Raw genomic sequence first — 72,089 nt, forward strand, 5'->3', positions numbered from 1 at the left:
CCCCTCTCTATAGATTAGAAAACCAAAGGTGGTGATCACCCACCTGGGAGGTAGTTGTGCAGGAATAAGGATGTGAATGCCCCAGTTCCCAGCAATGGAGCTTTTTTCATTAACCATTCCCAACTGTTTTTATATTAATACTTGATTTTGTATTTAAAAGCAACACATTGTAAGGTGAAGAGGAGAGGAAAAGGGGCCACCAGAGGTCTTGTCTACATATCATGGTGGTGCTCTCAGTCATGACCGACTCTCTTGTGACCCCATGGGCTATAGCCCGCCAGGCTCCTCTGTCCATGGGATTTTCCAGGCAAGAATACTGGAGTGGGTTACCATTTCCTCCTCCAGGTGATCTTCCTGACCCAGGGATCAAACCCGTGTCTCTTACGTCTCCTCTATTGGTAGGCAGATTCTTTACAACTAGTGCCACCATATGAACATGGTTAAAAGGTTAATAGTAACAAGGCTGGGACTGAAGGCTCGCCCTGCATGGCCCAGCTCAGGACTGCAGCCTAGGCTCCTAAAGGCACCCTCATTCTCCAGTGATAGGAGAACTTGGTGAGAAGGTATGGTTGGGCCAAGGCAACCAACCTTCTTGCCTACTCTTGTGTTTATGGCCCAAGATGGGACAAGAAGAACATCTTTATGAAGACAGAAGGACAAGTACAATCATTTTGTTCTCAGTAGCTTCAAAGGAGAGTTTGAGGTAACTTAGAAACCTACACCTCCTTCTTTTAAACCTTTGGGTCAGCAAAAGAATGAGCTACCAGTCCATCCAGGCAGTGTGTTTGAGGAAAAATGAAGACAAAATATGTGGTCAGGACAGCACTGAGTGCTTCCCCAAGCCAGAGCCAGGGCAGAAATGAAAGCATCCACAGGCTTCACCATCTAGAGACCTGAGCCAGCTTCGGGGGCCACATCGAGGCTTTGGCATGGTTTTAATCATTGCTTCCCAGCAATTCCTACATTCCTTCATATTGGATGCCACCTATTCATTTTTATATTTTTATACTTGGTTCTCAAGTTTCTACTGATGTCCTTAACAGGAACATATGTGAAAGTGACCTTTGCAGCCTCCCAAGTGGTGAGCAGAGCTCCACGCTTACTCTGCAGACTGTGAAACCTGATGCAAAACTGCCGTGGATGTGGACAACCCTGGTGCCTCCTGCTCGAGCTGAGGTCTAGCTCCCAACCGTCTGGGCTCTAGGAGAGCCGCTGCATTAGGTTAGTTTGAAATTGGGGTTTCTAAAATTTTATTTCTGGGCCTATGCCCACTCACTGCCAACAGCTTCATCTTCAGTTGAGATGATCTGGTTTGGTGGCCTAGGGTTCTGAAAATAGGCAATAGACTTCCTTGTTTTTGTAACTACCCTTTCTTACCTGACTAGCAAAATCCTTCTCTCCAAGTGTTTTCTACCAGGACCCTGGCTTCTCCTTAAGAGAGACTGTTGTCATGATTTAGTAGAAATTGCTATTTCTCAGTAGAAGTGCTTCTTTCAGTATGTTTTCTCCAGAGGACCATTTCTACCTCAGAACTTCAGTGGAGGCAGGAGCCAGACCTTTCTTACTGCTTGAGGAGAAGGAAACTCTCTGTTCTTTTTCTGAAGTCCTGGAACTGGAGGATGGAGCTCTGGCTGCTGGCTGAGTTCCAGAAGAAGTTGGGTATTTTTAGCGTGGCCTTCTTTACTTCCCAGCACCTGCCATGATCTGTAACCCAAGGGGCTACTTAAATGCCAGCGAGATGACTGAGGACAAGGCAGCCTGAGCTAATGTCCTAAAATACCACCCAAGGGAGGCTTTTCTTGTGGGAGATATTGCATTACCCGCTCTATTCCTCTTCTTGTTCCTCCCCAAACTGTGGAGCTTCTACGGATCCTGGCTGGGATGTGTGACATCTGCCTTGGGAAGAGGTTGGAGAAAACCACTAGATCCGTGTACCTCAGTGCCAGCCAATGTCGTTTTGATGATTTTATTCTTGGCTCCCAACTTCATTCTTTCTCTCTACTGCTCATGCCAGATGGAAGCAACAGGAGAATGTCTGCACACATTTCCCTGAAGCAAAATCCTCTTTTGATATCTATGAAAATACGTGGAGATGAGAGACAAACCCTAGCTAATGTTCTAGATCAGATGATGATAACAGGGATATCATTTTTTTTTCTCATAGAAGGTATAACTCACTGGATTCATTATCTCCTAAAGATGAGGCAAACTGGAAATAGAAATAGGTTCTTAAGATGCCTGGTACATATATGGAGGATAGTACAGCATGGGTCATAAAAGATAATGGGAATGGTTTGGGTGTCTCTAATCCTGGAGTTTGATCTCAGCCCATGCTACGCACTGCATACCTATGTGCCACTGTCAGACTTACAGTAATGAGTTGGTCAATTTTAGGGCAGCAAGGAAATTGAAACAGCCAATCCTAAAGGAAATGAACCCTGAACATTCATTGGAAGGACTGATGCTGAAGTTCCAATACTTTGGCCACCAGATGTGAAGAGCCAACTCATTGGAAAAGACCCTGATGGTGGGAAAGATTGAGGGTAGGAGGAGAAGGAGATGGCAGAGGATGAACTGGTTGGATGGCATCACCAACTCAATGGACATGAATCTGAGCAAACTCAGGGAGATAGTGAAGGACAGGGAGGCCTAGAGTGCTGCAGTCCTTGAGGTCTCAAAGAGTCGGACACGACCAAGCGACTGAACAACAATGCTAGGGCTAGCCCAGAGTGGAAGTTCTTCAGTGCCTCTGCTGATTTCTCTGGCTATTCTTAATTCTCCCAAATGTCTGGTCATAAAGTTAAGAACTTATTTCAAAAAGAAGTGAGCTGGAACTTAAATATTTAAATGAGTTTGCCCCTTTAAAGTGGTCACTTTTCATTTAGTTGAGTGAAAAATGCAAGCAGTGAATCACACATACTATGTACAATTTAGTAAAAAATATGTTTGCTATAAACAGTATATATGTATAATACAGGGGCTTCCCTGGTGGCTCAGAGGTTAAAGCATATGTCTGCAATGCGGGAGACCTGGGTTCGATCCCTGGGTCAGGAAGATCCCGTGGAGAAGGAAACGGCAGCCCACTCCAGCATTCTTGCCTGGAGAATCCCATGGACGGAGGAGCCTGGTAGGCTACAGTCCACGGGGTCGCAAAGAGTCAGGCACTGAGAGACTTCAAGACAAGATGTATAATACATATGTATACACACAAACATAAGCAATTTTGGAAATTTGCACATCTATCTCATAATTGAATTCACTTCCTCTGGGGAGGGAGTCTAGGATTGGATATGGTGGTCAAAAAGGAGTGTAGCCATATCTTTAAGATTTAATTTGCATAAATGAATATTTTTATGAATTATACAATTAAAGTATTAACAACTTCTCATTTTTCTTACTGTTGCTTTAAAATGTATTCCTGAATGTATCACAAAAAATTCTAGAAGTCTTATCATAGCCCAAGTCTCTTAGAGGGCGGAAAATCCACTTTGGCATGTATACAGGCTAAAGCCACACACCAATTAAAAATCAATTAAGGGGCTTCTCTGGTGGCTCAATGGTAAAGACTCTACCTGCCAATACAGTAGACACAGGTTTGATCCCTGGTCAGGGAAGAACTTACAGGATGCAGAACAACTAAGCCTGTGTACCACAACTACCGAGTCCGCCTCTAGGGCCAGGAAACTGCAACTGCTGAAGCCTGCTGCACCCTAGAGCCCATGCTCCACAACAGCAGAAGCCACTGCGATGAGAAGCCAGAGCACTGCAACTAGAGAGTATCCCACACGCTACAACTACAGAAAAAAGCCCATGCAGCAATGAAAACCAAGAACAGCCAACAAATACAAATTTTTTAAAACCAATTTAAAACAATGGAGAATTACCTGGAGGTCCAGTGGTTAGGACTCTGAGCTTCCACTGCTCAGAGGACATGGTTCTGATCCCTGGTCAGGGAACTAAGATCCTGCAGGCTGTACAGCATGGCCAAAAAAAAAAAAAAAAATCAATTAAAAAATAAAGTGGTCTAGCTCAGCATTCTGGCCTTCCATGAGATCCTTTATTGCTAAGCCACTGTTGTGGCAAACTCAAATTTCAAGCTACTGACTGGAACGGTCGTTAGTGCTATTTTACAAGCCACTTCATAAAATTAGTTTCATAACTTTACCATCTGTGTTTGGACTGAAAGCAACATGGTTTCAGCTCAATCACTAACCAAATTTCTGGTTCCTGGCAACTTAAGGCTGTTCCAGAATGCCAACCTACCTTCAAAGGATAAAGATTTGCCTCATGAGGTAAATTCCGAAAAATGTGCTATCAAGTCTAAGGGAATAGAGGCTCCTAGTGTGAAGCTCAAAAATATTTCTGGAAAAATTACAAATAAAACTGTATATGGCAAGATATGTTTGCTGTATATTTCTTAGATGGTGGAATTATGAGACATTTCTGAAATACTTTCTGTACTTTTCAAAGTTTCAAAAATGAACATATTTTAATTTTATAATAATAATTAAAAATCAATGAATGATCAAAGACTCCTTTAACCACAGGCAACAATGCTTTATATGTAAATATGAGACCTCCCAAAGGGACAATTTTGTAAGGGACAGGGCTTATAACTCTGGATAATCTGTTAGGTTCCTTGCCATGTTCTCCATGTTTCTTATTTCATAATCACAGGCTATTTGTGTACTTGTCTTAATGCCTCTCCCAGCAGGAACACTCCTTGAATACTACTCTCCTTCCCCAGGACCCAGCTTAGGACTTGCACTGTGTCATAGGTAATAATAGCAGCAGATTCTCACTAGACTAGGTTGACCAAGGCTAGGACTTGAACCCACTTCTGACAGACACCAGAGTTCACCTTCTTAACCACTAGACTGTATCACCTCTCCCTATACTTAAGGACAGTAGACCCACAACACACATTTATTGAGTGAACAAATGTTGCATGGATGTATTATAAAAGGTGCAGTTGCTGGGCTTCACTGGTGGTCCATGGCTGGAAATCCGCCTGCTAATGCAGGGGACATGGGTTCGCTCTCTGGTGTGGGAAAAGTCCACACGCCACGGGGTAGCTAAGGCCATGTGCCACAACTACTGAGCCCACGTGCCTTAGAGCCCATGCTTCACAACAAGAGAGGGCGCTGCAATGCGAAGTCCTTGAACTGCAACTAGAGAGTAACCCCCACTCACCACAACCAGAGAAAACCCACATGCAGCAGTGGGACCAAAGACCCTGTGAACCAAAATAAATAATAAAAAATAAATGAAATTAAAGAAAAAGTACAGTTACAATAACTTGTACTTATAGATTATTAACAGCAATAGGAAAGTCAGCTAGCATCTTCCCAGCTAAGAGAAAAAGAGAAGACAAAGATCACTCTAGTTTGTTTTTATCTCTGCTCACTCTCCATCCACTTCACTGTCTAAGCAGCATCTGGCTGCAAAGGATGTGCTTCCCCCAGGTGTATGTTCAGTGGGGGAGCCATTACTCACGTCCTTCTGTCCTCTGGGGAGGCCAACTTCTCAGACATCAGTCAGTTCCTCCAAGGCACAAATGCTGGTGCTTGCTCTCCTCCAATACAGGGAGCCCACTGTGGGTTCAATGTGACTCTTTTTTGGTACTTGCTGAGTTGGTAGGCCTGGGAACCCTGGAATTGTTGGAGATAAACAGAAGCCCTAAGTGTTACAACCCACTCCCTGAGCACACCTGATCCAGGGCAAAGCCAGGCCACATATGAGCCTTCTTGTTCAACCCAATAGCTGAATGGGTCCCATCTTAGAAGTCAATGCCAGAAGATAGACTGCCTTGTTTGGAGATACAAATGCCTTTCTGGTCTTTGGCATCAACCAGGGTAACAATCTGAGTAGGGATGAAAGCCTTTTAATCTCTCTTAGCCTCAGTTTCTCCTTCTGCAAACTATAGAATATCCACCTCATAAAAGTTTTAGGAGGATTAAGTATCATAACAGAACCATCATGTCTGTTGTTCCCCCTTCAACAGTTACACATGGGAAAATGATCAGGGAATCTTATTTATTCCTCAAAACAAACAAGCTTACTTGTCTTGCTACCAGGTATGTCATTAGTATAAACCATTGATGAATGAAAGAGGACATGTCTTATATTTCACACATCAGAATCAAGGGCGCACACTTCTACTTGCATTTTTTTAGGGAGTTGGAAAGTACTATTTGAAAAACATAGACTTTGGAATTAACCCAACCTGATTTTGCCATTTATTAGCTGTGTGACATTAGGCAAGTCACTGAACCTCTTTGTGCCTCAGTTTCTTCACCTGAAAAATGAGAGTAAATAATAGTACCCATTTCATCAGGTTGTTGTGACAATTGAGCTAATTGATAAACGTAAACCAGTGCTCCCCAAACTGCCATTTGAGGGGCACTTCTGACTCTAGCACAGCATCCAGCTACAGTGCTTCCATCTGGTTCTGAGAATCAACTCTGGTTTTACAGACACGTGCTCCGCAGTCTCTCCCCCTGAGGAGGGTGTCTTATCACAGCACAGACAGGGCCTCCAAAACTAATTTCCTGGAGGCAGGGACCACCAACTGTTTATGATGATAATTATTATTGCAGATCCTTGGAATTCCTGCCCAGATTTCAGAAGTCACCCACATGCAGGAGTGTTCACAGCAGCACCCTGAGTCCTGCATAATTCATGGTCAGAGTAAAGAGCATAAAGCTGGACGTATGGTCCTAACTCTGCTCATAGCACGTGTGTGGGGCAGAGCCAGAGGCAGGGGACTGTGCTGTGTCCTTTACATACATGAATTCATTTAATCCTTGCTGCAAATCCAAGAGGGAGATGCCATTACTCCTCATTTTTTGGATGTGCAAACTGAGGCAGAGAGTGTTAAGTGTAACACAACTAAAGACCATTATCATTTGTGAGTGCTTTCCTCCTTGTTATCTCACTTCATCCTCAAGAAGCCTCATTTTGTAGATGAGCTGCTTATGGCTCAGTTTCCCAATTTTGCACAAGTCATAAGTGGTGGAGGCTGAACACAGACTCAGAATACTCCTATCCCCCAAGGTAAATTCTCAAATAACTGTAATAAGAAGCATATGGAGAAGAATGCCTTTCGATGATCCAGGTGAAATTCTGTGGCATTACAGAGACTGGTGAGCTCATATACAGATGGAAGAAATTGAGGAAGGATTGAAAGAGAAGGCAAGTTTTAGACCTAGTGCTTAAGAGTAGGCGGGCAGTGCTGGACAAGCATACTTGGAGGAAGAACATTCCAGGAGGACTCTACATGAGCCAAAGCCTGGAGAAGAGGAGTGTTCAGGAAACAGTGGGAAGTCTTTTGATGGATCCCTGACTCAATGGCTATGAGTTTGAGCAAACTCTGGGAGATGGTGAAGGACAGGGAAGCCTCGTGTGCTGCAGTTCATGGGGTTGCAATCAGTTGGACTGAACAATAGTGACTGGACAACAACGATCAACTTTTGATGTACTGGGGAGACTGGTGGGCAGAGTGGGGAATGAGATCGGAAAGCCAGGGTGCCTCTCACCTGGGCCATGGTACCTGTCACCTTGGCAAGTTGGGACAGATGGGGTGGTGGGTCGAGAACCCATAGGTAGAGCTTGTGTCCTCAGAATCCCCTGACTGAGCTTCCTTGGCTTCCCTGGGGGCCTATGGTTAGGGACAGGGTGAGGGCAGCAGTTGGGGCGCCATGTTATTTACAAAGTGCTGGGGAGATTCAGCAACTTTCTAAAAGCAGAAACAATAAAACTTTTATAGACTGTTAGAGAGTCAGTTGCCCTTTAAGACGTGGTAAGATTGTGGGTGTGGGCTGGGAAATTTGCAGGTCAGGGAGGGTAGGGACCAAGCTAGGGAGGGGTTACAGCTGAGCATGGTCTCCTCTGGTCCCATGTAGGTTTCCACTTCCAGACACATAGCTTATGGGAGGACACCAGCTCTTCTCTGAGCCTCAGTTTCCTCATCTACAAAATGGGAGATCAGAATACCCATCACTCAGGATTGCTGCAGGAATCCAGTGAGATGTACCAATGTGTCTTGGGATATTACTTTCACTGTTATTTTATACTATTATTAACCTTTTCTCATGGGTGAATACCTTTTCACCTAGAGAATGAAAGTCTTCAGGAGTCAGAGCCACATCATCTATTTCTTTTTATCAATTTAAATTTATTTTAATTAGAGGATAATTGCTTTACAATATTGTGTTGGTTTCTACCTTATATCAACATGAATCAGCCATAGGTATATGTATGTCCCCTCCCCCATGGACCTCCCTCCCACCTTCCACCCCTCTAGGTTGTCACAGAGGACTGGGTTTGAGCTCCCTGTGTCACACAGCAAATATCCAATGGCTATCTAATTTTACATATGGTAATATATATATTTCAATGCTATATGTTTTGATGCTTTCAAACTGTGGTGCTGGAGAAGACTCTTGAGAGTCCCTTGGACAGCAAGGAGATCAAACCAGTCAATCCTAAGGAAAATTAAGCCTGAATACTCATTGGAAGGACTGATGCTGAAGTTGAAGCTCCAATACTTTGGCCATTGGATGCGAAGAGCCAACTCATTGGAAAAGACCCTGATGCTGGGAGACTGAGGGCATGAGGAAAAGGGGATGATAGAGGATGAGATGGTTGAATGGCATCACCGACTCAGTGGACTTGAGTTTGCAAAAACTCCAGGAGATGGTGAAGGACAGGGAAGCCTGGCGTGCTGCAGTCCATGGGGATGCAAAGAATCAGACTCAACTGAACAACAATAACAATGTTTCAGTGCTACTCTCTCAATTCTTCACACCCTCTCCTTCCCCCATCCCTTGTCCATCTTTGACAGTGCCAAACAAACATGCAACAAATTGTTTCAACAAACCAAACAGACAAATGTTTAGTATAGTTTTGGAAGTCTTAGCTTGTTCCCTCAAACTGTACTGTGCCCGAACTGCAAGAAGCAAGGCAAGTTTCACATCATTCTTCAATACTCGCCAACCAAGCTTCATTGAACCCTTGACTTGTGAGTTCTATTCCGTGGACCTTCTGCTCTAAAGGTGTAGATTATTTTAGAATCAAGAACATGGAAAGGTGATTGCAAATGAATGATCAAGTTATGACAAATGAGAGTTGTCTTTGTGATGCTGTGGGCTCATCAGCAGAAGAGAGAGTTAGTTCTCTCTTGAGCTTCACTGGATAGGGCAGCCAGTGAGCTGCCTTTTGTTGAGTCCTGCACATCTTCCCCTGGAGGATGAGAATGGGGTGGAGGGTTGATAACAAACTGCTTCATTGTGTGTGTGTGTGTGTGTGATTCCAGGAGCCAACATCTGGGATGTTTTAGAAGATCTGGTTAAGAGGAAGTCTTGGTTGTCCTAGGGGAGAAGGGGTCAGGAGCTTGGGGTTTGGATTGGAGAGATGATGGGAGACGTTCATTCCTGAGGGTGGCAGGACCCAGGGTGGGATGGCTGCTTGGACGCTAAAGGACCTAGGTGCAAACACCATACTTAAACAACTTTGGTTTCTGTCCCATGCCTGAGCGTGGCACAGTGGTCATGGATATGTCTGCGGAGCAGCTCACCTTTAAAGGGACTCCACAAGCTTGGACCATGGGCCTCAACAGTGACCATGAGGGACCACAACTAAAGGACTTGCTTATGGGTCATGAAAGCCCCAAGGAGAAGGCAGTTCAGTTCAGTTCAGTTCAGTCGCTCAGTCGTGTCCGACTCTTTGTGACCCCATGAATTGCAGCACGCCAGGCCTCCCTGTCCATCACCAACTCCTGGAGTTTACTCAAACTCATGCCCATCGAGTCGGTGATGCCATCCAGCTATCTCATCCTCTGTCATCCCCTCCTCCTCCTGCCCCTAATCCCTCCCAGCATCAGGATCTTTTCCAATGAGTCAGCTCTTCGCATGAGGTGGCCAAAGTACAGGAGTTTCAGCTTCAGCATCAGTCCTTCCAAGGAACACCCAGGACTGATCTCCTTTAGGATGGACTGGTTGGATCTCCTTGCAGTCCAAGGGACTCTCAAGAGTCTTCTCCAACACCAGAGGAACTACCAAAAAATGACCAAAATCGGACTTTAAACTGAGTTTGGATTGTGAGGAACCAAAGACCAATTTGATTTAGTTCAGAAACACTTCCAGTAATAACAATTCTTGCAGCTCAAGGAGGCACAATGGACTTGTGCTAGTTCAGTTCACACTGGTGAATATTGTTAGAGAAACTGCTGTAGAAAAACTCCCACGAAGAGTAGAAAGGGCAGAGGTTTACATGAAGAACTCAGGACAAGTCTACATAGCATCTGGGTGATTTGGGTGGGGGGAGGAATTTAGTTTTGGAAAGAATACCCGGAAAATTTTATAAATTTGAAAAAGTAAGAGATGCTACAAAACCACAAGCAGTCTCTAGAATGGGAAGAAGGAATTTGGATGGGAGTGTGTCATTTCACATTGTATTATCCTTTTTGTGGTTAGAGGATCAAGCTATAGTAGGCAAAGATATTTTGGGAAATGAGGACTTTATTTTGGTTACTCTGTATTTTGTTTCCATTTGATTATCCCCAGAGCTCTTGGGCTAAGTCCTCTTGCCAGTGAAATTTCTTGACTTGACTCCTTATTGGACTCTCACAGTCTGGTCTCATCACTAGAGTTTCATTGTTATCTGTTTGAGAGACATTGTCCATTGTCCACAGGCCACAAGAGGTGGGGAAAAAAAAAAACTGTGATGGTATGGTTAAGCAGAGACAGCTTCCCTTGAGATTTTGGCTTGGAAGGATGTGTAAAAGGCCCCCCTCATGGCAAATCTAGGTAAACTCAGACCTAGGAACTAGAAAATGTTGAGGTGAGTATAGTGAACACTCTGTGGGACTGGTGCTCGGCTAAGAAGGTCCAACTGCTGGGTGAGCAGGGAAGGGTGTTACTTATGGCAGCAGCTCAAGGATGCTTTGCTAGATTGAGGATGAAGAATCATAGTTGGGGGAAAGATTAAAAAACAAAACAAAACAAGGGGCAGTGGGATGAACTGGGAGATTGGGATTAATGTACATGCACAGCCACGTGTAAAATAGATAGTTAGTGGGAACCTACAGCATAGCATGGGGAGCTCAGCTCAGTGCTCTGTGAGGACCTAGATGGATGGGATGTGGGGAGGGAGGTCCAAGAGGGAGGGAATATATGTATACATATAGCTGGGCTTCCCTGGTGGCTCAGACGGTAAAGCCTCTGTCTGCAATGCTGGAGACCCGGGTTCGATCCCTGGGTCAGGAAGATCCCCTGGAGAAGGAAATGGCAACCCAGTCCAGTACTCTTACCTGGAAAATCTCATGAACAGAGAAGCCTGGTAGGCTACAGTCTGTGGGGTCGCAAAGAGTCGGACACGACTGAGCGACTTTACAGCAGAAACTAATACAACATTGTAAAGCAACTGTACCCCTCCCCCCACACACACAAAAAAAAACAAAAAAAACAAGGGGGCCATAATGGGTGCCAAATCCAAAAGGTAGCTGAGGTGGCAGAGGAGAGAGCAGAGAGGTGAGGGTGCGATTGGGAGGAGAGATTGGGCTGAAGAGTCAGGACGTTCTGTGAAGGCAGTCATGTGCTCAAGCACCCTTGGCACCTGGTGGCTGGTTCATCCTGCAGAGGAGAGTAGAGTGTTGATCTTAAACACTCACCCCAGAGTCCCTTGAGAGTCTGTGGACGTCATCTGCATGCTTGTCTGCTTTCCTTAACCATCCTGCTGCCTAGCCTCTATTCTCTAGGCTGCTGGAATCCATCTGTTTAGTCGACCCTCAACCCCCAAGTGGCCAGGGAGAAGGAGGCACAGGGAAACCACAAGAGTCCACGTGGCCACAAACCAGCAACAGTAATGAAACAACAATCCCAATGGAGGCTCAGAAGTTGAAATAAGCAAACATTTCAGCTCAGGGTTTGGTTTATGTCTCTCTACTTTGAGGAAAGAGATTTAACAGTTTACACCAGCTGGATCCCTCTCCCAACTCACAGATGGATCTGATTTCTGCCCAATCCTCTCTCTACTTCACCAGACAGGGAGCCTCTTTAACTATCTCTGCTGCTTGCTGTACTGTTTTGGGCTCCTGGATCAAGCAAGATCTCAGATGGGGGAATGGCAGGACCTAGAGCTGCAGTCCTGTAGACGTGTGCCGAATCAGTCTGGCAGCTGGTCTATAGCTTTGCTCAAGCTGGCTGGAGCTTCGGTGTGAGCTTCTGACTCATTCACCATTTCTACCTTGATTCCCTAAGCTTCTGACACTGGGTTTCTTTATCTTGCCCCTCATGCTTCACGTTACAGCCATCTCTTAGTCTGAAGTCTTGCCTTTGAGTCCCAGTACCTATCTTCTCTCCAAACTATACCTAATACTTCCCTCCCTCCAATATAGACCTAATCTGGATCTGCCTGACTAGCCACGAGGATGTCCATTGGCTATCTCCAAACCTCCCGTAGGCCAGCCCATCCCTCTGGACTTCTAGATCACCTATTGCTGAGACCATTCTTCACCACCTGACTTGCTTTGGTGGGTCTCTTGTGTCTTGGCCAACCTTGTGTGACCTATTCCCTGCCCTCTAAGCCACTGTTGTGCTCAGTGGTTTTAAAATCATTAACCCAACAGCCAGGAAGCACTTATTTATGAAGCACCATCTACATGGTTAGTGCTATGGGAGCAATGTTGCCCAGGCAAATGACAAATGAGAGGCAATAAACATCAGTTTGTAGTGATAGGAAACCAAATGTGGCCTTGTTCATTTACCCTTATGGGAGAATTATTTGATCAAGACTCTTGGTTATCTGTTGCTATATAACAAATTACCTCAACATCTAGGGGCTTAAAATAAGAGAAAAATAATCTCTCTCACAAGTTCTGTGGGTAAAGTATCAAGAAGTGGTTTTGTTGGGCAACTATGACTCAGGACTTCTCACGAGGTTGTAGTTAAGATGTCAGATGGATTGCAATTATCTAAAGGTTCATCTGGTGCTGAAGGGTTTACTTTCAATGTAATGCATACAATTTGGTGCTGAGTGCTGAGAACACCATATTTCTTCCCATAGGCCTCTATGTAGCTTCGTAAGTGTTCCCATGACATGGTGGCTGGCTTTCTCCAGAGCAAGTAATCCAAGAGACCAAGGATGGAGCAGCAATGTCTTTTATGACTTAACCTTGGAAGCTGCAGATGTCACTTCTACCATATTTTATTGGTCACATAGGTCAGATTCAGTGCAGTGGGGGCAACATAAGGGCACAGATAAAAGAATTGAGGGTCACTGGGGACCATCTTGGAGACTGACCACAATGCCAAAGAACACTTCAGCTTAGAGGTCAGGAAGAAAATCAGTTTTATCTATTATGAAGATAATATTTGTTTAATGCTTTATCTCTAATATTGGAACAATGCCTAGCACATAGTAGGTACTCAGTAAACATCGAAGGAATGCATGATTGAGTGAACTATATATATGTATATATTACTTTCACGAAGTACTTTGTAGTTTATAAAGTACTTTTCTAGATCTTTTGCAATCTGATTATCACCTCTGTGCAGTGGATCAGGCTAGCATTATTAACCATGTTGTAGAGTGTGTAGAAGTATTGATATTAATATGCAGCATTACTAATACCATTTTATTTCTGGTATGTAAAACATCACCCAAAGTCACACAGTTTGAATCTGATGCTCTTTCTCCCCTGGTCTAGTCATACCCCGGGATCATGCTGTAACCCCAGTTCACCAGGCTGTTTCCATCTCATTGCCTCTAAGGTAGGTTCTTTGAAGTATAGGTGAGATGACCCTTGGGACTCTGAGCCAACTGCCTTTTGTAGTTTACAGGGCAGATTCACTGTGAAGCTAGTGACACGTAAGGCTCTTCACGTGCACTGGCCTTTCCAGGGCAATTCCAAACACTTTGGCAAGTAAGAACCATTTGTCTGTGGCTTCATGTAACAAACTGAAACCATTCCAGAAGATGGTAACCTGCTGTTAGGCAACATTTACAGTCACTCCTGACAATGCAGCTGTAAGCATTTGTGAAAACATCAGTGGGTTCTCAGAATAGATGTGATGGCCAGCTGATTTCCTTACTCTCACAGGAGAAATCTCTCTTCCTTGACACCTGAAGTTGCTGACAGTTTCAGTGTTTCCAACAGTTACATTTATGTTTTTTTCAGATTTGTCTCCTGGGTGGAGTATTTTAAACACAGATACTAACTTAGATTTTTTCCTTACAGAAACTCACTTTTCTTTAGCTAAATAATTGAGAATATTCAGATAAAAATGAATCAACTATGGACTTCCCTGATGGTACAGTGGATACGAATCTGCCTGCCAATGCAGGAGTCACATGTTCAATCCCTGGTCGGGGAAGATTCCACATGCCACAGGGCAACAAAGCCCATGTGCTACAACTGGTACAGACAACTGCAGTACTTCACAACTACTGAAGTCTGTGCTCCTAGAGCCTGTGCTCTGCAACAAGACAAGCCCCTGCTGGCTGTAACTAGAAAAAGCCCACATGTAGTAACAAAGACCCAGTGCAACCAAAAAAAAAAAAAGAATCCACTCTGAAATCAATGAAATGCACATAAATTAGTCTGATATCAAGAAATGAATTGTAACAAGAGAAATTTCAGTGCCCAAAGCATTAATTCATTAGGAAGAAGTACATTTTTGAAGATAAGTAATAAAAATAGGGCCTCAGACCTTTGATAATTCCATCTCTAGGGAGGGGCTCATCTGGGTGGATGGATGTTCCCCCATGAAGAAGTATTCCATTCTCTGTCCAGGGTCTGTGGGCTGCAGTTCCTAACAACCATAGCCAGACAGGGGACCCCAGTGACCTTGGCCTTCTTCTGCAGGCTTATGACTGCCCAGCTCCTCCTATGACCCATGCGACCCAGCTTCTCTCTAACAAGCCAGTTAGGAGTTCTTAGACATCACCAGATAAAAAGAAACCCAGAAGAAACATTCAGTATTTATATAAAGTAAATATTTGCGTCCCCTGGCTACTCTATTCTCCTCCAGTTTCAGAAAAACCTTTGTCTCTGGACTAGTCCAGCTGAAGTTATTTTTCTCACCATCTGTAAGGGGGATTTTCCAATTTTTTTCCAACAAGAAAATAACCCTTGGGCCAAAGGAACTGTGAAAATGTTTAGTCTCCAGAAAGGCATGCAGACTCTCAGGGCGGCAGAAGCTCTGCAACTCAATTTTGAAGAGTGCCATTTTGTCATTGATGAAATAGCCTCTCTTGCTTTGCCTTAGCACACTCACTGTCAAATTTCTGGCCCACAGTTCACAATAACTGTTCTTTAGGATGTCATGGAGAGATGACAGGGTGGGGTGCTGCAGGAATGCACAATTATTTAACTAGGTGGTGTAGAGCAAGAGAAGGGATGCTGGGCTGAGCGTCTGGAGAGCTGGCTCTAGTTCCAGTGTTCTTGTTGTGTGATCACAAGCAAGTCATTTCCTCCCTATGTGCCTTAGTTTCCCCAATTGTAAAAAGTGTGATGAACTGGTCAATCTCCTTTCTAGTCTTAATGATTTATGAGTTACTCTGAGAGGGGGCCTAGTGAGGCAAGGGTCAGGGTGGCCTGTACAAATGGCTTATTATATGAAATGAGTGATGAAGGAGACCATTCTCTATATATTCTTGAGGGGACAAGAGCAGTTTTACAGCATATACTGAATTGGCCAAAAAGTTCATTTAGCTTTTTGCATAACATCTTACTTTTTGGCCAACCCAATATTTGTACTAGTGAACTGTATCACACCAGGCCAATGGATGTGAGGGATACTTCTTGGGAAGGAGGGAGCAATGGTGATGATCAAAGCCAAGTTGACAAAGACTTGGTTCAGGAGGACAGTGCTCACACTGACGATCAAGGCAATCTGCCAGCTGGGTGAATAGTTAGGTACCAAGGGACTGTCAGAAGGCCAAGGTTAACGCAAGACAAAGTGAGGAAATGAACAGCATACATAGTGGCAGCTGAAACAGCTTGTAAGAGAGGCCCCTCCCGCCCCATTGAGAGAGCCTTTTACGTGCTTCCTGCCGAATCAGGTGCTGATGGTAAGGGCTCCACACTTGGACAACCCACTGTTTTCCAGCTCAAGTTGTGGGGAGAAAAGTGAGTGTGACTGGAGTGGGATGTGAACCCATCCAATGTTTTTATGTGACTGAATACTTATGCAAATAAATATGCAAAATAGTCTGTTGAAAAATATAAAATATAAACGATAATCAATTCATATCAACTTTGAAAATCAACATTAAGGTAAAATTTTACCTTAACACTAAGGTGGAGTTGCTACTTAATCTCTTGAAAATGCAATTGAATGTTTAAAAATGTTTTTATGAATATAAAAATAAAACTATGATACCTGAAATAAAATGTGCAGGTGGAAACACAAGTAGATAACATGAGTCTAGCTTTCAGTGTCTGTCTGTGGTAAACATAAAGAATTAGTCTGATGCCTCTGGTATGTTATGGCTGGGCCTGCCAATAAACAAAAGTATTATGATTTGTTTACTGTCACAAAATAGTCCCTGTGTAACTGTTGTGAATACAGCATTGATTTTTAAAACTGAGGTACAATTGACATATTACATTATAATAGTTTCAGGTGTATAACATAGTGATTCAAAATTTGTGTATGTGTTAATTCTTGAGTGCCTCCGGGACCACCCACTGGAACATGGAGAGAAACAAGAAACAGACATTCAGCAAGACAAGGAGAGGCAACTTCACCCTGTATGAATCTGTTACATTCATATCTAAGAGCAAGAATATAATGTCTTAGCCTTGACTCTCGGAGAAGGCAATGGCAACCCACTCCAGTACTCTTGCCTGGAGAATCCCATGGACAAGGAGCCTGGTAGGTTGCAGTCCATGGGGTTGCTAAGAGTCGGACACAATTGAGCGACTTCACTTTCACTTTTCACTTTCATGCATTGGAGAAGGAAATGGCAACCCACTCCAGTGTTCTTGCCTGGAGAATCCCAGGGACGGGGGAGCCTGGTGGGCTGCCGTCTATGGGGTCGCACAGAGTCGGACATGACTGAAGCAACTTAGCAGCAGCAGCAGCCTTGACTCTTACCTAAGTGTATCCACTGCTCACATCCTGTCTATGCTCTGAAGGGAGTTCATCTCCAAGATTGGTGGCAGCACAGCCACAAAGCTTCCAGACTTGTGGACACAGTTTCTTTTTGATTGACAAACACAGGGCAAGAGATGTGAAGTGTTTTCCTGGGCCTGAGTGGTGTTACTCATGAGAATGGATGTTTAGGGTTATCAGCTGTGTGGTGCCAATGCTGAACTCTGGATCCCTAGTGACAGAAGCAAGATGAGACCTGGTAAAGCAAGGACTCAGAGAGGGAGCCCCTTTTGCCTGAGTCTTGCCAAGTTGATGGATGTCTTAGCCGAGAGATGCCAATGGGGATGGATGATGACTAAAGAGTACACATTCAAGATAGAAAAGAAACTGAACCATAGGGAAAGAAAGTTCTATTTTTTTAGGTTCCTTTGTGCAGCTTTCCCGAAACTCTCTTCCTCCCTTAAATACAAAATGAATCACCATTGTTTGACGACTCTATACGTATTTATAATGACTACAAATAACATCTTATATAATTTTATTGAAATATGTTAAAAGATTCTTTTTTGATATGAACCATTTTAAAGTATTTATTGAATTTGTTACAATATTTGCTTCCATTTTATGTTTTGGTTTTTTGACTGCAAGGCATGTGGGATCTGAGCTCCCCAACGAGGGATCGAACCTGTACCCTCGTCATTGGAAGGCAGTCTTAACCACTGGATCACCAGGGAACTCCCTATAATTTTAAAAACATGTTAATCTTTGCTTTCCTGGCTGGGTTGAAAACTTGGGAGTCAAGTAAGTGTCTTAAGTGTCCCTGCCTGTAGCAGCATGACAGCTATAACACAGGCATGCAGGCCGGAGAGGCCCATGAGTAGTAAGAGCTTGTGCTTTGGAGCCAGATGCTCCTGAATTTGAATCCTGGGGGCACCACTTCCCAGCTGGGTGACTCTGGAAGTGTCTCAACACCCTAAGCCTCCGTTTATTCATCTGAAAATGGGGATAGTGACATTCCCACCTTCTATGGTTGTCCTGAGGCTTACTTATGGTGGTGTGTATGAAATATATAGCACAGTGTTCAGTGTTGTGGTTATTCTATTATTTACCTACACGGAACTGTCTCCTTGTCTTGCCTCAGCGTTGCCATGTAGACATACCAGGCTTTGTACACCAGGGCACTTGCAAGGCTATTGCCAGGAGGTGTAATTGTTAGGTCACTTTCTAAACTTAAACAGGACACAGTGTGTGGAAGGCCTGCAGGTCTCTGAGCTGACTGGGAGAGAGGAAGGATTAAGGAACCCATCAAAGCTAAAAGAGTCCTGGGACACATGAAACGTAGATCTTCAGTTGTCATTCTCCTCCTGGAGGGTGACGCTCTCTGGCAAATATTTCCTGCACTAATAGGGTGGTGGTGATGGCCCTGTCCTGAAGCAGCTCCCATCAAAGGCTGGGGAGCTGGGGAGGGAGGTGTAACTTGAGACCTCACTCCAGAAGGCCTGGAATCTCAGGGGAAACAGCCCCAGCCTGCAGACCAACACAGATTGCCAGGCTTGCCTCTGTCTCTGGGGTGGCCTCCAAGACAGGTTCTGCTTATAGCCTGGAGAAACACATGGGGCTGTAGTGTTCCGACCAGTCAGCTAACTCTCAATTGCCTGCATGGGCTCTGAGAGGCACCCTGCTTTCCACTGCCCCACTGACCACAATATTTGCTATTTTAGGTCTTGGGAGGCAGGGCCTGCAGCCCGTGTGCTATGCCATCAGTGGAGCAGTCACTCGACAAACATTTGTACCCTCTGATTCATCTCTGGGCACGGGGCCGGGCGTGCAGAGGACAGGAAGAGGGTCAGGAGGCTCTTCATTCCACAGCTTACACTCTGGTTGGGAAAAGATATGGCTGTTCTCCAGCTGTTAATGTAATAAATGTATGTCCTAAATGTCACATTACTGTTTTGGAGGGCAAGGGAGAGGCCCGGACAGTTGACTGGGGTGATCCAGGAGGGAGTCTCAGAGTAAGGGGGCTTGCTTTCCAGGTAGGATGACTCCCTGGACTTGCAGTTGCCCATCTCTCTGCAGGCCTTGCACAGCCAGCTTAGGTGCCCAGCTGCCAGGATTTGGGGGAGGAGGTGGTGGAGGGGCGTCAGCCTTTTGCCCAGACTCGTATGAGAGTGTAATTCTTCCAGCAACCTGAGATGAGGTTTGCAGATCACTTCTCATGAATACCCCAGGCTCTGGGGCAGCTTTTAGAAAAGGCAAAACACCATGAACAACTTGCCCGGCTTAAAAAAGAGAGGGGAGGAAAGAGAGTTCCTGCTGGGGTGGGAGAGAAGCCACCTGTCAACTCCCAACAATGACCTGGCAGCCAGGTGATGGAGCCACCTTGGTATCAGATCTTCCAGCCCTCATCAAGCCTTCAGGTGACCGCAGCCCCAGCCAACATCTTTTTTTTTTTTTTCCATTTCTCATTTAAAAATTTATTATTGAATGAAGAATACAAAGAGATAAGGTAAAATATGTTTTGACATGAGAAAATGTCTGTGGTACATTACTAAGTGTGACTACAAAACTGAATATAAAGTATGATCATATAGATCAGGGGTTCCCAACCTCAGCCATGTTAACATTTTGGGCCAGGTAATTCTTTATTGTAGGGGGCTGTCCTGTGCATTGTAGGATGTTTAACACCATCTCTGGCCCCAGTACATCAAAGGTCATTTGTATTCCCAATGGTACTTCTCTCCTGACCCAGCAGTGACAACCAACAAGTCTGCAGACAATGCCAGATGTCCCCTGGAGGTCACAGTGACCCTGGATTGAGAACCACTAATATAGGTGTGGGGCTTCCCAGGTGGCACAGTGGTAAAGAATTCACCTGCCCAGCCAACATCTTGACGGCATCAAAGACCCAAACCTGAACCACCAACCTAAGCAACTCCTTAGATTCCCAAACCACAGAAACTGTGAGAGATAAGAACTATTCATTGTTTTAAGGCACCAAGTTTTGGGGTAATCTGCTACATAGGAAGAGATAGTGAATGCAGGAGGGTATATATCTCTTGGGCTCATGTGTCAGGACTGGTGGGATTCCACTTGACATTTCTACTGTCCATCCTATTAGAAAGTCCTTCATCATGAGAGAGAGAAAGAGAGAGAAAGAGAGAGAAGAGCCATGGTACCCCTTTGTCCTCTGCAGAGCTGGAAACAGAGAACAGACAACTCAGGCTGCCTCTTTGGCTCTCAGCTATGCTAGCCAGCAATGCTTTGACCATTTTACCAGGAGTCAGCAAACTCTCCCTTAGAAGGCCTGATAGTATTTTAGGCCTTGCAGGGCATACACAATATGTCTTGTGTATGTTTAATCATTTAATCAATTATGTTTACTATAATATATTAATATATTAATTATTATTAATATAATATATAATATATTAATATATTAAAAAATATAATTAAATATGCTTAATCATTCAGTAGTGTCTGACTTTTTGCAACTCCATGGACTGTAGCCCACCAGACTCCTCTGTCCATAAGATTTCCCAGGCAAGAATACTGGAGTGACTTGCCATTTCCTTCTCCAGGGGATCTTCCCAACCCAGGAAACAAAACCCGTGTCTCCCATGTCTCCTGCATTGGTGGAGAGATTCTTTATCACTGAGCCACGGAAGCCTGATATCTCTGTTACAACTACTCAGTACTGCTCTTGCAGCAAATAAAAAGCATTAGACAATACACAAATGAACGAGCATGGCTGAGTTCTAATACAACTTTACTTACAAAAACAGGGGAGTGATTCATGGGCTGTAGTGTTCTAATCCCAGATTTTTACAAAGGAAAAACACATTACAGGAAGGTCTATGGCCAGACAGGCTCAGGGAGCCAGCAGAACACTTCCCATAAAGGGGAAGGAGCTCCTAGCTGCAGGAGGCCAAGATATTTAGCCTTTCTTGCAAACAAAACTGCATGTGAAGAATATGTAAGGGACCTCCAGGTTTACTGACAGTTTGAGCATCTGTTAGGTATGTTACTGAGGAAATGGCCACACCTGCTGGAAAGTCCCTTTCAGCCCCTGGAAGAACTGTGTGCCAGGCACTGCTCCAGTGGTTACTGCTTTCACACCTATTACCTCCCCTTTTCCTTATCTCCAGTTATTGCTGTATAGCAAATTAGCCCCAGACTCAATGGCTTACTCACATGGCTGGAAAGTTGGTTTCCCTCCATATCATTGTCTCCAGGAGGCTGCTTGAGCATCCTCACAATATGGCAACTGGCTTTCTCCATAGCTACCTATCAAGAAGACCAAGAAGGAGCTGTAATGTTTCTATGACCCACTCTGGAAAGTCATACACCAGCATATCCATTGCATTCTATTGTTAACCTAGGTCAGCCCTGATTCAATGTGAAAGGGACCATACAAAGAGCAAGAATACCAGGAGATAAGGATCACTGGGGCAATCTTGAAGGCTGGGTAGAATGAGTGAGTCCTAAGATTAGTGTCACACTAACGATGTGTGTATGTGTGTGCGTGCTCAGTTGCGTCCAACTCTTTGTGACCCTTTTGGACTGTAGCTTACCAGGCTCCTCTGTCCATGGGATTTTTCAGGCAAGAATACTGGATGGGTTGCCATTTCCTCCTCCAGGGGATCTTTCTAACCTGGGATTCAACCTGGGTCTCCTGCATTGCAGACAAATTCTTTACTGCTGAGCCATCGGGAAACTACAAAATTTTGCCCACTTAAGTTTGGTGGTTGTGTGAGGAGGAGTAAATGGAATGGACTCTTATCACCTGCTTGCTCAAGTCTATATAGGTGACTTGTTTTTCCAGGCCCTTAATATTGAGGGCAATAAGGCTAGGTACCAATGGCTGTGGTTTTTAGCTACATTTGACCAGAAGTTTTCATTACTGGGATTCTATCCTTGAGGCTCTGCCATTTCTGAGAGTCTGCAGTAAATGTTTGTCTTTCTGTTTTGGATTCCCAGCATCTGAATACCTTCCTAGATGAATTTCCCATTGTGTGAGTCTTGGTAGGGGTGGGTTCCTGCCTGCTTCTTCAGTTTGTCAGTCTTTGATTTACCCTACGTCTCTCCCAAACCCCTTTGATATTTAAGTTGGCTATTCAGTTTCTGGTTTACAACCAGAAATCCTGGCTGTCCCTGAAACTCCAGGAGCTGCACTCAGAGGAAGCTCATTTGGTGCCAAAGCCACTGCATCTCTAATGCTATTATAGTAACAGTTGACAGAGTAGAACACAGACCTCAGTTCAGTTCAGTTCAGTTTAGTCACTCGGTAGTGTCCGACTCTTTGTGACCCCATGAATCGCAGCATGCCAGGCCTCCCTGTCCATCACCAGCTCCCGGAGTTTACTCAAACTCATGTCCATCAAGTCGGTGATGCCATCCAGCCATCTCATCCTCTGTCGTCCCCTTCTCCTCCTGCCCCCAATCCCTCCCAGCATCAGGGTCTTTTCCAATGAGTCAACTCTTTGCATCAGGTGGCCAAAGTACTGGAGGTTCAGCTTCAGCATCAGTCCTTCCAATGAACACCCAGGACTGATCTCCTTTAGGATGGACTGGTTGGATCTCCTTGCAGTCCAAGGGACCCTCAAGAGTCTTCTCCAAAATCACAGTTCAAAAGCATCAATTTTTCGGCACTCAGCTTTCTTCACAGTCCAACTCTCACATCCATACATGACCACTGGAAAAACCATAGCCTTGACTAGGTGGACCTTTGTTGGCAAAGTAATGTCTCTGCTTTTTAATATGCTATCTAGGTTGGTCATAACTTTCCTTCCAAGGAGTAAGCGTCTTTTAATTTCATGGCTGCAATCACCATCTGCAGTGATTTTGGAGCCCAAGAAAATAAAGTCTGACACTGTTTCCACTGTCCCCCATCTATTTCCCATGAGGTGATGGGACCAGATGCCATGATCTTAGTTTTCTGAATGTTAAGCTTTAAACCAACTTTTTCAGTCTCCTATTTCACTTTCATCAAGAGGCTCTTTAGTTCCTCTTCACTCTCTGCCATAAGGGTGGTGTCATTTGCATATCTGAGGTTATTGATATTTCTCCCGGCAATCTTGATTCCAGCTTGGGCTTCTTCCAGCCCAGCGTTTCTCATGATGTACTCTGCATATAAGCTAAATAAGCAGGGTGACAATATACAGCCTTGACGTACTCCTTTTCCTATTTGGAACCAGTCTGTTGTTCCATGTCCAGTTCTAACTGTTGCTTCCTGACCTGCATACAGGTTTCTCAAGAGGCAGGTCAGGTGGTCTGGTATTCCCATCTCCTTCAGACCTCAGAGTTAGACAAATCTAGATCTGAATCCTAACTGTACCAGTTTAATGCAACAAGTTAACTTTCAACAAGTTTTTTAACTGCTCTGAACTTGCATTCCTTTACCCATAAAATTAAGAAAGCAACATTTAGCTTGCAAGACTGACCTGAGGGTTAGCATATAGCATTGTGCCTGACACTTAGTAGATGCTTAATAACTGCCCTTGTATAGTAAATGATAATGGTTCCCAGGAGGTGCAATGGTAAAGAATCTGCCTGGTGATGCAAGAGATGTGGGTTTGATACCTGGGTTGGGAAGATCCCCTGAAGCAGGAAATGGCAATCCACTCCAGTATTCTTGCCTGGAAAATCCGATGGACAGAGGAGTCTGGCAGACTACAGTTCATGGGGTCACAAAGAGTCGGACATGACTGACACACACACTATGACCACCACCATGCAGACGTGACAGTAGTTACATAGAAGGCAGCAAGAAAAGCATTTCTCTCCTTCTGGCCTCAGGGTACCTTCCCAGCCTCCTCACTGTGTGGACACATCTAGGACACACCACAGGCTATCAAGACTCATCTCTGGCTTTCATGCTCTATATGGACTCTACTGGAACAAAAGAAACTGCTTTATATAATAATGGCAACGATGGACATGTGCTGTGCTTCCTCCTTATGTAACCCCTTTCACGGTTTCCTGAGGATGCAAATTTACTCCTATCTGATGACAGGTCTTTGGAACTTGAACTTCCTAATCTCTCAATAATAACTGCTCTGTAGAGTTCTCAAAGCTGATCCTACCTGTGGAGTTGAATAGCCTCTTCCGATAAAGAACTTGCTACAAGTCCTCTAGGAACAGTTCACAACATGACTAAAAGATGCCCCCAGTTTCATCAGCAGTGCTTTGCAAATGGAACTCTTTGTGGGCTGCCCTGAAAGCCTAGAGCATCCAAGGTGGGCCTGTTACTTCAGGCCCTGTTGTGGTCCTTGCACTGTGGTCTCAGATCATTCAGGACTTTGGCCTGGGTCCCCAGCCTGATACAGCCTCGAGGCTACTAGAGACTGACTCGATGGAAAGGCACATTCTGAGATGCTCAGCTACAGTAGGAACTCTGATTTCCCCAGTCCCCTCTATGAGTGGGAAAGCTGGTCTGTGGTGTTTCCCCTTGTCGATCGTGGCTGCTGAGTCAGTACTGGTTGTTCATAGATGGTAAGTTTGCTTGAGTTGCTACATCGTGGCACTGACTTTCCCAAGAGAAAGCACACCATCTTTCTGTAACATCCTCTTAGCTACCTATCCTCTTGTGTAGGCAAGGAGGGACCACATACTGGGTGAATACCTAGAGGCAAGAGTCATGTGGGCCCTTTTGGAGGCTACCACACATCTTACTCCACATAAGAGTGCTCATGGGTGGTAGAAAGTGTCCTGTATATAAAGAAAGAGATGGAGGCTCTTACTGGTCTCCATATGGTGGGCTGGAGAGGACTAGGGGTTGGCAGTTAGGACCTGGACATCAGTATTGGCTCTGCCCTGGCCTCCTGTGTGTCCTTGAATGAGTCACATCCCCTGGTGGAGCTCTAGTTTTCTTAACCATGGATAAGAAAGGCTTTTGAACTTGGGTCAGTGTGGCATAGGGGCCCAATCCCTGCCACTTAGCCAGTTCCTTCATTTCTGTGGACTTCCATTTCCTCATCTGTAAATGTGAGGATAAGAACACCATCTCCCTCCTAAGACTGATGTGGGGAATAAAAGCTGTGCCATGTACTAATACCACCACATAGAAGGTGCTCAGTAAATGTCTGCTGCCATAATTAGCAGCAGAGATAGCAATATCACCTCTGGCTTTAAGATCTTTGTTCCACATTCTGCTCTGAGCCCTGAGAAAAAGGGGCTTCTGTATCCTCCTCCCCCCACATTGGTTCAGACTCCTGATTCCCTCTGGACTGGCTTTGGGCAGTTGCACTCAGGTCTCTGGGATAGACTGGGGGTGTGTGTCTGTTTCCTTTCCCAGCATCTGGTTCTAGGCACTTGCTAACCGGTGATAGCTGAAACCAGGAACTAAGCACCCAGAACAGCCTCACGCTGAGAGTTGGGGCCAGCCCTTGGGACAACTGTGAAATATATGATCACAGGGTGCAGAGATGGAGTGGGCCTCAGACATCATCTGGTCTCTGATCTAACTACCCCTCCAACCTATGGGACCACCCTTCCTCCTCCCCAGCTCTGTGTGAACAGCTCTCTGAAGACCCACTATCTACAGCTTGAGGTCCATGGAAGCAGCCCTCAGGAGACTGCTGGCTTGAGCCCTGCCTTCCCAGACCCAATCTGTGGCCAAGCCATTGTACAAAGGCTTCAGCTGCAAGCTTCACCCCTCTACTAGAGACCATGGGGAAGACATCCATCCTAGCAAACCCATTCTCATCATGCTCAGCCAGGAACCACAGTCTCTTCAGGTACCCTTGGGCTCCCAGACTCCATCCCCACACTGCTCTGTTCATTTGCTTAGTTGGCCTGCCCTGCTTCCCCTATCCCCTTTATCTCCACCTCTCCATGACAGTAAGCTCCTCTGTAACTTTGGCCTTTTCTTTCGACACTCCTTTCTCTCTGCCTGCCTTCTTCTTGGGTGGGGGCTGCTCTTCTCACATACCATTCTCAGGGTCAGAGGATTAGTCTGCAGTCCTCCTGGCTCCCTTAAGCCACACTTACACTCCCTTTCATCTGATAAAAGCCTTTGCTCCTTCACACTCACACCATTCACTCCACTTTCCATCCCTGATGCTTCCCTGGGCTTCTGGTCAACCATTTGCTCACTGACCATCTTGGCTCCTGTAGTTCTTTCCACCTCAACTTCTTCCTGATTCCTAGGCCCTTCATCCTTCATGAGGATAATTTTTCCAAGATCTCAATCTCAACCTCATTGACATGAACATTTTCTTACCTTAGCTACCCATTCCTTTCTCATAACCAAAAGGGCATCACCCCTCAAATTCCAAATTCCAGTATCTCACTCTCTGGTCGTCATTGTTTGTCCTTCCAGCTTACTTCCTTAAGGTCCTCTGCAACAATTCTTTGACCTCATCATGCACTCAGGCCTACAGGGACCAGTTCTTCCCCACTACCCATCAGTGGCTTCACTTCCCTTTCTGTCCCAGGTTCCATGTTCCTTCACTGGACTCACTCCCTTGAACACACCTCCAACTCCCTTGCTTCTGTTGGCTTCCTTTGCCCTATACCCTTCTTGCAATAACATTTGGCCTCAGTGCAGGGCTCTTGTGCTTGTAGAGCTTCTGAAAACATATAATTTCCTTTGGACATCTGGGTGGTCACTACACTGCAGGGCAGGTAGGAGGGCAGGAATTTCTATTCTGTCTTATGTATGAGGTACTAAGGCTGAAAGAGGTGAAGTGCCTCTTCCAGATTTGTCTAAAGCTGAGCCTCAAACCCAAGTTTCCTGGCCCCAAGGCCACCTCACCTGTCAATGGCAGCCCTTCTAGAATAGATTGGAATTTGGATACTTGGTGACAAGTGTGTGAGTAGGGGAAGGGCACCCCAACAGAGGGGAGAATGTTCTCTAGTGACAGTGGGGGCAGGAAAGGTGGAGATCCAGAGAGAGTGGGCCCATGGTGTTCCTTACAGGCCCCACAGTGGCTGAGAGATTCTCTCAGAGGCTGTCTTGCAGAGGTGCGCCGGCCATGAAATGCAAAACCTGATGCCATTGGTAAGGCACACTGTCTGAAATAGAATTCTTCCAGCTTCCTGGCCTTCTGCAAATCCCATTTCTTTCCTTGTCAGGGCTCTGGGGCCGAAGGCCCTGCCCGGCTCTGCACATCAAAGACAACACCCATTTTCCCCACACATCTCTCAGAGGCTTTTAACCAGCCTCTGACAATAAAATCGCTTTTAAATAAAAACCAAGACTCAATATTCGGCAGGAAAGGGATTAACAGGATCAGTCAGGGGATGACATCATGCTATTTTTGCTGGCACTTATCCAGCTCAACTGTGAGGAGTCTGGGTGTGGAGGGAGAAGATACAAAAATACATATATATTTTTTTCTTTCTTTCTTTTTCTTTTCAACTGACCTGGCTGCTCTGAGTCTAGGTCTGGAAAATCTGGGGAGCTAGAGGGAGCTGGCAGGGCTTGGGATGATCCTCTGTCGGGTCAGGGCATCTGCCAGTTGGAGGGAGGTAAGCACAGCAGGCCTGCAGGGACAGAGCAGAGACTGGGGTGGGCTTTCTGCTGTGTCATTTTCCTGGGGCCTCAGGCAATGGGCAAGGAAAGGCCCCATTTGGTGATCAGGCCCTCAACTTAGAGAAAGGTGCCCTCCAAAGTGGGCAAGTGTACAACCAGTGGTGGAGACAGATTGATCTAGAAAACTAGGGCTTGGCCCCATCACCCACAGCCCTCTGGGTGATGCCACTAGGCCATGCCAGAATATCAGAGCTCTGAGGGCCTTGGAGGACACCTGCTCCACTGGTTCCCAAACTTAATTTTTTTTGTTTGTTTGTTAAGGAACTTCAGCTTTAGGTGGCCTACTGCATGCTGTAAAGATGAGAGAAGATGAGCTACAAGGCTTGGAGCCTCCCCCCCGTCCTGGGACTCCCTTGGAATCTAACATCAAACATACAAACCCAACATTTCTGATCATTCATTTGCGAACACTTAGTGCTTGCTCCGTGCCTGACACCTACCCCATGAGGCTTACATTTTGGTGTTGATTCATCCACGTTACATAAATAATGACAGAAATAAATGTTAACTGTCTCTACCCTGACATGCATGAAGAAATTCAGTTGTTTCTTTTGTGCCAGATTGTTAGGACTCCAGGCTCTGGACCACCAAGCCTTTCCAACTTAGTCCCATACTCCCCTCCCACCTAACCCCCAGCACCATCCAGTCCTCGATGCGTTTTTCCAGGCTTAACTTGTGTTTCCCCACCTCCAGAGCTGCCCCCTCTCCTCTTTCCTCCTTTCTCCCCCACCAAGCATCTCCAGTGTGCCTGGAAAACCCCAGACAGCCCCACATGTCTGAAGTCTCCTCCACTGGAAGTAACCTTCCAGCCCTCCTCATCACCACTGCCTGGCCCTGGGAGAAGGGGAGCCACCAGCATTGGCTGAGGAGCAAGAAACCTGGACAGGATGCCCATCCTGCTGCCAAGATCTCAGATGAGTCACCCAAGCTCACAGTGAACTCACCCGTGAACTCACCTCAAGTCCAGACTTGTCTGATCATCTCAGGTGTGCCCAGCTCCTCACCTGGGGAAACTCCTTGAAGGCCAGGGTCTATTCTCTCTTTCATCTTCTCCCAGTGCTTTGAGTTCATTTGATGCCATACATGACACTTGTCCATTGGCTGTGCATCTTATTGGGTGCTCCTGGGCCAGCGTCTCTCACTTGTTCATTTGCTGCTCAGAGCTTTCTTCTCCTGGGCAGACTGAAGAAGCTCCTGCTGGGGTCTCATTCAGACCCCCAAACATCTGTTGAGCACCTTTTGCTCTCCATATCCTGTGCTCCGACGGCATCTTCTCTTCCTTTCAAAGAGTATAGGATCTAGGCAAGGAAGCAGGCAAGTAAAACCACCATGCTGTTGTTGTGGACTAGGGGGAGTCAGGGATTCCAGCCAGCTATGGGCCCCCTCCCTCCTCCTTTCAGAAGGTGGCATTGTCGAAACTGCAGGGGTGATCAGAAGGTTGGGTTATCCCCCTGTCCTCTCAGGGCCTCCCCTAGTATTGGCATGTCTGCCTCCTGGAACCCTGAGTTACTGGGTATTTGAGAGACTATGGGTCCCTCTCCTCTGAGGCCAGCAAGTAGATGAGCACTCTTTTGTCACCCCATTATATTGGGCTATTCCTAAAATAGCCATGTCAGACTGAACAAGGCATAAGCTGAGTTCTCTACTGAAGAAAAGACCCTGATGCTGGGAAAGATTGAAGGCAGGGGGAGAAGGGGATGAGAGAGGATGAGATGGTTGGATGGCATCACCGACTCAATGAACATGAGTTTGAGTAGGCTCCTGTAGCTGGTGATGGACAGGGAAGTCTGGCGTGCTTCAGTCCATGGGGTCGCAAAGAGTCGGACACAACTGAGTGACTGAACTGAACTATTGAAGAAGTTGTGGCCACTTTGGAATTATAACATAGGAGAAGAAAAGTCCTATTTCCTATTTGTAAATTTATTTTACAATGTTGTACAGTACATTACACATCCATACATACATAACTGAAACAAAAGTTTCATAAAATCAGACTTGACTCTTTCCCCTGGCTATTCTCGTACATGCAATGGACTCTGTACTTTCTTTTTAAATTCAATTGAAGTGTAGGTGATTTACCATGCGTGTTAATTTCTTCTGTGCAGCAAGGTGACTCAGTTATACATTGTTGTTGTTCAGTCACCAAGTCATGTCTGACTCTTTGCAACCGCTGGACTGCAGCACACCAGGCTTCCCTATCCTTCACTATCTCCTGGAGTTGGCTCAGATTCATGTCCACTGGGTCGGTGATGCCATCCAACCATTTTATCCTCTGTTGCGCCCTTCTACTGCCGCCCTTAATCTTTTTTCTTTTTTTTTAATAATAACATGATTTTTATTCTGTTCTTCAAGTCCCTCCAATTTTTAAACATTTCGTTATTCAGCATGTACTACTTGTACTTTTTTTGAAAATAGATTTTAAGGATAAAGAAAAAGAGCGCTTATTTGATTTGGACATTTTATGTTTAATGGATTTGTTACCATTAACAGGCAGATGAGAGTGAGTGAGCCTCAGGAGAGGCGAAATGATTTCAGGGCCCTTGTTATAAATGAAGATATTTGACAATGGAATTCTGAGAAGGTGGAGGGAAATACGTGTATGTGTGTGTGTGTGTGTGTTTTAGAATCCATTGATAAAGGACTTGTCCAAAAGCATGACAATGGCAACAGGATTGGCTTGATCTTTCTCAATTCAAAGTCACAAATAAACCATAATGGAAAAGAATATAAAGAAGAATGTATGCATATGCATAATGGAGTCACTTTGCTGTATAGCTGAAATGAACATTGTAAATCAACTATGCATCAATAAAAGTAAAAGCTAAAGTCACCACGGCGCTTGTGGGAAGTGTCCTGAAGGACTTCAAGGTCTTGATTTGGAATATCCTGTTGGGAGGATGTTTAAAGTACCCTCACCTGGAGAAGCATCTGCCGGGTTGGAGACTGTACTGCCATACTGTACACAACGATGAAGGCTCGTCAGTTTTGAAAATAAGTTCGGTGACTTTCATCTTCTTGACCACTCAGGTTCTGAAGATTTAGGTCTCTTTCTTATTCATTTGGATTTGCTCCTGAGTTTTAAAGGAAAGGCACTTAAAATAAAGTCCATCACAAGCAGAGGTCCCAGTGACCTTCTCTTACACTCAACCTGGTTCACCAAACCCTGAGTTTATCACACACTTTAGCAAGGGTCCAGGTCGTCCCATCTCCACCCGGCTCATTTGGAAACGTCTTCCCCATGCCACTAGAAGTTTCTAACTCTCTGGCTCCATCCTTTCCAGCCCCTCCTGATACTCTGGCCTTGGGACATTCATTCTAAAGGATTACCCATTCAACTATTTGCTCAGCTTTCTCTATCCTTTCCTCTCCAGGCTCTCTTGTGGGCCCCTCAAATCCTGGGGCCCAGCAGGGACCAAGGAGGGAGAAGTTCCACATACTGTAGTCCACAGTCTCCAGAGGACATGGATTCTTCTCTTTGGATTTCTTCTTAACATTTCCATCAGTGTGAGCTGCATGCATGTGGGTACTATGATCTAATAGCACCATGAAATCATGAATATACTATTCTCCCCTAAACAGTAATTAATTTTGGAGAGATAGTACTGTGTAAGCCACAGAAGAGAAATTTAGCTGTTCAGTGGGTGCTGCAGACAGCCATACCAGTTTGCAAAAGGTGACTGATAAGTTTCCTGGAATTTGCAAGTCAGTAGTTAAATATTGCCATGATTAAAGAGGAAATTATATAAACATAATTAAACACATTTTATTGAAAACAAAATTTAATAAATACTAAAAATTTGTTACTTCCTTATTATTTTATGACACTTTATCATCTGTGTTCTTGAAATTACTCACATCTACTGCATTTATCTGGTGTTAACTTCATGGCAAATTATGTCCTAATGCATGAGAACAGAACTCTTGTAGTCTGTGGAATCAGAGAGATTTGGGTTCAAATCCTGGCTCAATAATGACCAGAAGTGGTTTCTTTTTTTCACTTTATTTTCCAGTCTCTGAAACAGGCTAGTGAGCAATAGCACGTCCCTCATAGGGTTATTGTGAAAATTAACTGATATGATTACAAGCCAGCTGAGCCCAAGAGGACAGGTGTGCTTGCCTTTACCCACCCCCGCTCCTTCCTGCCCCCCCCCCGCCCGCCCCGATCCCAGGGATTCTGTATAGGACATGGAGGCTGCACCATCCGCAGGCAGGGCCCTCAACCCTATATCACAGCTCCTGTCCTCACGGCTCCCCCTCCCACCTCTTAGCCCTTCAGTCTCCAGTAACAATGCTCCACATCACCCATCCTGGGGTGCTGCATTCTCCACCATACTCTGCCCACACTTTAAAAAAATATTGTTTTGGTTATACACCCTGGCATGCAGGACCTTAGTTCCCCTACCAGGGATTGAACCTGCGCCCCCTGCATTGGGAAGGCAAAGTTTTAACCAGCAGACCACCAGGGAAGTCCCTTGGTTCATAAATAGTCCTTCTGCTTTGTAAATAGCCCCTTTCTTCAACTCTCCTCAAATTAACCTGACATGAATGTCCAGCCTATTTTCTGCGGGGCCTGATGGAAAAACTGAGCAGGGCACCTGGCTCCTAGTAGGTGCCTCACAAAAGGAACAGAAGACTCTGGTCCTTGTTAAAGGGATACCTGGGCATATTAATCCCAAAACACTCCCTGATGTAACATGTACTTATCTGCATTGACAGAGAGGAGTCACTGGACCTCCAGGGAAGTTCTGGTACTTATCACATGTTATTTTTATTTATTTATTTATTTTTATGAAGCACCTGTTATGTGGCAGTCCCCTGAGGTCTCTGGGGATTAACCTCTTGCCTATTGGTTTCAGCAGCGGAGGGGCTGGCTGGTGTTTCGTCTCTCATGACACCTACAGGCAAGCTCATCAGTCTCAAGATGACGTACCAGTCAGAGGTCTCACCCAGGACTGAGCAGTAAGTCATTATTGGGAAGAGTGGGTTCCACTCACTGTGTTTTCTCTGGGGAGGGCACACACACAGGGCTAGGTGGCTTTGTCAAAATGGGCCTTTTTCTGGCCCAAACCTAGATGTGAAATTGTCTGCCAAAGACTTAGAGAATTCCCTAAGGGAGAGCCCTGGATGGGGGTGGAGGGCTGGGTTCCAGCCCTGTTTAGCTGCTGCCTTTCTGCGGGGAGACAGTGATGGTCTTGGTTTCTTCCTCTGTAAACAGATGCTTGGTGGATTCGTTTTCTGAGGCTGCAGCAACAAAAGGCCACAAACTGAGTGGCTTAAAACAACAGCAATTTATTCTTTCTCAGTTTGAGAGGCCAGAAGTCCCAAGTCAAATTGTCAGCAGGACATCTGAGCTGGTTCCTTATCAGTCAGATTTTCCATGCCTTGTAGGTGTGTGTGTTTGAGTATAATATGTTGTTAAAACTAGACTCTTACCCATCAATTTTGGATAGTTAATCAGTTATACTTCTGAATTCCTGCTGACACATCTAAAATCAATTGTGAAATACTTAAAGATCTAAATAAAACAAGATAGACTTTCAGTTAATTGGCATGCTGATTAAAAAGTTGTCAGCAGGGTCATGATCCCTCTTAAGTTCCCATGGAGCATCCTTCCTTGCTCTTCTGACTCCTGGTGACCCCTGGTGTTCCTTGGCTCATGGTAGCATCACTCCAATCTCTGCATCTGTCTGTACTTAGCCTTCTTGCCTCTGTGTGTCCTCTCTCCTTCTTCTAAGGACACCAGCCATTGGATTTGGGGCCCATCCAAATCCAGTATGATCTCATCTTGAGCTTTAACCACTTACATTGCAAAGACCTCATTTCCAAATAAGGTGACATTCTGAGGTTCATGGTGGGCATGCGTTTTGGGGGGATACTATTTAACCAGCTCGAGTTGTATTATGGGTTCTCAGTAGTTCTTACCAGTTTCAGCTCTTTGGAAGCTGGTGGGTATGTGGGATTCCCTAGTCAGGCACCTCTTCTTGGCTGAGATTCCCCTGCAAAAGACTGGGCGAGGCAGGATGTCCTCTGATTTCTGTGGAGAAGAACCAAGAATTATTGGTGGGATGAATTACCAACAAGCAGCATGACTCCCACTCAACCCCAGATCACATTCCCCTCTTCTCTACTGTCACGATTTGGCCCTCCTACGCACCCCCCCTCCCCATTTTTCCTACTGGCCCCTATTGGAGTCTGTCTTTGTGCAAGGCACCGAGCTAGGGCACATCCATCATTTCTCTTCCTCCTAGTGGTGCAATGAAACTTGCAGCACTACCAACCCCACATAAGTTATAAACCTGAGCACATGTACAGCTATGAAGTGGCAGACCCAGAATCTGCCCACAAGTCTGACTGATCTGAATCTCATGCTCTTGCCACATACCTGGATGCTTTAGCAGCAGGGAAACAGGACTCAGCTCTGGCTTTACTTGGATGACACTTGTGTTCAAGGTGACATTATGAAACTGGCAAATTAGTTTATAGAACTTCCCTCTGAGTTGCCGTTCTCATCTTTTCTTTTCTCCCTGTGCCCCCAACCCCCATGGTGGTGTCTAGGACCCCAGGGTCTGCTCTGGCCCCTTCATTTTCTTAGGTCCCTCCCTCCCACCCAGGTAGCAATGTCTGATGGCAGCATACAGTGCTGCCCACACCTCACCCCTAACCCTCCAAGGGTCTCTGCATTTTCATCAGCATGTGGGCCTATGTGTGTGGAAAGCCATTTTCTTTGTTCACTTTTCCTACCTTGTCCCTAATTCCTTCTAAGGGCATAGCGGGCTCTGCCTATTTGACCAGGATAGACATTCCTGCTGCACTTTTATAGCTTTTATCATAATAGTGTGTGGTCTAAACTTTTATCACATAGTAGTTCTTTTTTGGGGTTTCCCTGGTGGCTCAGCGGTAAAGAATCCACCTGCCACTGCAGGAGATGCAGGTTCCATCCCTGGGTTGGGAAGATCCCCTGGGGGAGGAAATGGCAACCCATGTTCGGAGACTCCCATGGACAGAGTGGGAGGAAAGGCGGGCTATGGTCGGTGGGGTTGCAAAGAGTTGGACACGTCTGAGCACAGCGCAGTTCTTTGAGCCAACACCTTTTTATAAAACTTAAATACATACTATCGCCAGCTCCTAAACAATAATACTCATGGAAGCAGGGATTTTGTGTGTTCCATAGTTCTTCTAATACTTTAAACAGTTTGCTTTTTTTTTACCCTAAAGTCTTCCTCTGTATTCAGTGGTGTGGGGGTCACCGTTTGGTGAGTGATGATGAACTTAGAGGTGGTACCAAGTCCTGCTGCCCAAATGAGGCATCCTCCAAGGATGCCGGGTTTTTTCTTGTAGGGTCACATCAGTAAAGGTCAAGAGCAAAAGTTCGGGGGTTCGTACACTGATGTAACTCTTTTGGAAATCAGTCTGGAGATATGTATTAAGAGCCTCATAACATTTAACTTTATATTTCTAAAAAATAATTCCTGAGATAGAACAACTCCCAAAGAAGGAAAAATTTGATTTCATAACTCCATTTATAATAACAACCGTTTAGACATCGATCTAAGGTTCCAATGACTGGGACAAATAATTTGTGGTGTACCCTTCTTTATGGAACACTATGCAACTATTAAAATGATGCTTACTCTATAAATTAAGTGAAAGAAGCAAGACATACACAATTAGATATTAAATACATAGGATAATCATTACTATATAAAATAAAATATGCATAAAAGTCTTGCAAGAGATAGTGCTGAATGTTAGCAAAGTTGTTTGGAGAGTGGGACTACAGATATTTTCCCCCTGATTTTCTATTTTTTTAAAAAATAATTTCCAAGTTTTAAAAAGTAAGCTTAAGAAGGGGGATTACACCGCTGATAAAATATTTATGTATCTTCTGTTTCCACTTTGTGAACAGAGATATTGCCGTTCAGTCCAAACTGAAGTCTCCAAAGAGAAAATGAGGCATAACACAGTATGTAAGTGTGTGAATGTGTGTGTGAATGTGAATGTGTGTGTGTGTGAGTGTGGACGTGTATGAATGTATGTGTGAGTGTGCGTGTGTGAGGGTGCAGGGGTAGGTCGTATGAATACCTCTCACTACAGATCAACAGGGGGTCCCCAGGGAAGGGAGACCCCCAAACCCAATCCCCAAATGTCCCATCACAACCTGCACACCATGGGCCTGGCAGTACTTGTAAACACATTGTCCTCTAAGAGCAGTGCCCAGCTGACATCTCAAGTTACTTCCCAGGGCCAGGGGAGAGAGTGGAGAGATTCCCCAGGGGTGGGGTGCCTCCTCCTGGATGTCTTCAGACAGTCCCTTTGGCCATCTAGTTTCTGAAAGGTTAACAAGTACCAGGGGGGCCCTGAGGTAGGCACTGAGTTAGGCATGTGGGAGCAGAAAACAGGTGTTGAGATGTGAACTAATGAGAACAGAATAACCATAACCACCAAGGAGCTACTCTTTCCTGAGTGTCTATAATGCATACAGTAAATATGATACCAATTTTATCTCTTAACCTTCATAACTACCCCAAGGGAGACGATTATAGCCCCTATTTTGTGATGAGAAGACAGATTCATCACAGAGAGGTTAAGTAACCTGCGCAAGGTCACACAGTTTGAACTCATATGCAGGTCTGACTGACTCCAACTTTTTCAAAGCTGCTGCCCTGACTCCATGGAAGGGATCTAAAGCTATTCACCCTCTCCCCTGCTTTACAGGTCTGTTGAAGTGTTGGGTAATTGGGGGTGGTAATGAGTCAAGTTGTGGCTCTTGGGGGATATAAACCGCAATTGCTGCTTTCACTTGCTTAATTAAGTCAAGTTCATCTTAGCTTTCTTTTTTTTTTTTTAATTAATTATTTTTTCAGTGGGTTTTGTCATACATTGACATGAATCAGCAATAGATTTACACGTATTCCCCATCCTGATCCCCCCTCCCACCTCCCTCTCCACCCTCATCTTAGCTTTCTACAGGCTGCCAGAATGCTCAGACATGGAGACAGCCAGCATCCAGGGGAGGTGCTGAGATGCCGATGTGTATACACGTGATCTCTTATGGCCTCAAAGACCAGCTTACATGTACTTTATTAAGAAAGTAGTCATGTTGACTACCTTCATATTAAGAAGAACTATGGTTAGGAGCCCTCCTTTCTCCCTGGCTCCCTCTCATGCATCAGGTTTCAGCCTGTAGCGCATAGTTGTGGTTAAATATTTAACCCCTAAAACAGAATAGAAATGATGATGACAACTCTAACCCCCCTCACACACACACACACACACACATACTCTCTGTCTCTCCTTCATGCCATAACAATTTGCTGAAATGCTGACTTAATCATATCAACCTAATTGCTAGGTTGAAATAATGATAATGATGATGATGATAATAATAATAACAGAATTGCTTTCGAATTGCTTTGAGCAATGTTGCAACATCAAGCTGCCATCCTCATGCCCCAGGAAAGAATTTGCATTTTAGGATTCAGTTCACATCAGGCAAATGACTCTAGGAAGGTAAATGCAGTCTTTAATGAGGTTTTTCTTGCCTAGAGTGAAATCTTATTTCTTTCCGTAAAAGCAGGTAAATGCCAATTTTCTAGGCAGGATTTGGGCCCAAAGTCCAAATGTGCAACTACCAGAGGGTAGATTGTGCAGTGAAATCCTGGGCTCTGATTTAAAGTGGCCTCCTTGTATTGTAGCTGTGGTTTCAGCGGGGGCCATGACCTGGTGGGTATGTGGCTCCTGACTCTCTCTGGCACGGAAATGGTTTGAGTCTCTGTGGCACACCTCTGGAAACCAGAGTTGGGGAGCTTCCTTCCAGCCATGGCAGGTAAGCCACAGTCTGAAATGTTCTAGATAATTAAAGACATAAGGGTGGGGATGAAAACCCCAATGGTCTTTCAACAAAAACTTTCTGAGTGCTGACCGTGTGTGGCTCTAGGTAGTGAAGAAGACTAGGATGTAGCCTCTACTCTGTAGAGTATATAGCTGTTGTAAAGGAGAAACATGTACACAAACAACTACTTGTGATCAAAAAGTGCTCTAGAAAAGAGATGCTGAAGGAGCCACGGGTAAGCTGAATCAATGACAATTGAACTGGTACTTAATGTATGAAAAGAAGTTAACCGGATGAAGGTCAGGCTGGAGAGGCAGATGTAGGGTATGCAGGGGAAGAAGGCATTTCAGACAGAGACAACAGAGTTAAATAAAAGTAGGAAGAAATCAAAGGTATGTAAGATTAACATGTATACACAGCTGTATATAAAATAGATAATCAGGAGAGGGTGGGAGGTATGGAGAGAGTGACATGGAAACATACATTCAGTTCAGTTCAGTTCAGTCGCTCAGCCATGTACAACTTTTTGCGACCCCATGAACCGCAGCACGACAGGCCTCCCTGTCCATCAGCAACTCCCGGAGTTCACCCAAACCCATGTCCATTGAGTCCATGATGCAATCCAACCATTTCACCCTCTGTTGTCCCCTTCTCCTCCTGCCCTCATTCTTTCCCAGCATCAGGGTCTTTTCAGATGAGTCAACTCTTCGCATGAGGTGGCCAAAGTACTGGAGTTTCAGCTTCAGCATCAGTCCTTCCAATGAACACCCAGGACTGATCTCCTTTAGGATGGACTGGTTGGATCTCCTTGCAGTCCAAGGGACTCTCAAGAGTCTTCTCCAACACCACAATTCAAAAGCATTAATTCTTCGGTGCTCAGCTTTCTTTTTAGTACAACTCTCACATCCATACATGACCACTGGAAAAATCATAGCCTTGACTAGATGGACCTTTGTTGGCAAAGTAATGTCTCTGATTTTTAATATGCTGTCTAGGTTGGTCATAACTTTCCTTCCAAGGAGTAAGTGTCTTTTAATTCCATGGCTGCAATCACCATCTGCAGTGATTTTGGAGCCCCCCAAAATAAAGTCAGCCACAGTTTCCACTGTTTCTCCATCTATTTTCCATGAAGTGATGGGACCAGATGCCATGATCTTAGTTTTCTGAATGTTGAGCTTTAAGCCAACTTTTTCACTCTCCTCTTTCACTTTCATCAAGAGGCTTTTTAGTTCCTCTTCATTTTCTGCCACAAGGGTGGTGTCATCTGCATATCTGAGGTTATTGATATTTCTCCCAGGAATCTTGATTCCAGCTTGTGCTTCCTCCAGCCCAGCATTTCTCACGATGTACTCTGCATATAAATTAGATAAGCAGGGTGACAATATACAGCCTCGACGTACTCTTTTTCCTATATGGAACCAGTCTATTGTTCCGTATCCAGTTCTAACTGTTGCTTCCTGACCTGCATACAGGTTTCTCAAGAGACAGGTCAGGTGGTCTGGTAGTCCCATCTCCTTCAGAATTTTCCACAGTTTATTGTGATCCACACAGTCAAAGGCTTTGGCATAGTCAATAAAGCAGAAATGGATGTTTTTCTGAAACTTTCTTGCTTTTTTGATGATCCAGTGGATGTTGGCAATTTGATCTCTGGTTCCTCTGCCTTTTCTAAAACCAGCTTGAACTTCTGGAATTTCATGGTTCATGTATCCCTGAAGCCTGGCTTGGAGAATTTTGAGCATGACTTTGCTAGTGTGTGAGATGAGTGCAACTGTGTGGTAGTCTGAGCATTCTTCGGGATTGGAATGAAAACTGACCTTTTCCAATACATTACCATTTGTAAAATAGGTAGCCAATGAGAATTTGCTGTGTGACTCAGGGAATCAACCTGGGGCTTGGAGACAACCTAGAGGGGTTGGATGGGGAGAGGAGTGGGAAGGATGTTCAGATGAGAGGGGACATGGGTAAACCTATGGCTGATTCAGGTTAAGGTTTGGTAGAAACCAACACAATGCTGTGAAGCAATAAGGTTAATGTTTGGTAGAAACCAACACAATACTGTAAAGCAATTATTGTTCAATCAAAAATAAATAAATACATAAAAAGAAAAAATAGATAACCAACAGGTACCCACTGTACAGCACAGGGAACTATACAGTATTTTGTAATAACCTATGAGGGAAAAGAATGTGAAAGAGAAGGGAGATACGTATGTATGTTTAACTGAATCCCTGCACTATACACCTGAAACTAACATGATATTGTAAATCAATTACAGTTCAATTTTTTTAAAAAAGGTATTTGAGGAATAATCTCATCCAGCACTACTGTAACTCTAACTGCGCTAGCTTTCAAGGCTTCCAACTGCATCAGAGCCCCATTCTATTGGCATATCCCTGTGCTACAGAGATGTTCCTGGGGTGGTGATTGTATTTATGTGGCTCTTTGTTATATAATACCTTTTTGTCATTCAGTTACAAAATACTTAAAAATTTCCATGATTATTCTTTATTTGACTCATTAATTATTAAGAAATCTGTTTAGAAATTTTCTTAACACCTGGGTTTTGTGTAGAAATGTTTTGGTTTCTGACATAATTTTATTACACTGTACAGAGTGTGTGACCTATATATTATCAATTCTTCAGTGCCTTTTGATATTTCTTTTATGGCCTAGGGTACATGATTAATTTCCATAAGTTTTACTTAAAAAGCTATTCATTCTTTACTTATGAGATGCAAGGGTCATAAATTTGACCCACAGTTCAAATCTTCTCCAGCCTCTCTAATATTTTTGTTTGGACCCTTTCTGAGATAAGTGATTAAAATCCATCACTATGGATTTTAAAATCCACTATGATGTGGATTGTCAATATTTCCTTATAATGTCAGTTTTTGCTTTATGTATTCTGAGTCTATGTTGCGAGATGAGTATAGGTTCAGGATAGTTATATTTTTTGGGTGAACTGTTCCCTTCAAGACCTTGTTTATTGCCAAGTTTCTGTCTTGAAGTCTATTTTGTTTCAAATTAATACTGCTAAATCAACTTTCTTTTAGTTAATATTTACTTGGTATATTTTTCCTAATCTTTTGTTTTCAACTTCCTTCACATGTATATTTTGTGAATAGCTTTTAGCTAGATTCCAGTGCCTAAAACATGGTAATTATTTCTCAAACGAGTGAATGAAAAAAATGTAAATCCAAACTGAAAATTTGTCCTTTAGCAGATAAGTTTAATTGGTTTGTATTTGTTGTGATTACTGATATATTTAACTATGCTCTATCACTTTTTGTTTTCTAGTTACTTGTTTTCTTTTTCCTTTTTTGCTTTGTTGCCGTCTACTGGATAGATTAAATATCTTTTTCTTTTTTTCCAGCTTCAAAGTGATTCTTTTACTCCTTAACTGAACAAAGGCACAATCACTTTTCATCTTTGTGTTACCAAGAAGAAAATAGAGAACAACAACTATATATCAACTGTCTTCTGATGGGTACCATGTTAGACATTTACTATGTACTTTGATCAGCACAGAACTCCTCTAAGCTCTATATGAGTATCCCCATTTTGCAGACAAGAAAATGGAGACTCAGAAAATTAAGTCACTTGTCCAAGGCCCCACAACCAGAGACCAGCAGATCTGGGACGGGAAGCCATTCTGGCTGACCCTGAAGGCTATGCACGTCCTCCTGCAGGCAACGCTGCTGACAAAGGCTAACCTCAGATTGCTGAAGGACAATTATCATGGTCTTTCTTAGTCCTCACAGTTGTATTCTGATCAGCAGACCTTGTTATCGGTGTCCCAGTGATAATTCAGAAATGGAAATAAATAAACACAGGCCCGAGTACAAGTTCTAAGCAAGAGAAAGTCAAAAGCTGAGATGTGAGCAGAGCTCTTAAAACCCTCCAAAATGAAATCTTCCAAAAGCTGGATTATTCCTGTCAATACTCTTTTTAAAACAGTATCTCAGAGTTGACCACTTCCTCGGTTTGGGAATGTTCTCTCTTTTCCAGGGCTTCCCTGGTGGCTCAGATGGTAAAGAATCTGCCTGCAATGTGGGAGACCTGGGTTCAATACCTGGGGTGGGAAGATCACCTGGAGAAGGGAATGGCAACTCACTTCAGTATTCTTGCCTGGTGGATCCTATGGACAGAGGAGCCCAGTAGGCTGTAGTCGATAGGGTTGCAAAGAGTCAGACATGACTGAGTGACTAACACTTTCCCTTTTCCTAGTGGATAGCTGTCCATAGTCAGAGCCCCTTAATAAACAGACACAAAGAACTGTCCTTCCCACTATCTCTAAACACTGGTCTTTGAGTATTTGTTCTTTCTTCAGGTATTTGATTTCCTCCCGCTAGTAAGAAGGGCCATGAAGTCAGTGTTGTAGGAAAGTTGGGACAGAAGCTTCTGAAGCAGTACTGCATGCAGTAAGCTTTCGATGAGGTCACCCATGGAGGAGGTAGGCACCATGAATCAGATTACCCACAATCCCCCTGGCTCCCAGCCTTCCCATTGCAGTAAACAATGCCCAGTGGAATGATAATCTTGGTGTTGAATGTCCCACTGATTTTGCAGGGGTACAGGTGCATCTTTGTCTGAAGGACTGGCAGTTCCTTTTCAAGATGAGAGTGTGAAAGAATGTGACCAAATTCCTGAAATACCAGTGAGGGACAACAGGCATGCCCGGCAACAGCAATGGAGCGGGTGGTTCCCAAGAGTGCAGCCCAGGGCTGGCCACAGGGCCTTACTGGGCTCTGCCTGGGATTTCATCTCCAGTGGAGGCACATGACAAAGATTGGCTTTTTTTTTTTTTTTTTTTTTTTTTTTATTAGTTGGAGGCTAATTACTTCACAACATTTCAGTGGGTTTTGTCATACATTGATATGAATCAGCCATAGAGTTACACGTATTCCCCATCCCGATCCCCCCTCCCACCTCCCTCTCCACCCGATTCCTCTGGGTCTTCCCAGTGCACCAGGCCCGAGCACTTGTCTCATGCATCCCACCTGGGCTGGTGATCTGTTTCACCATAGATAGTATACATGCTGTTCTTTTGAAACATCCCACCCTCACCTTCTCCCACAGAGTTCAAAAGTCTGTTCTGTATTTCTGTGTCTCTTTTTCCGTTTTGCATATAGGGTTATCGTTACCATCTTTCTAAATTCCATATATATGTGTTAGTATGCTGTAATGTTCTTTATCTTTCTGGCTTACTTCACTCTGTATAAGGGGCTCCAGTTTCATCCATCTCATTAGGACTGGTTCAAATGAATTCTTTTTGACGGCTGAGTAATATTCCATGGTGTATATGTACCACAGCTTCCTTATCCATTCATCTGCTGATGGGCATCTAGGTTGCTTCCATGTCCTGGCTATTATAAACAGTGCTGAGATGAACATTGGGGTGCACGTGTCTCTTTCAGATCTGGTTTCCTCAGTGTGTATGCCCAGAAGTGGGATTGCTGGGTCATATGGCAGTTCTATTTCCAGTTTTTTTAAGGAATCTCCACACTGTTTTCCATAGTGGCTGTACTAGTTTGCATTCCCACCAACAGTGTAAGAGGGTTCCCTTTTCTCCACAGCCTCTCCAGCATTTATTGCTTGTAGACTTTTGGATAGCAGCCATCCTGACTGGTGTGTAATGGTACCTCATTGTGGTTTTGATTTGCATTTCTCTAATAATGAGTGATGTTGAGCACCTTTTCATGTGTTTGTTAGCCATCTGTATGTCTTCTTTGGAGAAATGTCTGTTTAGTTCTCTGGCCCATTTTTTGATTGGGTCATTTATTTTTCTGGAATTGAGCTGCAGGAGTTGCTTGTATATTTTTGAGATTAATCCTTTGTCTGTTTCTTCATTTGCTATTATTTTCTCCCAATCTGAGGGCTGTCTTTTCACCTTACTTATAGTTTCCTTTGTAGTGCAAAAGCTTTTAAGTTTCATTAGGTCCCATTTGTTTAGTTTTGCTTTTATTTCCAATATTCTGGGAGGTGGGTCATAGAGGATCTTGCTGTGATTTATGTCGGAGAGTGTTTTGCCTATGTTCTCCTCTAGGAGTTTTATAGTTTTGGTCTTACATTTAGATCTTTAATCCATTTTGAGTTTATTTTTGTGTATGGTGTTAGAAAGTGTTCTAGTTTCATTCTTTTGCAAGTGGTTGACCAGTTTTCCCAGCACCACTTGTTAAGAGGTTGTCTTTTTTCCATTGTATATCCTTGCCTCCAAAGATTGGCTTTTGGAGGTATTTTTCAAAGTGCAAACCACCTGAATTAGTATTGCCTCGGTGGGGGAAGGAGAGCAAGTGTGTTTTTTTTTTTTTTTTAAGTGTGCTTTTTAAAATGATAATTTGGGGTCCCAGCCTAGAATTACTGGATCAGAATCCAATACGGGACCCCAGGAATCTGCATTTTCAATAAATGGTCCAGGTGATTTTGGCAATGAGCCTAGATTGCTCTTCAAGGGCTCTCTGCAGGTGTCCAAAGCTTCTGGTGGGGTTGCCAGGCTGCTGGGAGCAGGCTCATGGGAAGTGGGCAGGAGTCCTGAGCCCTACTTTGCTTTTGGTTTGCTGTGTGTTCTTGACCAACTCACTTCATCACCCTGGGCTTGAATTCCTCTCCTGTTAAATAAGAGCCTACAGAGCTTTTTAATTGAGGGGCCAGGTGAGAACTAAGGACCTGGGTCTCCATTTTGACATATGAATTTGAAGCGAGGGCAGGACTTCTGTCGTTTAACTCTTTCTGAACCCATGGACTGTAGCCTGCCAGGCTCCTCTGTCGATAGGGCTCTCCAGGCAACAATTGCCAGTCCCTTCTCCAGGGGATCTTCCTCACCCAGGGATCAATCTCAAGTCTCCTGCACTGGCAGGCAGATTCCTTACCACTGAGCCACCTGGGAAGACCTGAGAGCAGGACTTCTGAAAGAAGATAATACTTATGGCTAATTTTTATTGTGGGCTTACTGTGTTCCAGTCACTGTTGAAGAGATTGATGTATATGAGCTCATTTTCTTTTCCCCACAGCCCAAAGAGGTAGGTATGTTCCTATTTCCACTTTACAGATAAAGGAATTGAGGCAAAGAAACATTAAAGACATGGAGGAGGCAGAACTGAGTCCCAAACTCAGACAGTCAGACTCCAGAACCTTTGTCCTTAACAACAGAGTTATACCATTCTCAGCCACGAGTGTCCTGCTGGTAATCAGAAATACCGGCCACAATTAGGAGGCCTGATCATCAGGCAAACGTGGCAGTTGTCTAAACAGAGGCGACAGGTGCAAAGCCAGAAAAGCGTGGAAAGAGCATCAATAAACATCTGTGGCTGACCAATCAAAGGGGACACAGCCTTACCACTTCTACAGGACTGTAAATGTGACTCAGATGGTGGGAATTTATAGCATCATGACAGGTGAGAGGGGGATCTGAAGGGGGAAGCAAGGCCCATTCTAGAGCCCCCTCTCCCCACCACCACCTGCCCAGAACACTGTGGGGTAACAGCTTCAACTACACCCTTTTCTTCATAGAGGTCTGAGGGCACAGATAGGTCCCAGCTTGTTCCAAAGACACATTCAGGAAGTTACAAAATGACCATGAAGCCATGCCCCCTTCACTGGAAGAGACTTGGCTAGCAGGTAACACCAGGGCCTGATGTAGCAGCAGGCAGAGACTGAGCCAGGATTTGATCATGGGTAAAGCAAGTCCTTGAGGAAGGTTTGGCTACAGGGAGCGCCGTTTCCTGCTGCTGAATAAGGGGCTGCATTTTCCATGGGAGTGAAGGGCCTCAGCAGGGACAGACACCATCCCGGGACTTTCTCGTCCTTGCAGCTCTCCCTGTGGGACGCCTTGCATGGAACCCAGGGATATTTGGGAGTCAGACCAACCTAGTTTCCCAACCCCACGCTCAGCCTCTGCATTCCAGCCACCTTGGTATCTTTCCTCTGACTAATTAAAAAAAAAAAAATTAGAATACTTCTTTTTACTCTGGCAGTCTGAATGCACTTTATCCTTCAAAACCTGTCTCAACTCCTCTGAGAAGCCTCCCAAGACTGCAACACTTCCCCTCCCCAGATTTCCTCTCTCGGAGCTCCCATCACAGTGGTGGCAGACCACTAGCACACACTTGTCCCTTGGCACTGCTAAGAGTTTTTCACGTGTCCTTCCCATGAATACCAAGCTTCTCCACTGAGAAAGGTCTGTATCACACTCAGAGAGAAGCGCTTGGTCAGGGACACGTAATTTTGTCATGCCAATGCCTGGTGAATGTTCAGGAGATGTGGTTCAATCAGTGAACACCTGATTTGAGAAGGGGGTCCGAATTTCTGTAAAAATGGGCCTGTAGTTTATGAGGACCTTTGGGCTTTATTCTGGGAATAGGGAAGGACAGACACCTGAAGAGACCGGCCAGATGCCACGTGTGCAGTTCTCAAAGAAGTACCAGATGTGGGTGCCTCTAGGCCGCCCATGGCCACTTCCTCTCTTGGGTCCCCAGTCCTCAACTCACCATCTTCCCGTCTGCCTGTGAGCCCAGGTCTCTCCCTTTGTTCCAGTTCTGGAAATTATTCCACCTCTTCTAGGAAGGCTCTCTTGCTGAAATGGGATGGGGGAGACAATGTGAGCTTTCCCAAAGCTTTGAAGTCAAACAGCCTTCCCCTCCCTGGCATTTCAGATTAACTAGCAGAGTGAATTTGGGAAAGCCCAGTAGAGGCCAGGTTTTGCCTCTTAGCCCCATTAGAGCAGCTGATGCCACTCTTCATTAGAATCGCCAGGGCCATTCTGGACCTACTGAATTGGAATCCTCAGGGCAGTGGCCTGGAACCTCTGTTTTTCTATTTTTCATAAGTACCTTGGGCATTTTTTTTTTCTTAAAATAACCATCAGACAAGTTAGAAAAACCGCTGTTAGAGTTTAGCTGCCAAACAGATAAATAAACTTCTGTGAGCTCATTATGTGAAAATGCTATGTATTAATCATCTACATAGTGAAAGTTTATTGAGCACTTAGGGGCTTGGCACACTTTTAAGCCATTTCCATGTATTAACTCATTTGATCTCTTTAACAACCCTGTGAGGCAGGCACTGTTATTACCTTCACTTAACAGATGAGGCAACCGGGGCACAAAGAAGTGAAATAACTTACCAGAGTCACTCAGGGCGAAAGCAGAGAGCCAGGATTAAAATCTAAGCAGTCTGTGCCCGGAGTTTATTCTCTTAACCTATGACACACAGAAGATTGGCATTATTAGAGCAGGGGCATGCCGCTACATGCTGTAGACGGTGAGTAAACATTCATGGAAAAGAGAAATTGGAAGCAGACCTGATGGAATGTTTGATTTATTAGCCTTTTCACTCAGAGACTGCCAGGTCCCCAACATCAATAACTTGTTCACTTTTACAGCATCCACAGGGAGAAGCTCTGGAGCCAGCAGTGCTCTTTTTGTTCTGCAGCTGAAGAAACCAAGCCAAGGATGACCAACAGGCAGACTTCAGCATGGAGACCGACCTCCATCCAACTGATGAATGGGAGTCTACCATCTGACGCTCTGCATCCACAGACCCAGCTATGGGTCCCTTTCCTATTACACCATTGACTTAAGGCCACAGGGATCTAGTGCAATAAGTCATTTATGAAAATATGTAAATCAGATAACCAATAGAATATCAGGCTAAAGCTGGCTTCTGTTGCCATGACACCTCACTCTCATGGGCTTGGTCAGTGGCGTCAGGGTAATTGGACTTCACTGCTCTGGGACCTTAGGACAATATTCCCGCCCACCTCCTCTCATGCCCCCTGGTGAATCCAGATGAATTCTAGAATGTGTTCCAGCCACTGCTAGCTGGAGGGAATCACCTCCGACTTAGGAAAGTATTGAGATCTAGGGACAGGGCAACCTCAGCTCCACAAAAGCCCACAATTCCATTGTCTGGGCAGAGACTGCAGGCCCTCCGTTTCTCCTCTGGGTCGTTGAGAGAATGCCTGAGAGGAGGTGAGAGATGGAGAGGACGTGGAGGGGGAATGAGCTCCCCAGCAGGGTTGGCTCCCTCTGTTGGGCCATGTACCTGGGGCTACTCTGGTCATGGGCAAGAAGCAGGATGTAAGTCTCTCCTAACTCCCCTGAGATCTCTGGGGCAGGGGTGGGGAGAGGGAAGGTGGTCTCACCAGTGAGAGCTGGCCTACCGTTGTACACCAGGCCCCATCCTACAATTCAATGCAGCAGACAGCTGCCTCTGGGATGTGACTAAACAGAATAAATTGAATAGACTTCTCATGTCACCTAACTGTCTCTGTGCCTTATTTGTCACCACTGACCATTCAGTCCTCCCTGAGGAGGCCCCTTCAAAAGGTATCTTTAGATCTGAGAGTGAAGCCCTTGGTGGTGATGAAGCCAGGAGTACACCTCAGCCCGTGTTAGGCAGCTGGGATGGAGCAGATGTGGGCGCTCAGAAGGGGACCTGGAGAAGACAGCTGCAGGGCTACAGGAAGGAAGCAGGGGAAGAAGAAGTGAAGAAGCAGAGTTAGAACTTCACAGCTGTGTCCCTATACTGCCCCAATCTTTCCAGCAGAACACTGGTTTACAACTCTGGCTGCACATCAGAATGAAGTGGGACACGTACCCAAGACAGCCTCTTCTCACCAAAACCCAGATTCTGACTTCGGTGGTCTGGGACAGACCTAGCATCAGTATTCCTTACGGCTCCCCAGGGGGTTCAGATGTAAGCCAGGGTTGGCCCTGCCCTCACCACCACCCTGAGGGTGTTTGCAGGCCTCATACTCAGGCTGCTGCATCATTTACTTCTCCGCTAAATGTGGGCCCAGCTTCAGTCTCTGGGAGAAAGCAGTTTGTTTTTTAAAAATCCCTCCACATGGGGAGAATTCGCATCCTTAAAGTTTCTGTGAATCTAGCCTATGAGCTCTGTGAGGTAGGGACCACACCTGCCTTGTTTTCTTGGGACCTCAGCATTTCTTACGAATAGCTTTTTAGGGGGTTTCCCTGGTGGTCCGGTGGTTAAGAATCCAACCTCCAATGCAGAGGACTCAGGTTTGAGCCCTGGTTGGGGAACTAAGATCCTGCATACTGTGAGGCAGCTAAGCCCAAGTGCCACAACTGCTGAGTCCTCACGCTCCAGAGCCCACACGCCACAACTAGAGAAGCCCGGGCAACGTGAGGAAAGATCCCACACATCACAACAAAGATCATGCACGCTGTGTCAACAGCTGACACAGCCAAATAAATGTTGGAAACAAACAAACAAAACAACGAACGGCTGTTTGGTATCAGAGTTTGCCTCAAACTCTGTTTTCCTGAAATCTTTTGAGTTGGGGAAGCTCATTGCTGCAAATGATCCTTAACTTCCTCAATAGAAAAATGGGTTTAGCAACAATGAAGTTAACCTCACTGTGTTGTGAATATTGAGTGGAGTTGGTATAGGAAAGAGCTTGGGAAAGCCTGATTCAAATGCAAATTGTTTCACTGCCCCCTTGCTCTGACAAATGAGCTATTCATCCTTTACAAACCTTTTCAAATATCACTGTTCTGTGAATTCTTCAGAATATTAACCACACATAGAGTTCTGTACACAGAACTCTATAAGGCATGTATCACTCTGTATTCAGCATTGATGTTAGTCAGTGGCTCTTGAGCTCTTCCTCTGCCAGGCTCTGGGCAAAAGGGTCACCGCAATGATATATTTTTCATTCCAGGCAAGAGAATTGGAGCCCCTGAAGGGCAGAGGTCATATGGTGAATCAATGAATCCCACACAATTCCTAGAAGGGTTTTGCTTCTGGGAAATTTTTAGCAACTAAAATTATGTGTTTCTCAGTCTTGAGTAACTCTTGGGGATTTATTGAAAAAGTGGGATTTTGGAGTTGGGAGAAGAGAGAGCAAAGTGGATGGTGAGTGGGGGCAGATGGCTTTAGGATGCAGGCAAGGGATGCATAAGGTCTCTTGAATTGAAGAGTCTGGCTGCTTTGGAAGGAAGACACCATTGGTGGAGGGCCAAGACCATGAAGCCCTAAGGACTTATAAGAAGATTGAAGAAGAGCCAGTCAAGCATGGTGGAAAAGTTAATAAAAGACACCCTGAATTGGATCTATCTGAAGGTTCACAGCTTTCTGCATCCTTGAGATCCCAAAAGGACCCAGTGGAATGAGACAATATCTCAGAATCATGAAACTGAAAGACATCAGCTTTAACTGGAAGAAACAATAAGTATCTTATTGTGTAGGGTGGCAGCAACAGAGTTTAATTGATTATAAGCCTTTGATGAGAACTTTTGATGAAATAGGCTTTCCTGCAAAACCAGTGTCAACACTGACAAAGATAGTTCCAAAGTGCATGCCTCAGACATGAGCTCTATAAGATGTTAATGGGAATTATGGGGACTTCCCTGGTGGTCCAGTGTCTAAGACTCTATGCTCCCCATGCAGAGGACCCAGGTTCAGTTCCTGGTCAGGGAACTAGATCCCACATGCTGCAACTAAGACTTTGCATGCCACAACTGAAGATACTGCATGCCACAACTAAGACCCAGGACAGCCAAATAAATAAATAAAAATAAATAAATATTTTTTTAAAAATAGGAATTATGTCAAATAGGGACTCTTATGGTCAGTCAGTTTGGGAAATGCTGGGTTATACATGTTTAAATCCAAGTTTCCCTCTTTTTTTAATTCCAGCTTGTCTCTGAATCTCTAGAATGGGACTATACCTTGTGACTCTCCAAGAGGCATATGTAATATTTTCCAAATTAGTTCTAGCACAGAACTTCTTGTCTTTCCCCTTTCCTGTAGCACAATTCATAGCAATAGTGTTCCACAGAACAGATTTTGGGACACGCTGCTCTAAGCTAAGCTCACTTGTACAAAAGTCAGCTGTAAAAAATTCTAGACAGAACATCAATGAATTAAGTTCAATTCAAAAATTTCTCCAGGAAAAAGCAGTGCTATGATTCTAGATTATATAAAGATATTTAATATTAGGAAATTAAAAGCAATTCTTAATATTAAGAGGTAAAATTTAAAAATATGATAATCTCAACAGATAATGAACATATATCTGACAAGATTCTATATCCTGATTTAAAAGAATAAAGACCCAGATTAGAAAAATAGTCCCTTAATGGGATAGAAATAATCCATAGCAAATTAAGAAAGATTATTGATTTTCCTGATATTATTTAACATGGTTCTTTAAGCTATACAATGATTCACAAAACAAAATTATACATATGAAGGAGAAGATAAAATTATCATTATTTGCAGATGGTATAGTTGTCTTCCTAGGAAAAAGAGGGAATCAATTGATAAAGCATTAGAATCATTCAGAGAGTAAGAGATGCAGGATAAATTCAAATTAGGAGCATGTAGAGAAAAAAGATTCCAATTTCCAACAAAAAACTTAAAATATTAAAAAAAATAAACCTCAAAAAGAATATGTAGGACCCATCTGAAGGAAAACTTTTCACTTTATTGAATGATACTAAAAAAGATCTGACTAAATAGATAGCCATACAATATTTATGGATAGAAAATCTGAATATTGTAAAAATGCCAATTTTACCCAATTTATAAGTGCAATAAACTTACAATCCAAGAAACTATGGCTTATTTATCACAATGAATCTAAAACTTATCAAGAAAAAGGGTTGAGAATAACTTTTAAAATCTATTTATAAAAACATCTTTTGGCCACATTGCATGGCATGTGGATTAATTTCCTGTCCAAGGATTGAACTTGCACCCTTTGCATTGAACTGCCAGGGAAGTCCTGAGAATAATTTTTTAAAGTTTGAAATAAAAGTGATGATGGAGAATTCAAGCCATCAGGGATTAAAGTCTCTTACAAAATAATAATAATTTAGTGAGTGAAAGTTGCTTAGTCATGTCTGACTCTTTGAGACTCCATGGAATAGTCCATGGAATTTTCCAGGCCAGAATTCTGGAGTGGATAGCCTTTCCCTTCTCCAGGAGATCTTTCCAATCCAGGTCTCCTGCACTGCAGGTGGATTCTTTACCAGCTGAGCTACCAGAGAAGCCCAAGAATACTGGAGTGGGTAGCCTATCCCTTCTCCAGCGGATCTTCCTGACCCAGAAACTGAACTGGGGTCTCCTGCATTGCGGGTGGATTCTTCACCAACTGAACTATCAGGGAAGAACCTTATAATAATGTTATATGTGGTATTAGGGAAGAATTGGCAGGCACAGCAATGAAACAGGATAACCTTGAACCAGACCCTAGAATGTATATGTATCATACACATGTATGATACATCCATGCATGCATATACACATACATATTTAGACAAAGAACTGGAAGGAAATACATCAAAGAGTTAGTGGAGGTTTGTCTGGGTGGTTGGAGTATGGGTTTTGACTTTCTTCTTCATATTTTTTATACCTTTCAAATTTTCTGTGGTGGACATTGTTCATGATCTAATCATAAAACAATAAACCCAAGTGTGTGTGTGTGTGTGTGTGTATGTGTGTGTGTGTGTATGTGTGTGTGTGTACACATGTGAACATAGGTGTATGCTGAAAGAATACACACTTCTCAGTATGGAAATCCCCTGGGAAAAAGTTCCCTTTTTATTGCCATGCCAGTGTCTGCCTCTCTGGTGTGAGCTGCTTTGAGTGAGGAGGGGTGGGAAGGAGGGACAGGGTGAGGGTGACCAGGGCCTCTGGAGAGAGGGAAGGGTGCAGAGCAGAGCAGGGGTGGTTGGGATGAAATCTGCTAGCTTCACAGTTTTTCCCTAAACTAGGAATGACAAAGTCAAGAAAACAAGAGAAAGGAGAGAGCTGTTTTCCTTGGCAGAGGAGTTTGCTCTGAGGTTATAACACTGCCCTTAGAGTTGTAATAAGTGATGGTGAGTGGAGAAAGAGATTCTGACTTGATCGGCAAAAATTGCACCTTGGGATTTCAATAAAGGTTCCAACTGGCAAGATTTAGTGGGATGTTTGCAGAAAAGTTGTCCTTAAACCTGGGGTGGGTGCTCTGGAGTTGCTGTAAGTACCCATGGGCATCTGGGCTCTCTGACTGAAGAATTGCTCCAAAAGCCATGCATAGGGATGGAGAGATATTAGAGAGACCTTTGTTACTATGGCAGCTGCTCAGAGGACCACCCTCCATCTGCCTAGGGAGTGGTATGTGGTGCTGAAGTAGGGCTGTGGAAGCAGATGGGTCTGCATTCAAGTCCTGCCTTATCCACTTGTTGGGTGATCACGTTCCTTAACCTCTGCTGGCTGTGATGTCTCCCTCTGTGGCACAGAGACAGGAACCCTTATTTCTCCTTATCCCCGCCCCCTACCCCTAACTGGAGCTTTCTGAAACACTAGTTAGGAATTCAGATTTGGCTTAGAGGGAAAGGAAGAAGGAAATTGAAAAGCATAGGTAGCATTTGAGCAATAATTCCCTCTGTGACCCCAAACAAACTTTGTTAAAGGCTGTAATTTCTGAAATAGCCGCCCTGGAGGTGGTGGCCGGGCAGTCATTTGAGGGTGGAGGTAGGTAAGAAGGGAACACTCAGGTCACTGCTTCAGGGTCATGGGACGCTGGTCATGGGACTGTCCTTTGGTTAGAGAATCACAGTTTTCACAGCTGCAGGAGGGGGGACTCAGTCTAACAGGGAGAGATGAGGAGCTCAATAATTAGCACTGAGTTAACATAGATTCTAAAATGAGGTCCCAGCACAGGGTTCTTTCCAGTGTGACTTTGGCCTGGGAAGTCAGATAAAGGCATTATCATCACTTATGTGGCTTTGCCTGTCTTTCTCACTGTTGCTTGGGGCTAGTAAATGGCAGAGGAAACATTCATGATTTGAATCTTCCTTGGTTTTAATTTTCTTTTGACATACAATTTCAGGGAAATGTCTAAGTCAAGATGGCTTTGTAGGACAACCCTTTCAGAATATTGTTTTCAAATGCTGAGGAAAGAAAGCCTAGATATAAGGGAAAACCCCAAACTTCACAGGAACAGTTAACATCCCATTGTTCAATGAACAGCACAGGACACACATATATGCACTACTATGTATAAAATAGGTAAACAACAAGGACCTACTGTATAGCCACAGGGAACTACATTCCATATAATAATGGAATAATCTATAAGAATCTGAAAAAGAATATGTGGGGCTTCCCTGGTGGCCCCAGTGGTAAAGAATCTGCCTACAGTGCAGGAGTCCAGAGTTCCAACTCTGGGTCGGGAAGATCCCCTGGAGAAGGGAATGGCAACCCACTCCAGTATTCTTGCCTGGAGAAGTCCATGGACAGAGAAGCCTGGTGGACTACAGTTCAGGGGATCACAAAGAGTCAGACATGACTGAGTGACTAACACTTTATATATAACTGAATCACTTTGCGGTACACTTAAAACCAACCCAACATTGTAAATCAACTATGTTTCAGTAAGAGAGAAAAAAAAAAGCACAGGACACAAATCTGCGAGTCGGGGTAAATGAGCTGGGGCACGGAGCTCTGGGGCTGGGAGCAGGAGGGGGAAAGAGGCCATTCCCGCTTCTTTTGATAGAATGGGGGGTAAAAGTACCCTACATCAGGTAGGGACCAAGCCAGGCTCCCTGTGTGTGACCAGGGAGGGCCCCCATACCTGTGGAAGGAGGCTGAAGGGAAGTAGCACCACTGTGCGGGTGGTTGCCTCCCTGAAGCTGCGGTCCAAGGGAGGCAGAGGAAGGCAACCTGGCCGGGTAACCAGGACCTGGGCAATGCCAGCACCTCACCAGAGTCAGCCCCAGAGAGAACCCAGAAACACCAATATTAGACTTGGTTGTGAGCTGGGACCCCTGGTCAGGGCGGAGGCAACATGACAGCGAGAGGGTGAGGGGGTGACCAGAGAGCGAGGAGAAATGCACAGTGAAACACAGCAAACTCCAGCTCCAGAGCCATTTGAAAACCTCAATTCCAAACTAGGAGACAAAGGGATGTTAGAAAAGAGGGTCACCAAGCAGAAGTGTTTCAAAAGGGATACAAAGGGGAAAGAAACTTGAAAACCCAAGACATTTGTAAAATAAAAAGCAGGCAGATAGGAGGCAAGAGAAAGATGAGTATAAAGAAAAACCAGCTACAAATTCTATTATTGAAAATATAGCTATTGATAAACTCAATTATCAGTGTCAAGTTTAGTTGGGTATAGATCCACTTTGCGGTACGGCAGAAAAAAACAAACACTGTAAAGGAACTATCCATTAAAAAAAATGTTTTTAAAAGAAATTAAATAAAAATAAAAAGAAAAGAGAGCACTGAGGACCTCCCCCAGAGGGAGAGAGAATGTTTGAGACATGTAGGCTTAACTAAGAGACACTAATATATATCCAATTGGATAGGAATTCCAGAAGATGAGAACAGAGGGAATGGAGAAGAATTATTTGAGGAGGTGGTGCAGGGAACCCCAAGTCGGTGCTGTGTGACAACCTGGAGGGATGGGTAGGGGAGGGAAGTGAGAGGAGGGTACGGGGGGGAGGGGACGTGTGTATATCTACGACCAATTCATGTTGGTGTATGGCAAAAACAATCACAATACTGTAAAGTAATTAAAGGCAGAGGAACCAGAAAGCAAATTGCCAACATCTGTTGGATCATCGCAAGAGCAAGAGAGTTCCAGAAAAACATCTACTTCTGATTTACTATGCCAAAGCCTTTGACTGTGTGGATCACAACAAACTGGGAAATTAAAGAGATGGGAATACCAGACCACCTCACCTGCCTCCTGAGAAATCTGTATGCAGGTCAAGAAACGACAGTTAGAACTAGACATGGAACAACAGACTGGTTTCAAATTGAGAAAGGAGTACGTCAAGGCTGTATATTGTCACCCTGCTTATTTAACTTATATGCAGAGCACATCATGTGAAATGCCAGGCTGGATGAAGAACATGCTGGAATCAAGATTGCTGGGGGAAATATCAATAACCTCAGGTACGCAGATGACACCACCCTTATGGCAGAAAGCAAAGAAAAACTAAAGAGCTACTTGATGAAAGTGAAAGAGGAGAGTGAAAAAGCTGGCTTAAGACTCAACATTCAAAAGACTAAGATCATGGCATCTGGACCCGTCACTTCATGGCAAATAGATGGGGAAACAATGGAAACAATGACAGACTTTATTTTCTTGGGCTCCAAAGTCACTGCAGATGGTGACTGTGGCCATGAAATTAAAAGATGCTTGCTCCTTGGAAGAAAAGCTATGACCAACCTAGACAGCATATTAAGAAACAGAGATATTACTTTGCCAACAAAGGTCCACCTAGTCAAAGTTATGATTTTTCCAGTAGTCAGGTATGTATGAGAGGGTTGGAATATAAAGAAAACTGAGCACCAAAAAATTGATGCTTTTGAATTTTGGTGTTGGAGAAGACTCTTGAGAGTCCCTTGGACTGCAAGAAGATTCAACCAGTTGATCCTAAGGGAGATCAGTCCTGAATATTCATTGGAAGGACTGATGCTGAAGCTGAAACTCCAGTACTTTGGCCAAGTGATGCGAAGAACCGACTTGTTAGAAAAGACCCTGATGCTGGGAAAGATTGAAGGCAGGAGGAGAAGGGGATGACAGAGGATGAGATGGTTGGATGGCATCACTGACTCGATGGACATGAGTTTGAGCAAGCTCCGGGAGTTGGTGATGGACAGGGAAGCCTGGCGTGCTGCAGTCCATGGTGTTGCAGAGTTGGACTCAATTGAATGACTGAATTGAACTGAAAAATAAGATATATTTTTAAAAAATGAAAAGAAAACAAACACAAAGCAGGACTCCACCAGGTAGGCCTGTGGGGAAGCTCACCTTTTCCTTCAGCGGATGTTGTTACAGGCACTATCTCATATAGTGCTCACAGCCACTTTCTGGGACAGATGTGAGATTTCCTGTTTTTAGATGAGGAAACTGGGAGACTGGCAGGTGGGCAGGCTTCCTTAGTATCATACAGTCACAAGCGGTGGAACTGAACTTCAACCTCAGGCAGAAATCTCTAAGTGGAGACAGGGTGACCAACTTGTCTCGATGTGCTCAGGATCATCCTGGTTTTAGCATAGAACATGCATTATGTTCCATATGTTATGGAAGCTTTCAGTCTCGGGCAAACAAACTGGGATAGTTGGTCGCCCAAGGCCAAACGCATGGACTTTAGAACTTGACAGACCTCGTTTTGAATTCCACTTCTACACTGCCTGACTGTATGTTCCTGGGCCAATTATTTAACCATTCTAAATCTCAATTTATCATCTGTAAAACAGTAAGAACACAGCCAATGTGCAATTAAATGGTGATTCATTTAAACCTCTTAGTCCAATACCTGGCACCTGGCAGGCAACCAATAAGTGATAACTGCTGTTAGGCAAAAACGTTGCTTGCCATTCCAGTAAACAAGGAAGGTTGTCTACCATCAACCACTGCAACCATCCCTGAGGGGAATTCAGGACAAAGAAAAACAAGATACTGGTCCGAGATTGTTAAGATATGTATCAAAGGAATAATTTCAGGGAGTCCAGACTCCTGCATCTTCCCATGCATAGAAAAGCACTAAAATCATTAACCTGAGATATCTGTTTTTGTCATAAGCAATCTTTTGATGCTCGACTATGGTTTTTTTCTTTTCAGCAAAAACTCCTGTATATCTTGACTCCTCTCTTATCTCTTTGGAACAGTTCTTCAGCACTATTCAAGAGGCTGATTCCCAGGCTATAGTCCCCTGAATAAAATAAAACTCTCAGCTTTTAGGTTGTGTTTTTTTTTAAATTGACAATAACTACACAATTTGTGTGTTTCTCACTATGATGCTCCACTTGTATAGAGTCGAGCCAGCTCCCAGAGGCCTTGGATGCCAGGATTAAGGGTACAGATGACATCCCTTAGGCCAGCAGTCCTAAAACCTAATGGTACATTGGAATCAGCTGGGAGCTTTCTTTAAACCCTAGCTACCCAGGACACAGCCTCAAAAATTCCAAATCAGATTGAAAAAAAAAAAAAATTCTGATTCAGCATGTCTTGAAGGGGGGCCTGCTGGTTCACAGTAAGAAATCTCTGAAAACTGTTTATATATCCCTGAAACTTTAGAAGACACTGTAGTCAGTGTCTTGGCCAGTTTTGCTGTCTATGAATGTTTTGAATTGTGGCAGGCGTTAGCTGTGGTCAGATTGGCAAAGTTAACTCAAGGTTAAGTCCTCTCTCAGCCAGGACAGGAGAAAAGGCCATTGTTTTTTGTTTGTTTGTTTTTCTTGTTTTTATTTTTTATTTTTTTTCTTCCTGAGGCTTGAGCTTGCAGGAGGGTGAAACTAAGAAGCATCTTGTTGAGGACCCCAAAGATCTCTGATGTGCATGATCCCTGTCCCCGGGCTGTGCTTCCCAGTCCACACTCCTGGCGGTCGTTCCAGGCTCCCACCTATGCTTTGGAAGGCATTTCCTCCCCATGACCTCATCAGAGTCCATCCCCTCCTTAGGTCAGGGCTTTCTACCACCCATTCTTCATCAACACAGGCCCCTCTGGCAAACAGAGTGGGCACCATACAGTCAGTGTTCTCCAACTCTGAATCAAGATGGGGACCTGCTCTGGGGCATGAATCACCTTAGAAATGGTCTGGTTTAGAGCAGGTTTCTGAACTGTTTGGAGATTGCAAAACAGCAAACAATATCCTTTAATTGAGAATATCTCTGAACCTTTTCCCAAAGCAAGTCAGCAGACTGAAAAACCAAATAATTCCTATTGCCACCTCTTGCCCTTCAAACTGACATAAATGAAAACGAAACCATTATATCAGACTTCACTGCAGTGAAGAGGTAGTGCTTCATCTGGTTTTACTAAGAAGATTCATATAACTTTCAATAATTTCTTCTCTCATGGCACACCTGGGCATTGTTCAGGGAACAAGCATTCTGTTAAATGATAGTTCAGAAATGCTGCGTAAGTGAGAAAACTCCAAACTGAGAGGTAGAGAGATCTCTGGGTTTGTCACCAATGGATCCAATAACTTTTTCAAAGACATCACTTTCTGGGCCCATGTTCTCCTCCATGAGAGGGGGCAGGGTGTGGTGGGAGGTGACTGGGGTAGGTTTAAGTGGCTTTATTTCAGAGCTGTGTTGTCCAGTGCACTAGCCACTTTAAATGTAAGTTAATTTAAAATGAAATAGAATTAAAATTTCACAATTTCAGTTACACTAGCCACATTTCATGTGTTCAAAAGCCACGAGAGGCTAGTGGCCACCATATTGGACAGTGCAGATAGAACATTTCCATCATTGCAAAAAGTTGTATTCACATCACTGGTCTAGATTAGAAAGCATACAATTCCATCCTACTACTTTTTTCATAGCGTGCCCCTGACAGACATTCCTAATCGATCACAATATTCTTTACCCCTGAATCTTGATATGTCTTCACTGTCTATCTCAGAGATCCCTGAATATGGTGTGAGATAGATTTTGTGCTTCCAGGGACTAGATCTGAGTTCTTAACCTCTTCCGTGTGGTGTGGATTCCCCTCTCAGAAGTATGTTTTTAAATGCATAAGACAAAATACCAAGAATTACAAAAGAAAGCAGTTATATTGATATAGCTTTCAATATAATTGAAAAAAGAATAAATACTTGATATAATAATAGATATGCTTCTTTACTAATGTGTCAAATAAGATATGGTGGCAAGTAAGTTTTACTTATAATGTTATCATTGTACTGTAATTTTGAAGCAATGTTGAAAGAAAGTGATTATTGTGAGATTTTTGCAATATTTATATTGAAATATAAAAAATGAGTACAATTAACAATTAACAAGTGAAAAATTAACAGATGGCAGCACTATTGTGGGGTGTTATCTTTATTCATAATTTAAGAAAATGTTAAATTTCAGTGAATAATGAAAATAAAGATTGAAACTTTCCATCCAAATGCATGGACTCACTGAATTCTATCCACAGATCCCTTAGAATTTCCATGGACCCTGGTGAGAAGTCTCTGAAGGAGGTGATCTGTGATGTCTTTCAGATTTGCCATTTCGTGGCCACATAAAATGCCTTTCTCCAATTTTTTCATGCATTTATGGAAGGTCAGTGTTCTAAGACTCCAGTCCTTAATGGTGATCTCCCGTCTTCAAGAACATTTTGTATAGTTGGGATGACATGGAGTAGGGTGATGGTGAGGTCTGTTAGAAATGGAAAGGAGCGGTGAATGGGGAAAGAAAAAAAGGGGATCAGGGGAAAACTGGAGAGATCCTTGTTACCTCTGTCACTCCCTTGGTGAAGATAGGAAGACAGGGATTAATTGCTGCTGATGACTGTAGCTGACCACATTCCCTCCGCAAAGAACACAAAATGAATACCATGCACTCAATGTATGAAGCTAGAAAACCAAACGGTTGGCATCTGGAGATGACGCCCCATCCTCTTAGTGTCCCCCTCCCCAAAGGCCTCTTACATCTTGACCTTCAGTACTTTTTGGACAGTTTTATGTCGTTTTCAAAACAAATGGAATGACCATTAGTGAAAAAGGAGTTTCTACAAACACCAGTGACAGTGAGGGGATAAATATTTATAGCCTGGACTCTGAAACCAACATATTCTCATTTCTTACAGTGCCCGGAGCCAGATCTATGCCAGTGAAAATTAATTTACACAAGAATTTCTTTTCAGTTTATAAGAAACATGTGCCTACTACTTTCTTCTGGGAATTCTGACAGATCACAAATTCAGTCAAACTTACAAGAATTAGCTGGCTGCAGCAAAAAATCAAACTTGATTTCCCATTAATCAACATTTCATGATCTTGGAGCCAAGCAGGAAATCTATCTACAGTTTCCCCTCTGGCAGAACGAGTTCCTATGGAAGCCAAGAAAAGTCCCTCTCTTTCTCTAACAGGGCCACTCTGGTGTGTTTAGAATGCATTGTTTCATTCCTTCAGCCTTTAGTCATTCATTTACTCATTCATTAATTTGTTTTAAAAATAAGTACTTTGAGTTACTGTGTTTTCAGCCCAGGGATTAGACATTAAAAGGATGAGAACTACCATTTACTGGGCACTTTCTATGTACCAGGCACAATATGATATCCTTTTCTATCTGTTATCACATTTAATTCTCACAACTGCCCTATAATGTTGGAATTATTATCTAGTCCTAGATATGAGGACCTCAAGGCCCAGAGCAGTAAAATAATTAACTAGTTGATTAACCATCTATTAATAAGTAATTCCCTAGAATGGAAAAACAAAAATGTATATGATCCTGAATCTCCAGGGGTTTAAGTCCAGAGGGGGAAACAGTATTGATAGAGCTACAGTTAGAACTATAGGCATGAGAAATTAGAAAATAGAATATAAGATAGGCTGATTACATTTTGAAATAGAAGAGATAAGAAAGATACAGGGGGACTTCCTTGGTAGTCCAGTGGTTAAGAATCTGCTTGTCAATGCGGGGGACAAGGGTTTGATCCCTGGTCCAGGAAGATTCCACATGCCAGGGAGCAACTAAGCCTGTGAAATGCAACTACTGCACCTCCTTGCTGCAACTACTGAAGCTCACGAACCTAGAGCCCATGCTTTGCCACTAGAGAAGCCCAGGCACCACAACTGGAGAGTAGGGTCCACTCACCACAATTAGAGAAAGGCTGTACAGCAACGAAGACCCAGCACAGCCAGATAAATAAATACTTTAAAATGTTTAAAAATGGAAAGATGTAGGGATCATTGTGGACTAGGATGGTCAGTAAAGGTAGGCTTACATCAAAGGATGGAAAGACTCGGCAGTTGGGAAAGGGATGAAGGATGACATTTCAGGCAGTGGGGTGATGGTGAGCAAAGGTCCAGAATCAAAAAATCAGATGCAGTTTGGAGATGGGGTAGAGCACACCTTGAGGGTATAGACCTGTTACAGTGAAGATATTAATTAGAGTGCCTTATGTGTGTGTCCTGCCTGCTAAGTCATTTCAGTTGTGTCTGGCTCTTTGCGACCCTGTGGACTGTAGCCCACCAGGCTCCTCATCCATGGGATTCTCCAAGCAGATTACTGGAGTGGGTTGCCATGCCCTTCTCCATGGGATCTTCCTGACCCAGGGATCGAATCTGAGTCTTCTATGGCTCTTGCTCTGCAGGGGCAGATTCTTTACTACGGAGCCACTGGGGAAGCCCAAATACTTGAGGGAGGAACAATCAGAAGCATGAGAGAATGAAAGAAGGTGTGACTGGGGATACGGCTGGCTGGATGCAGTCAGCCTGAGTTACAGAGGGCTTTGTCAGGAGGAATGGTGTGTTCACTCATGGGAACACATTGAAATCCATTCCCCTGGAATCTAGACCACACAGGACTTTGGAGGTAGATTTTGGTCTGGGTAGAAAGGGATCAGATGCTTATTCCTGATTCTTTATTTGTAAAGCATACACTAGAGTCAAGTATATTAACATCATGAAATCAAAACCCAATCTATAATAAAGAGCTCTGGTAACCAAAAAAAAAAATTTTTTTTTTAAAGTATAATCATGTACAAGAAACCTAAACATTCCATGATAGAAGAGTGGTAAAGTCAATGATGGGGCAAGATTGGAGATAGGGAGACTAGTTAAGAGCTGCTGAGAGCTTGACAGTAAGGACTGGAGAAAATAAAATGGATTTCAGAGATATACTGGAGGTAGAATCGCCAGGACATGGTGACTGATGAGTTTGAGAGACAGAGAGGGTGGTGTCAGGGATAAGTAATGCCTGCATTTCTGGCTTGGGTAACTGAGTGGATAAAGGTGCTATTTACTGATGGGAGGACACTGGAGGAGCTGGTGGAAATGATAAATCCAGTTTCTTCCAGTTGAGCTTGAGACCTCACCAAAGATATTCATCACACAATTGGATATATGGGTCTGAAGCTGAGGAGAGACATCTGAGCCAGAGACATAGATTGAAAAAACACTGGCTATGCCTGGTAAATGAAGGTGTGGAAATGGACGGGGTTGCCCTGGCAACATGTGTAGAGTGAGAAGTGGGTCTAAGAGGCTTGAGGAACCCCAACATTTAATAGATGGATAGAAGAATAGGAGCCCAGAATGAAGACTGGTAAGCAGCTGCCAGAGAAGTAAAAGTAAAACCCAGGAAGGGAGATTTTTGGTTAACAGCATCACGTGATGCTAAGAAGTCAGAAAAGAATGGGGCTTACCAGGGTCCACTGGGTTTAGCAAAGAGATGGTCATGGGTGACTGTGGCAGGGACAATTCCCATGGAATAGTGGGGACTGATCAAGTACTGTGAGAAGCAATCAGGAGGTGAGACATTTAGCCAAGCTGTTTAAGAAGCTGGGCTGTGAAGGTGATAAAAGAAATAAGGTAACAGTTGAAGGGGAACAGAGGATAAGAAAAGGTTTTGTTAAGATGGGACAGACATAAGCAACTTTAAATACTCCAGTGGAGTTAGTAGTAAAGAATCCACTTGCCAATGCAGGAGATATAAGAGATGTGGGTTTGATCCCTTGTTCAGTAAGATCCTCTGGAGGAGGACATGGCAACCCACTCCACTATTCTTGCCTGGAGAATCCCATGGACAGAGGAACCTGGTGGGCTACAGTCCACAGGCTTGCAAAGAGTTTGACACAACTGAAGCGACTTAGCATGCATGCACACAGGAGAAGAAGCAGTGGACGGGACATGGAAAAGATCTGGAAGGGCAAATGCTGAAATGGTAACAGTGATTATCTGTAGATAGTGGCATCGAGAGACTCTGACTGTCCAAAAACAGATGGAGTTTTGGTAGTGTCTATCTTGTTAATACAGAATTCTCTAAAACGTGTCAATTTACACATAACTTCACTCAAATATGCAGAGATTTGATGGAAATATCCCAGCCCTGACTGTGTCAGAGAGCAGAGGAAGCATTTGTGGTGATGAGCACGGGTGGTAGCCAGCTTCCGTCATGGCCCCCAATGATCTACACCTCCTGATATTCAAGCCTTTGTATGAGCCCTCCCTGCACTGAGTTAGGGGTGCCTGTGTGACTAATATATATTGTAAAATGACAATTAGGGCCAAGAACAGGTCCTAAAAAGCGCTGGCACTTCAGCCCTGGTCTCTTCTCTTGCTTGCTCTGGATGAAGCCAGCTGCTGTTTCTCAAGGACACTAGGGATATCCCACAGAAAGGCCCACGTGGAGGGAAAAAGGCCGCTGGGCCAGCATCAACTCACCAGTCACAGGAGTGAGCCACTTTGGTTGAGGGTTCTCTAGCCTCAGTCAACGTTTGGGTGCAGCCCCGAAGTCCAGCTGACACTTGACTGCAACTTCAGGAAAGACTCTGAACTCGAGCTTCCAGCTGAGCAGTTCCCAAATTCCTGACCCACAGAAACTGAGAGAAATGTGGAATGATTATTGCTGCTGCATTTTGGGGGTGATTTGTCTTGTAACAATAAATGACTAAAACAGGCACCTTGCACATTTTATGGGGCCCACTGGAGGTTTCATCCACCAGACAACAGCGTAGAGGCAACAGCAGTTCACAACGGATGTTCTGATTGTGTTAGATTTGAATAATGGGCCAGATGCTTAGACATTCTTTTGTGTGTGGAGCACCACCTCTTTTATGCTGCTGCACCACAAAAATGAGCAACATGGACTGTTTTGCAGATAATATTTAATGCTTAAGTGTTGTACATGACTCAGATATGACTCAAAGGTGTGTGGAGGCTTTCTGATGCCATAGTTTCAGGATGTAATTTTGGTGGAAGTGGACTTGCACAGTTTCAAATTGTATAATTAATGGCATTCCATTTCCATGACAACTACTAATTAATCCTGTCTGTTAGCGTGAACTTTTAGCCCGTGGGAGTTTAGGTCCTCCTAACTGACATGGGAGAGCAAATTACACTAGACTTTCATTTTTTAATAAAATGACTGGTGGTGGAAGGAAGGAAGGGGTGGGGGTGCTGCTCCTGGGAATCAGCAGACCAAGAATTCAGCACCTGAGCTTATCAAATCTCCTAAAGTCAGAGGACAGCTCTTTCCTACCTGTTTTCCCACTGCTGACACACTACCTGGCACATAATACTGGCTCATGAAATATTTGCTGAACAACCAGAAGTTGAATAAACCATAGTTCCATTCCTCCTCCCCATCTCACTGTACCCTTAGAATTTAATAGACACTCTACAGAAGGTTTCAACCTGTCCTACTTCTGCAAAGGGTCACTGAGGGAAAGCATTTCACATGGAAGTTAAAGCATTCTTCTGGGGCCACTCTAACAGTAGGCCATCTCCCTTTCCTCCCTCCCACCTCCTCAGGACCCAGGAAGTGAGACTGGAGGGTTTAAAACTGGGTTGCTCCCATAGACCCTTCTCCTCTCTGGGATCACAGCACCTGGCTCACCATGAATCAGGGGCACGTCACCGCCTGATTGAGTAAATAGAACCCTGGCTGGAAAGTCAGTCACCAGTAGTCATGGTGGCAGTGTAACCACGCAGGACCCTATGTAACCTTCCCAGAACAGCCTCCCCACCCAAGTCCTCTGCCTGCCTCTTGTCTGTAGAAAAACCATAGCCTCCTAGGCTTCCCCAGGTTCCTAAGAGTGCATTTAATTGGAGAAGTTGAAAAATGCAGAAAGAAAGGAAAACAGTCAAGCAAGACAGAAATAAAAATAGTTTAGCTATTAAACAATGTCAAGGACCTTTAGTCCCTCTTCAAAGACTAGAGATAACATTCTGAGCTGTGTCCCTTGAGCTATTTTGTAGAGACTGAAACCCCCTACCCAGTAGAAGAAATTAACTAGAGGCTGACCACAAGCACGTAGACCCCAGACGGGTTGGAACCAGAAGACTGATGATGCTGATACCTGATTACCTCACCACCAACCAATCAGAAGAATGTCCATGAGCTGATCACACACTCCACAACCCCTCTCTCTCACCCTGTCTTTATAAAGCTTTCCCTGAAAGCCTTCAGGGAGCTCCAGACCTTTAAGCACTAGTCATTCTGGACTCCCTGCTTGGTGCCTGCAATAAACACTGTACTTTCCTTCACCACAAACTGCTCAGTAGGCAAGTGAACCCAAGTTTGGTTTGGTAACAGTAGAAGCTGGGAGATGTCTGAAAACCTAGTGAAGAAATTCAAGTGAGATGCATTCTTATCCAATAGACCCTCCTGGTTTCATTCTGTGGCTCAGAGGTAGAATGTGGCAGCTGGGAGACACTTTGGCTTTCCAAATTAGCTTGACCAAATCTCCTACCGTCCTTTGAAGGGAGGCAAATCTCCCTTAGGGCAGTTAAAGGATTTGTGCCTGGCCCTGGTCACTGTGGTCATTTCCAGAATGAAACAAAAATAATTTTCTAGCCCCACATCCTGGCCAGGGTAGGGCAGGGAAATCACTTGCCAAGCCAGACAAAGACATTCCTGGCTTGCTCCGGGGCATTCTTTGAGCTCATCACCTGGGTCTGATGACAAGAGGAAGAATTGCTGCTGTGGGACGCAGGGAGTCAAGGAGCTTTCACGGGTGACAGGGAGGATCTAGTTCATACCATTTAGGCCACCAACAGCTCTTTAACTTCCATGATGATTTGTGGGTCTGCCAGAGAGATGGATGGCTGGAGATTGGCAGGAACACTTGTCCTGGATTTGGGTAGACTGGGGACACTAGGCAGCCTGTTGCTGTAATATCTGTACAGGAACACTTGTTTCCGAAACGAGATACTTCATTATAACCAGCTCTTCTTGCCTCTCCATTTAGAAATGATGGAGGCAGCTGGTCCTGAGGACAACATAACACAGGAATTAGAACAACTGTGTGTCCAGACCAGCCCAAAGGCTATGGAGGAGTCTGGCAAAGTGTGTTTCCAGTGGTCTCAGTTTCCCCTCTGTGGAGCATATTTCGACCCCACAGAGGCTCCTGCGTTCACTTCCTCCTTCTGCTCTATCAAAATCTTCTCTCCATAAAGGCTCTGATATCAGTCATGGACACTGTAGAGAGAATTAAAGCCACACAAGGTTTTTCTCAGAATATGCCTCTGAAAAGTTAGTCTCATCTGTGAGAGGTGGTCTACTTTGGTTTACCAAAGGCCACAGTGCAAATCAGGCTTAATTCAAATAAATTCTGGTGTTGATGCTTTATCTGTTTTATTTTGGCTGTGCTGGGCTGTCGTTGTGGTGTGTGGACTTTCTCTAGTTGCAGCTCAAGGGCTCTAGAGTACACAGACTCAGTAGTTACAGCACACGGGCTTAGTTGCTCCTCTGCATGTGGGATCTTAGTTCCCCAGCGAGGGATCAAACCCATGTTCCCTGCATTGGAAGGCAGATTCTCAATCACTGTATCACCATGGAAGTCCCTGGTTTTGATACTTCAGAAAAAAGAAGCTAAATAGTTTTTACTTTTTTGGAGAACTTTCAAACTATGCAAACTTCATTTTTTACCTTCTTATAAATTCAGGAAGTAAGCTGGAAAATTATTTTTTCTTCATGGTAGTAGAGAAGAAACTGAGGCAGAGAACTTAAATGATGTGCACAAACTCCAGGATATATTCATGGGCTGGGATCAGGATGAAAGGACTCCTGAGGATAAAGGTATTTCCAGGGACCATATATGCATATGTAGCCAAAGACAGCTCCACATACTGGTTCTCTCTTCCATGTGCTAAATGCTTTATGACCAACTACCACTTAATTCACACAACAGTCCTAGGAGGCAGGCAAGAAGGCAAGAAGAGCTGGTTCCCCCTTTCACAGATGTAGGTATGAGTGCTCAGAGAATTTAAGCAATTTCTTACTGCCAGAATTTTTTCACTCTAAGTCTCTAACTCCTAACTGTTCCTTCCACTCTTAGAAGGCCATTTAGAAGCTCCCCCCGCCCCTCTTAGTACCTAAGTAGAGGGGGATGGGAATTACATAGGGGGCTGGAGCTCTGAGGCCTCCAGCTTTGATGGGGGGAGGATTCCTGGGGACCTTTTCAAGTCTCCGGGGATGTGAAGATCTGCTGCATGTGCGCTCAGTGGCTCAGCCATGTCCAACTCTCTGCAATCCCGTGAACTGTAACCCACCAGGCTCCTCTGCCCATGGGATTCTCCAGGCAAGAATAGTGGAGTGGGTTGCCATGTCCTCCTCCAGGAGATCTTCTCCACCCAGGTATGGAAACTGTGTCTCATGTCTCCTGCATTAGCAGGCAGGTTCTTCACCATCTGAGCCACCAGGGAAGCCTGAAGATCTGAGTTGGATGGGGAAAAAATGCAACTTTAGCTTTTTGAAGCCACATACCATTTTAGTGATTTATTATCCTATAAAGGCTAAGAGGGCAAAAACAAAATAGAGGAACAAGTGGCTTCCTATGGAGAAAAGGGACTGGTCCCTGGCGCGTTGTTTGTTTACACAGGACAGGACGGCAGATGGAATTCCTCTCCTAAATGCCTCAGGCGAGGGTCTCAGAGACTCTGAATTCCAACCCTGTGCTGTCACAAGACAGGGAGTTTTGTAAAATCAAGAAAGGACTTCAGTGTCTTCTGCTTCACAACCCTCTCCCCACCTCCAAAAGCCTGTTGACTAGGAAAGAAAGGTCACAGACCTTCTAGCAAAACTGCCCAGCAAGTCACTGAAATAGAACTTCTCCCAGCCCATCTGCTTTCAACCCTATAACACCCAGTATCCATTTATATGAGGTGCTCTTTATATATTTCACACAAACATATACATATAGTATACAAATCATCATAACTAGCTAATATTTGCTGACACTTACTCTGTCCCCAAGCACTGTTCCAAGAAACTCACATGTAAGAACTCATCTCATCCTCATACTACCTCTATGAGGTAGGTAATTTATGATGCTCTATTTATAGATTTCCCAGGTGGAGCTTGTGGTAAAGAATCCACCTGCCAATTCAGGAGACAGAAGAGATGTGGGTTCGATCCCTGGGTTGGGAAGGTCCCCTGGAGGAGGGAATGGCAACCCAGTCTAGTATTCTTGCCTGGAAAATCCCATGGACAGAGGAGCCTGGTGGGCTACAATCCATGGGGTTGTAAAGAGTCAGACATGACTGAGCACACACATGCACACACACACATTTACAGATATGGAGAATGAGGCATAGCGAGGTAAAACATCTTGGCCAGAAATACACAGAGGTTTGAACCCAGCCAACCCAAATGCAATGGCTTGCTCTTACCTATTGTTAGAAACCATATCCAAGAAGATAGGAAAGCCTGCCTAATAGACATGTGAACAGTGTCTAGGGAGCACAGAGCAGGGGCGGGTCCATCTGCTTGAGAGGCCAGTGGTGAGAGTAGTTTTCACTGAGGAAGTGGCCTGTGAACTGAAGGCTCATCTCAGCCTTGAAGATAAATGCTTTTCTGCCCATATAATCGATAGCTGCTCCTTAGTCTCTTCATGGGAATGGAGTAACAAGAGATTAGTACTACCAGTAGTAGGAAGGCAAGAAACAAGAAGGCAAGATGAGCTGTAGCAATGCTACAAACAATAATGATGCAATGCTTAATTTACCCAGCCTTTTGGCAGGGGGTCCAAGCTTTGGATCCATAAATCTCCTTGATAACTGAAACCTACCCTTTTAAGGGCAACACGAGTGCTGGCTGCAGTTTGTTATGTTATTGAAGGCCCTCAACAATTCTGTGAGAATGCTCTGAGTATTCCCGTTGTGCCTATAAGGAAACTGAGGCTCAGAGGTGTTACTTGTATACTTCAGTAGCCTGGTTAGGAATGAGCTGGGGATTTTGTTGCTCTTTATATAGTTACATTAAAAAGTTATCTATTATTTATTCATTTATTTTATGGCCACACTGGGTCTTTGCTGCTGTGTATGGACTTTAGTTGTGGCAAGTTGAGGGCTCAGACTTCTCACTGTAGTGGCTTTTCTTACTGCAGAGCATGGGCTCTAGGGTGTGTGGGCTTCAGTAATTGCAGCAAACGGGCTCAGTAATTGTGGTACATGGGCTTAGCTGTCCTGTGGCATGTGGAATCTTCCCGTACCAGGGATCGAACCCGTGTCCTCTGCATTGGCAGGAGGATTCTTAACCACTGGGCCAGCAGGGAAGTTCTGGAGCTCAGTTTGAATTCATGTCCATGTGACTTTCCCCTTGTTCCCATTTTAATGAAAATCTCTCTAAAATATGCTTCAATGGCACCTTACTTAGTAAACATGGAGCAATACCGTCCAGCCTATTTTTATTGCTGTGAGGCCAGCCCTGTGAACACAAGCCATTGTCTGGTGTGTGCTTGAGCACTAAGGAGGGGCCTAGTCACTGACTTGAGCCATCACTACTTGGCCAGAACTGCTCTGTTGTTTTCCACCTCCCCATAGATACTTTTAGGGGATTATTAAGTTTTATGGGGTGATGAAGCTTTATAGCCCTATAAATAGCTCAGTGTGTTCTGTTCTCAGAGTTGTTGTTTTTTTCAGATTCCCACCTTGTGACCTTCTTTGTTCTCTGTCATCACTTCTTGAAGCCAGTTGCCTGGATATCCATTTCTACAAACTCCACACATTTCCCTACTCTGTCTGGAACTGAGGGTGGAACTGAGGGTAGACCCGAATCAAGACTGCCCAAGGAAACTAAAGGACTGTGTTTAAAATGAAGTAAAATATGAATTGTGCCCATAGCAGAAACAGCCCTTCAGGCTTCTCAGAGAACTTCCTAGTTCATACCTCAACAACACTGTGTTATTGGCAGAGACAGAGACATTTCCACAATTTGACAGGTCTGAAAACAGAAACTCAAGGAATATTAAGTGGTTTGCTTGGATTCACATTAACTCATGAACTGGAATTTGAAACAAAGTCATTTGAATGCTAGTGGAGGTGATGGAATTCCAGCTGAGCTATCTCAAATCCTAAAAGATGATGCTGTTAAAGTGCTGCAGTCAATATGCCAGCAAATTTGGAAAACTCAGCAGTGGCCACAGGACTGGAAAAGGTCAGTTTTCATTCCAATCCCAAAGAAGGGCAATGCCAAAGAATGTTCAAACCACTGGATAATTGCACTCATTTGGCATGCTAGTAAGAGGTTATACTCAAAATCCTTCAAGCCAGGCTTCAATAGTATGTGAACCGAAAATTTCCAGATGTACAAGCTGGATTTAGAAAAGGCAGAGGAACCAGAGAGCAAACTGCCAATATCTGTTGGATCATAGAAAAAGATAGAGAATTCCAGAAAAACATCTACTGTCTCATTGACTACACTAAAACATTTGACTGCGGATCACAATAAACTGTGGAAAATTCTTAAAGAGATGGGAATACCAGACCACCTTACCTGCCTCCAGTGAAACCTGTATGTAGGTCAAGAAGCAACAATTAGAACCAGACATGGAACAACGGACTAGTTCCAAACTGGGAAAGGAGTACGTCAAGGCTGTATATTATCACCCTGCTATTTAACTTATATGCAGAGTAGACCATGCAAAATGCCAGGCTGGATGCAGTACAAGCTGGAATCAAGATTGCCAGGAGAAATGTAAATAACCTCAGATATGCAGATGACACCACTCTAATGGCAGAAAGTGAAGAAGTACTAAAGAGCCTCTTGATGGAGGTGAAAGAGGAGAGTGAAAAAGCTGGCTTAAAACTCAACACTCAAAAAAAGACTATCATGACATCTGGTCCCATCACTTCATGGCAAATAGATGGGGAAACAATGGAAACAGTAACAGACTGTATTTTCTTGGGCTCCAAAATCACTATAGATGGTGACTGCAGCCATGAAATTAAAAGACACTTGTTCCTTGGAAGAAAAACAATGACAAACCTAGATAGTGTATTAAGAAACAGAGACATTACTTTGCCAACAAAGGTCTGTAGAGTCAAAGCTGTGCATTTTTCCAGAAGTCATGTACGGATGTGAAAGCTGGACGATAAAAAAGCTGAGTGCTGAAGAATTAATGCTTTTGAACTGTGGTGTTGGAGAAGACTCTTGAGAGCCCCTTGGACTGTAAGGAGATCAAACCAGTCAATCCTAAAGGAAATCAACTTTGAATATTCATTAGAAGGACTGATGCTGAAGCTACAATACTTTGGTCATCTGTTGTGAAGAGCAGACTTATTGGAAAAGACCCTGATGCTGGGAAAGATTGAAGGCAGGAGGAGAAGGGGACGACAGAGGATGAGATAGATGGATGGCATCACTGACTCAATGGACATGAGTCTGAGCAAACTCCGGGAGTTGGTGAAGGATAGGGAAGCCTGGTGTGCTGCAGTCCATGGGGTGGCAAGGAGTCGAACACAACTGAGTGACTCAACAACAACATTTTAATGCCTAGCTTCCTTCTGTGCCCAATGGGTCGGCTGGCAGCATATAACAATGGTCAGATACTTCTAGCCACTCACCTTTGATTTCACTGGGACAGCGACTTATCTGGCAAGATAGGGTTAAAAGGGTCCTTGGAATCAGGGTTCATAAACTTAAAGAATTCCCAAATAGTTGTCTCAGCTCAAAAGCATCACTCACATGGACCCTGAAAGCCACTCCATGAGACAATGATGGCCATTGGAAATGATTTTTTTTTTTCAGGTAGGGGGAAGAGGAACATGCACTAAGCCACTATATATAGCCCATTAACATTTTAACCATAATTAATTTTCATTCATTCATTCATATGCCAGGTATCAAGTATCCTGGCTTTTAAGATTCAAACGAAATAACCTTAACTTCAATCCATGTGTTATGGGACCCTCCTTCTCCCGCCTAATTTTTCTG

The 72,089-nt window shown here is 44.2% G+C and overlaps 3 long non-coding RNA genes across 5 annotated transcripts; 1 reads left to right on the top strand and 2 right to left on the bottom strand.

Moving 5' to 3' along the window:
• The first annotated feature begins 753 nt into the window (after nucleotides 1–753).
• LOC122443524 lies at nucleotides 754–47,694 on the top strand. 3 transcript variants are annotated; one of them, XR_006270038.1, is made up of 6 exons: nucleotides 754–1,221; nucleotides 13,709–13,772; nucleotides 32,490–32,592; nucleotides 40,839–40,952; nucleotides 44,426–44,484; nucleotides 46,845–47,694. It is a non-coding gene; the product is annotated as an uncharacterized LOC122443524 (long non-coding RNA). The 3 variants fall into 3 exon arrangements; XR_006270040.1 differs by lacking the exons at nucleotides 44,426–44,484; nucleotides 46,845–47,694 and adding exons at nucleotides 41,796–41,918; nucleotides 42,035–42,257 and having other exon boundaries at nucleotides 40,839–40,959; XR_006270039.1 differs by lacking the exons at nucleotides 44,426–44,484; nucleotides 46,845–47,694 and adding exons at nucleotides 41,796–41,918; nucleotides 42,035–42,257.
• Nucleotides 5,505–28,912, bottom strand: LOC122443527. Its single transcript, XR_006270043.1, has 3 exons — nucleotides 28,590–28,912; nucleotides 21,291–21,383; nucleotides 5,505–5,651 (listed from the first exon to the last, which is right to left on the bottom strand). It is a non-coding gene; the product is annotated as an uncharacterized LOC122443527 (long non-coding RNA).
• Nucleotides 30,556–46,836, bottom strand: LOC122443525. The gene is made up of 4 exons (XR_006270041.1): nucleotides 46,587–46,836; nucleotides 45,952–46,037; nucleotides 33,556–33,667; nucleotides 30,556–30,704 (listed from the first exon to the last, which is right to left on the bottom strand). It is a non-coding gene; the product is annotated as an uncharacterized LOC122443525 (long non-coding RNA).
• Nucleotides 47,695–72,089: the final 24,395 nt, after the last annotated feature.

Source organism: Cervus canadensis, chromosome 6 (assembly GCF_019320065.1).
Source record: "Cervus canadensis isolate Bull #8, Minnesota chromosome 6, ASM1932006v1, whole genome shotgun sequence".
Lineage (NCBI taxonomy): Eukaryota > Metazoa > Chordata > Mammalia > Artiodactyla > Cervidae > Cervus > Cervus canadensis.